The sequence below is a fragment of the Clarias gariepinus genome, chromosome 1 (assembly GCF_024256425.1).
Source record: "Clarias gariepinus isolate MV-2021 ecotype Netherlands chromosome 1, CGAR_prim_01v2, whole genome shotgun sequence".
Taxonomy (NCBI): Eukaryota; Metazoa; Chordata; class Actinopteri; order Siluriformes; family Clariidae; genus Clarias; species Clarias gariepinus.
This window is the reverse complement of record NC_071100.1, coordinates 21,270,235-21,342,323: the sequence shown is the minus strand read 5'-3', so window position 1 is coordinate 21,342,323 and position 72,089 is coordinate 21,270,235. Positions and strand designations below refer to the sequence as shown.

The 72,089-nt window shown below is 39.7% G+C and overlaps 2 protein-coding genes across 2 annotated transcripts; both read left to right on the top strand.

The window, feature by feature from the left end:
* The first annotated feature begins 14,937 nt into the window (after window positions 1–14,937).
* On the top strand, window positions 14,938–24,947 carry LOC128526190 (butyrophilin subfamily 1 member A1-like). Its single transcript, XM_053497809.1, has 9 exons — window positions 14,938–15,059; window positions 17,178–17,528; window positions 18,864–19,142; window positions 19,344–19,445; window positions 20,971–20,997; window positions 21,173–21,190; window positions 22,397–22,423; window positions 23,030–23,056; window positions 23,800–24,947. The coding sequence occupies exons 1-9, from the start codon at window positions 15,005–15,007 to the stop codon at window positions 24,330–24,332; spliced, it is 1,419 nt and encodes a 472-aa protein (XP_053353784.1). The 5' UTR covers window positions 14,938–15,004; the 3' UTR covers window positions 24,333–24,947.
* Window positions 24,948–34,763: 9,816 nt separating this feature from the next.
* On the top strand, window positions 34,764–61,934 carry LOC128520689 (butyrophilin subfamily 1 member A1-like). The gene is made up of 9 exons (XM_053495047.1): window positions 34,764–34,839; window positions 39,720–40,070; window positions 45,026–45,316; window positions 45,464–45,565; window positions 50,579–50,605; window positions 51,006–51,032; window positions 51,406–51,432; window positions 52,084–52,110; window positions 60,961–61,934. Exons 1-9 carry the CDS (start codon window positions 34,764–34,766, stop codon window positions 61,506–61,508), a joined length of 1,476 nt encoding a protein of 491 aa, XP_053351022.1. The 3' UTR covers window positions 61,509–61,934.
* Window positions 61,935–72,089: the final 10,155 nt, after the last annotated feature.

The window sequence follows — 72,089 nt, the reverse complement described above, 5'->3', positions numbered from 1 at the left end:
TAAACCTATTGTTTTATACATAAAAAATTATAAATTGTTAAACATTATTTATCAGTTGTTTAACTAATCCAATAATAGTGATTTTTTTTCAGGTATTATGTTTTTATCTGTGACTGTCCTGATTCTCTTCATTGAATCTAAATCAGGTATAAAATCTCTCTCTCTGCGTGCATGCATTCATTCTGGGAGTGAGTGAGTGTGGTGAGCGGTTGCATGAGAGCATTGCATGAGAGTGGTTGGTATAAATGTTTTTTCAAAATGTTCTATCTATTTCTTGTCTCTGTAAATATTGTAAATAATTATAGCGTCTAGTAGCTGTTGTGTAGTGTGAAGGCGTGGTGTGTAAATAGCACAGATTCAGAGGATTTGTGCATGGTGTTTGGCAGCCGGCTAGCACTTGCTGGTCATCAGACATTATTTAACACATAGATTAACACATAAACGTAGCATTAAAATCTCTCCTGGGTTTCCATCTTCAGTAGAAAATGTACTGGCGGTTGTAGAAGTTGTTGGTCACAGCAGCATTAAGTCTGCAGCTCTTATAAACAGTGCTATAGTAATCTTTGTTGATGAAATTGAAAAAGTGAACAAAGGTATTGAAAAGGACATCGTTGTTAATGTCAAGCTTCTGAGTATGTCATGCCTTTCAACACCAGCAAAAAAGTTACTATATCAAATATCCCCCATTTATAAGTGATGATCTGATGCAGAGAGAACTGCCAGGATATGGAAAAATTTTGTCCCCTATTAGAAAGCTGCCGGCAGGATAAACATCAACCTTACTGAAACATGTTGTCTCTCATTGATGCCAGGTGCTCATGGTTCTCAATAAAAATCATAAACTTAACCTAGTGTTTAACGCCCTAGTAAAAAAAAGAAAAAAAGGATGCTAAGTAAACTAAATCCTAGCATGCCAAAACATACTTAAATGTACTTGCAGCCAGACTAATGACTAGTTTACTTGAAGTTTGCTATTTTGGAAAAACTAATTTTGTACTAAGTGTATTTAGGTTGTAATTAAATTGTACAAAAGCACAATTTTAAGTGTATTAAGTATACTTTTTTGTGATAAAGTGGAACACCTTTAAGTATACTTAGTACATTTAAAGTACGTATATGGCTGTGTGTGTACTAACATACATACCTGACAGTAATTAATGAAATTTAAGTATATATTTAATGTACTATAAGTACATTACAGCTATTTTTACTGTATTACAAATACATGATTAATATACTATGAGTATATTCTTATTGCAGCAGTAGCATGCTGTTATACTTCTGGACATTTACTGTACAAATACTAAAAAAGTACACTTTGTGCTTAATACAAATACAGGTCCTTCTCAAAAAATTATAATTGTGATAAAGTTCATTATTTTCTGTAATGTACTGATAAATATTAGACTTTCATATATTTTAGAGTCATTACACAACTGAAGTAGTTCAAGCCTTTCATTGTTTTAATATTGATGATTTTGGCATACAGCTCATGAAAACCCAAAATTCCTATCTCAAAAAATTAACATGTCATGAAAAGGTTCTCTAGACGAGCTATTAACCTAATCATCTAAATCAACTAATTAACTCTTAACACCTGCAAAAGATTCCTGAGGCTTTTAAAAACTCCCAGCCTGGTTCTTTACTCAAAACCGCAATCATGGGTAAGACTGCCGACCTGACTGCTGTCCAGAAGGCCATCATTGACACCCTCAAGCAAGAGGGTAAGTAACAGAAAGAAATTTTTGAACGGATAGGCTGTTCCCAGAGTGCTGTATCAAGGCACCTCAGTGGGAAGTGTGTGGGAAGGAAAAAGTGTGGCAGAAAACGCTGCACAACCAGAAGAGGTGACCGGGCCCTGAGGAAGATTGTGGAGAAGGACCGATTCGAGATCTTGGGGGACCTGCGGAAGCAGTGGACTGAGTCTGGAATAGAAACATCCAGAGCCACCGTGTACAGACGTGTGCAGAAAATGGGCTACAGTTGCCGCATTCCCCAGGTCAAGCCACATTTGAAACAGAAACAGCGGCAGAAGCGCCTGACCTGGACTACAGAGAAGCAGCACTGGACTGTTGCTCAGTGGTCCAAAGTACTTTTTTCGGATGAAAGCAAATTTTGCATGTCATTCGGAAAATCAAGGTTCCAGAGTCTGGAGGAAGACTGGGTAGAGGGAAATGCCAAAATGCCTGAAGTCCAGTGTCAAGTACCCACAGTCAGTGATGGTCTGGGGTGCTATGTCAGCTGCTGGTGTCCACTGTGTTTTATCAAGGGCAGGGTCAATGCAGCTAGCTATCAGGAGATTTTGGAGCACTTCATGCTTCCATCTGCTGAAAAGCTTTATGGAGATGAAGATTTTATTTTTCAGCATGACCTGGCACCTGCTCACAGTGCCAAAACCACTGGTAAAAGGTTTACTGACCATGGTATTACTGTGCTCAATTGGCCTGCCAACTCTCCTGACCTGACCCCCATAGAGAATCTGTGGAATATTGTGAAGAGAAAGTTGAGAGACGCAAGACACAACACTCTGGATGAGCTTAAGGCTGCTATCGAAGCATCCTGGGCCTCCATAACACCTCAGCAGTGCCACAGGCTGATTGCCTCCATGCCACGCCGCATTGAAGCAGTCATTTCTGCAAAAGGATTCCCGACCAAGTATTGAGTGCATAACTGAACATAATTATTTGGAGGTTGACTTTTTTTGTATTAAAAACACTTTTCTTTTATTGGTCGGATGAAATATGCAAATTTTTTTTAAATAGGAATTTTGGGTTTATGAGCTGTATGCCAAAATCATAAATATTAAAACAATTAAAAGGCTTGAACTACTTCAGTTGTGTGTAATGAATCTGAAATATATAAAAGTCTAATGTTTATCAGTACATTACAGAAAGTAATGAACTTTATCACAATATGCTAATTTTTTGAGAAGGACCTATATATATATATATATATATATATATATATATATATATATATATTGTAAGGATTTTCGAATTTTGGTAGACCCCCTTTGGTCTACTCAGTGCTCCGCCTGTATTCTGCTGTCCCGCCTGAGCTCAGGGAACCCCTCGATGAAGCACACAAGTCAGTGTTCAGTGAGACGTTCAAAGTTTATTGTGGGAGACAGGAGTATATATACGCACACACACAAAGAACCAAAGAAAAGGTGGATGTGGGAATGTTTACATCCAGTCTGGAATGCTCTTGAAAGATAAGGTAAAGAAGAACATAAATTTAGGAGTAGCTCTGCATTAACGAGTGTTCAACAGTTTTACGACCTTTAACATAAACTACTATAGAATCTGTTCATTGAAAGTGCAGCTTGTGTCGTGGTAAAAGAAAGACAATCTGTTCTCACGCACACAGAATATCATGAAACACACTAAGAATTAAATATTTCCTATATATATATATATATATATATATATATATATATATATATATATATATATATATTAAATGATTTGTGGCTATCCCTATTCTGATGCTTTCCAGGGCTGACACTGAATCACTACAAATTAATATATTTCTATGTCCGACCTGTCCCATACTTTGTAATCCCAGCGTTCTGGCATATAACTCTACCATGTACATGTTTAGATACAGTAAATAAATGCTCACATTCTGACACTATGGTCACTACTCCTGTTGCCCCTGTCTGGGGAACCTTTAATCCATTTGTAGGAATCTGTTTATTCTTTATAGTTACTATTTTTATGTGTAAAGTAAGCATTTATTAGATCTGTAGTCTTCTCCTTGTTTTTAACCTTGACCAACTCTAGATCTATTCTTGAAGTTTCGAGTACCCAGACAGGGTTGAAAATGGCCATACCACAGTTGCATCAAAATGTTTTGTCATATACTGTACCTTCAATTTCTTTGCTTGTTGGTTACCTTTCCAGCCAAAACTATTTTTTTCTCTTTTAGTTGGGTGATTCTCATTTCCCCTTAAATTGATCCAATAGTTGGTCATCAATTGCACCTTCTCCACAGTACTGAGACTTAGTCTGGCCTACCTGAGACTTTGAAAACTTAAGATAACCTGCTGTGACCATGGCTGAAGAACCTTCTCTGAGCATGGCTGATGAACCTGCTCTGACCATGTATGATGAATACACACACACACACACACACACATGGCTTTGGAAAGCCATGTTTGTGGCTGTAATGTGACAAAATGTGGAAAAGTTCAAGGGGGCCGAATACTTTTGCAAGCCACAGCCTGTGAATGAATACACGCAGCGGAGGGACATGAGGGAATGTACACAAAAGTATTCGGCCCCCTTGAACTTTTCCACATTTTGTCACATTACAGCCACAAACATGAATCAATTTTATTGGAATTCCACGTGAAAGACCAATACAAAGTGGTGTACACTTGAGAAGTGGAATGAAAATCGTCTTGGGTTACTTTGCTGTAACCCTGTTCCCTGAAAAGGCGGGAACGAGATGCTGCGTGAAAACGCTATGGGAACATCTTGTCATGTTGCCGGTTGTGAAGCATGTGTGTACCAAACACGCCAAATTTTTGGCTTTTATAACCTCGGTCAGGGAACGTCATCTGATAGGACGCACCTGCAGGTTATAAATAGGACTGAACCGGAAACATTCCTCAGATTGATTTGTCTGAACGGACGTCCGGTCACATAGGCAGTGCGGCATTGGGACGCAGCATCTCGTTCCCGCCTTTTCAGGGAACAGGGTTACAGCAAAGTAACCCGAGACGTTCCCTTTCAAAGGCTACACCCGATGCTGCGTGAAAACGCTATGGGAACGAGAGTACCAACGCCGCCGCACTGCAAGTGTCTGGACTCCAAGGTTGTGTAGCGTGTGCGCACAAGGCCGAGAAGGTCTCAGAACTATGTCTAGGTAGCTGACTCGAGGACCCGTGGGCCCGGAGTAGCATGAACATCCAAACTATAAATGTAATAAATGTGTGCGGAGAGGACAACCCTCCGTGTCACACACTTGCTGCAGGGGAATACCTCTTGCTAGTGCAATAGATAATGCGATCCCCCTGGTTGAATAAGCCCTGATTCCTAGAGGCGAAGTGAGCCCACGCGCCTCATAGGAGAGGGCAATAGCCCAGTGTAGTGGGGGCCACCCCCCGTTGCGGCCCCAGACCATGTAAAAGCTGCTCTGACTTACACCACTAGCTGATGCGGTGGACGTAAATCTGAAGAGCATGACTGGACAAAGTAAGTCTTTTCTGCTCCGAAGCTGTAAAGGCGGAGGACAGGAGGCTTCAAAACAATAGGATGCATATTGGCAAATGTGTGCGGAGAGGACCAACCCTCAGCGTCACAGTCTTGCTGCAAGGGAATACCTCTTGCTAGTGCAATTGATGAGGCGATTCCCCGGGTTGAATGAACCCTGATTCCTAGAGGCGAAGTGAGCCCACGCGCCTCATAGGAGAGGGCAATAGCATCTCTCACGCAGCTTGTGGCCCCGAAACGTGTAAAAGCTGCTCTGACTTATGCCACTGGCTGATGCGGTGGACGTAAATCTGAAGAGCAGTAAGTGAAGTCTCTCCTGCTCCAAAGCTGTAAAGGCGGAGGACAGAAGGCTTCAAAAACAATAGGGATGTCCGATCCTCTTAGAGAGGTAACACCATTTAGAAAAACCATCTTAAGGGTCAGAAACCTGAGGCGCTGACTCTAGTGGTTCAACAAGGGGGCACAAGCCAGAGGACAAATTTTTTCTGCAGAAACTCCAGCACTGAAACAATTCGGCAGTGGACTGGGTCTACCTGCTTCGTCATGCACCAACTTTCAAATACATTCTATTTGAGGGGAGGCAGCCCTAGTACTTAGAATAGTCTTAATTACGCTGGCTGGAAGACCAGCTTGACTTAGAGTCAGAAAGTAGTAAAGGGGACATTTGCTGATCTTGCGAGGCAAAGAGGTCCACCTCCGCTACATGAAATTTTCCCAGAATGTAAATCGCCCTGAGGGACAGGAATCTGGTGCGCTAGCTATTTAGCGGCGCGAGCACAGTCCGCCCTGGCGATTAATATATGAGACTGCCATAATGTTGTCCACCCCCACTAGGACATGGTAGTCTCAACTGCTGGAGGAAGTGCTTTAGGCCCTGAAATAGAGCCATGATTTTGAGGCAATTAATGTGATGGCAAAAAGATGGCCTCTCCAGCTCCCTTGGGCTGGACGGTCATTTAAGACCGCACCCCAGCCCATGAGGGAAGCGTCTGTCATTAGCATCTGCGACGTCAAGACGAACTTAGAGTGTGACCCAGAGTCAGAAACCGGGGTCTGAACTACATAGGAAGGGTACGAAGCACCTGGCGCGTAGCCCTTATTGGGGATTGGCCCTAGAGTAAAATCCCCTGGTTCTTAGCCACAACTGAAATGCTCTCATGTGCAGAAGGTCTAAAGGTGTCACCGTGGATACAGCTGCCATGAGAGCTAAGATCTCTGAAAGTGATGGTCACTTTCTGGTCTAGCTTGATTTCCTTGACGGTGTTGAGAATGGATTCGACACAAGCGGGAGACAGCTGTGCCCGCTTACGCTCAAATTCCATGTGACACCCAAAAATGTTGTCCTCCAAACAGGAAAGAGCATGCTTTCATGCCATTGGATCTCAATCCTAGAAAACGAAGATTAGCTAGAACGACATGCTGATGTCAAAGCGCTAGCTACTGAGACTGGGCCAGCCAGTCATGTAATTCAATACGGATGCTCTGGAGTCGTAAGAGCCAGAACTACATCCATGTATTTTGTGTATGTGCGGGTGAAAAAGCTAGACCAAATGGAAGGACCCGATACTGGTAAGCTTCGCCCCCGAAAGCGAACCTCAGGAACCTCCTGTGTTGTAGCAATATTTCCATTGATTTATTTTTAGATAGTGGTAAAGCCGCAAAATCTAAAAAAATTGGACGCAGTCCCCCGTTCCTCCTGCACTTTCCACGCCATTGAAACGCGGAGGGTGATGTAAGAACTGAATCTTGTAGTTTCTCTGTACAGTGCTTAGTGCCCAAGGAGATATACTTGGCAGTAGCTTCCACGCTGCCAGTTTCTCAGAAAGGGGCAAAGCTCAGCGGCTTGGTTAAATGGGGGGGATGTTAGATGTTCGGCATCCTGAAACACGGCAGGAAAAATCCGAAAAACTAACATTTTATTGGAGACTGGAGTTGCCCGAAACACCAGTGGTGGCGGAGCAAGAACACCAACCTCCTGGGGGTGTCAGGGAGAACACTTCATTCTTTAAAAGGAATTCTGCGTGCCTCTCCCCACTGGGGGGCCACCCCCCACGGTCCTGGGCACATGAACCTCAGGGCTTCTTTGTAAAGACAATATGCCAGTCTGACCTCTTTTGAGGCGGATTGCGTGACGCACCCCAATCTTGCGAGGGGGTGCCCAGCTCAAAAACACTCTCCTTGTGTGTTTCACGCCTCGCAACAGTCAGACCCGGTCGAGACTGGGTGGCCGACAGTCCCGACTCTTGAGCAAGGCGGAGAGGGAATTTCCCGAAGGCTTTTTATATAACTTCGCCTCATGAACCTAGTGGCGACCAAGTTAACGACATCGCCAAGTAGGCCGGGAGGCGAGATGGGGCATCGAGGAGGAATACACGATCCTTCTCCTTAATGCCCCTGAGATTCAACCACAAGTGCCTTTCCGCGGAGACCATCGCAGCCATAAAACGGCCGATAGCACGAGCCGTCTGCTTTGTTGCACGAAGAGACAAGTCTGTGGCCCGGCGTAAGTCCAATACGCCTACCTTGCAGAGCCCCGCCAGTACTCAAGTCTCTCAGCAGGTCAGTCTGGTAGGTGTGCAAAACCGCCATGGTGTGCAATGCGCCAACCTAACCTGCTGCCTGAAAAGCTTTTCCCTTCAGGGAAGATAAAAAGTCTACACAGCTTGAAAGGAAGTAATAGCTTTTCAGGAAGGATGATGTCTCAGAAGAGAGATAGCCTGGAAGCGTCTCTTCTATCTGGGTGTCATCATATAACTCAGCGTTTCTACCTCAACTATATTAAAGTAAATAAATAAGTTGATGGTAGGAAAACATGGGATGAATACAGCTTACTCCATGAAAGGGTTAACTCATATGGAGATTGCTAAGAAAGGGGGAGAGAGCGTTGTTGAGGCTCCGCCACCCGACAGAACCTGCCGTCTATGTTTTTATTTATTTATTTTTAAGTGCTTAGAGGCTATTACCATCTCCGCGGAAGCAAGAGAGGATGTTTATCCTTGCCCATTCACAAGAAGCGCAGCACGCGCTTGCGAGCAGACAGAGGGATTTCCCGATCCGATGAGAACGCGAAAGAAAGGAGTTTTAAATTCGTCTCTCACTGCTCTGCCGGATGCACGTGTTTAAGCCCCAGGAATGCGCGGCGGCTCGAAGATTCTCAAGGAATGCGAGGCGCACGCGTAGCACTTAATCGAAACAATAAAGTTTCGTTTTAGTTTTCATTGTTATGCTGACGATACACAGTTATATGTCTCAGCAAAACCTGATGAGAAAAAACAGCTTACTAAAATTGAGCAATGTGTGCAGGACATAAGAAATTGGATGCTAATTAACTTCCTTCTGCTAAATCCGGATAAGACAGAAGTTCTAGTCATAGGACCGCATACAGCTAGGAGTAAAGTTTTAGATCACACCGTAACTTTAGATGGCCTTTCTGTTCCATCAAATGCAACAGTGAAAGACCTTGGTGTGATTATTGATTCCAGCCTTTCATTTGAAGCACATGTAGATAATATTACCAGGATAGCATTCTTTCACCTCAGAAATATTGCCAGAATAAGAAATTTATTGTCGCTAAACGACGCAGAAAAACTAGTTCATGCTTTTATCACCTCTAGGTTGGACTATTGTAATGCCTTACTGTCTGGTTGTTCAGCTAGATGCATAAATAAGCTTCAGCTAGTCCAGAATGCAGCAGCGAGAGTCCTCACCAGAACCAGAAGATATGAGCACATCACCCCTATCTTATCTTCACTCCATTGGCTCCCTGTGAAATTTCGCATTGATTTTAAAATACTACTCTTGACATATAAAGCATTAAATGGTCTCGCGCCGCAGTACCTGAGCGAACTGCTAGTGTCTTACGATCCGCCACGCCTACTTCGATCAAAGGATGCAGGCTGCTTGTCAGTACCGCGTATTATGAAAAATACAGCTGGGGGCAGAGCTTTTTCTTACAAAGCCCCAAAGTTATGAAATAGTCTTCCAAATAGTGTTCGGGACTCACACACAGTCTCAGTGTTTAAGTCCAGGCTAAAAACCTATTTATTTAGCCAAGCATTTTCATAAATAGATTTGCCATAGGTAAAGGAGCAGATCTGGGGGACTCATGGACGTAGAGTATTATGGTGAACTGGTATGTTTGGATGCTGTCTTTCTCACTCTCATTGATCACCCAGGTTTGCTGACGGTGAGGTGATTGTTTGCTTTACATGTCAGGAAGCCCTCATGTTTGTGTTTCCTTCTGGCTCTCCCTTTTAGTTATGCTGTCATAGTTAGTCCTGCCGGAGTCTCTGCTTGCACTCTACAGTTAATATACATTCACATTATACATTGTGTGACTGTGACCATACCTAACTGCCATCTCTCCTCTTCTTCTCTTTCCCCTCCTCTTTCTTTTTCCTCTCTCCTCCTGTCTCCCCCTTTCACTCTTTCTCTCTCTCTCTGTCGAGCTACACATGTCGTTCCTGAGCTGCCAGTGATCCAGACTCCCTCTGCCCTCCGGACCTGTCTGACCCATCCTGGTGCCCCGCTTCTGGCTGAAGATCTCGTCACATGGATGCCCCGTGTGTCTCTCTGGGCTGCGTCTGGTGTCTGGGAATGATTCTCTCTACCTAGAAAATGGTTCTGGCCTTGACTGGTGTTGGCAACTGTTTCTCTGGGGACTTGACAGTTCGATAGTTCATGACTGGAACTTCTTACAAGTCTACCTGGGTCTTCAATAACTACCTGGACTCCATATTAACATCAATTAACATCAGCTATTATAGCTGAACTGCCTCCCACCCTACACACTGTATAAATGCAGATCATTTACTGCTTTCTGTTTCACCCAAATGAGGATGGATTCCCTGTTGAGTCTGGTTCCTCTCAAGGTTTCTTCCTATTATCATCTCAGGGAGTTTTTCCTTGCCACTGTCGCCCTCGGCTTGCTCACCAGGGACAAACTGACCATTTTAATTCATACAAATTCACATTTCATACAAACTTAAATAATTCTTTTGACTGTGTAAAGCTGCTTTGCGGCAATGAAAATTGCTAAAAGCGCTATACAAATAAAATTGAATTGAATTGAATTGAATTAAAGTGTAGAGATCGCCCTCCGATATGGATTAGACACACGGAGGGACATCTTGTTTAAACTCTGCCATTATCGGTGAGTTAAACACTTATTTTTGCTGGTTAGACACGACACGCTCACAACTAGGTGAAGACAAGAATCTGAGGAATGTTTCCGGTTCACTCCTATTTATAACCTGCAGGTGCGTCATCAGATGACGTCACCTGACCGAGGTTATAAAAGCCAAAAATTTGGCGTGTTTGGTACACACATGCTTCACAACCGGCAAAATGACATGATGTTCCCATAGCGTTTTCACGCAGCATCGAGTGTAGCCTTCGAAAGGGAACATACATGATTCCAAACATTTTTTACAAATAAATAACTGAAAAGTGGGGTGTGCGTAATTATTCAGCCCCTTGAGTCAATACTTTGTAGAACCACCTTTTGCTGCAATTACAGCTGCTAGTCTTTTGGGGTATGTCTCTACCAGCTTTGCACATCTAGAGACTGAAATCCTTCCGCATTCTTCTTTGCAAAACAGCTCCAGCTCAGTCAGATTAGATGGACAGTGTTTGTGATCTTGCCACAGATTCTCGATTTGATTTAGATCTGGACTTTGACTGGGCCATTCTAACACATGGATATGTTTTGTTTTAAACCATTCCATTGTTGTCCTGGTTTTATGTTTAGGGTCGTTGTCCTGCTGGAAGGTGAACCTTCGCCCCAGTCTCAAGTCTTTTGCAGACTCCAAGAGGTTTTCTTCCAAGATTGCCCTGTATTTGGCTCCAACCATCTTCCCATCAACACTGACCAGCTTTCCTGTCCCTGGTAAGGAGAAGCACCCCCAGAGCATACTCCTTCCATTTCTGAATGATCGCTTGAACAGTGCTCCGTGGGTTGTTCAAGCCTTTGGAAATCTTTTTGTAGCCTAAGACTGCTTTAAATTTCTCAATACCTTTATCCCTGACCTGCCGGGTGTGTTCTTTGGACTTCATGGTGTTGCTCCTAATATTCTCTTAGACAACCTCTGAGGCTGTCACAGATCAGCTGCATTTGTACTGATATTAGATTACACACAGGTGCACTCTATTTAGTCATTTGCACTTATCAGGCTATGTCTATGGGCAACTGACTGCACTCAGACCAAAGGGGGCTGAATAATTATGCACACCCCATTTTGCAATTATTTATTTGTAAAAAATGTTTGAAATCATGTATGATTTTCGTTCCACTTGTGTTGGTCTTTCACGTGGAACTCCAATGAAATTGATTCATGTTTGTGGCTGTAATGCAGTGGTTCTCAAAGTGTGGGGCGCGCCCCACTAGTGTGGAATACAGGCATGACAGGTGGGGTGCAATAAACTGGAGGGAATTAGTGGAAAATAATATGAAAGTACCTATTCTAATTCATGCTTTTCTCTATTGACAATAAAGATCGGACACTCGAAACTAAACAATCACATGCAATGAAATGGATCATTAATACAAGTAAATTAAAATAACATCAGAGAAAAAGTGGAACCATAGTGCAACAATAACGGTTTAACGCGGCATGTTAATTGCAGAGGAACAATATATAAGCAAACATTCGGTCTTATATACTGTAGGTCATTTCATTTAATACAATGTGTATGCTGATGTTTCTGTATTTTTGTTAAACATTAATATTTTATCAGGTAGTACTAGTCTGGCATTTCTAGTTTCCAGTGTGGCAACAAAGTTGCTTTTTAATCCTTCAGGCGCTGAACAAAAGGGAAGATCAATATCGTTCTCTGCTTTTTGTTGCTGTGCGGCACACAAACATGTAATCACTATCGAATATTATATTAGGAAATTCAAAGGTTTATTTTTATCAAATATATTATTACTATTATAATTGACACTCGTCGAGACGATTAATACAAATCCCCAAAAAAATATTATTTTATGACACATTTATTTTGCAGCGGTTTGTCAATGTACAAATAACAAATTATTTATCACAAATTACACTAAATAAATATTGTTTGTGGTGAAAAATTATAGGAAACGATTTTTATTATAAAATAAGCAATATAAAAATATACATGTTGTATATTTTTAGAACATAACATGTACATTTTAGAGCATAACATTGGGTCAGTAGCGTACTGTATGTAGTGGGCATAATAACTTCAATGGATACATTTGTTACATGAACCACAAAAAAGCAGGTGATTCAGCATCATCAGCCTAATCGACCAAAAAGCCAGCCGAAAGGAAAACATGATGAAGCCTATGTTGCGCTTGGATTCATGGTGGTGATGGTGAGGGCAGAGGAGAGACCCATGTGTGTTTTGTGTCTTAAACCGCTGGCAGCAGACAGCATGAGACCCAACAAAGTAGGAAGACACTTAGAGACAACACACCCCAGTCACGTTAATAAGCCACTCGACTTCTTTGAAAGAAAGCTCTAGATAAGTGACGAAGTAAGCCTGTTATAACAATTGCACGTGTATTTTATCTGTTTTGAACTTGGCGTTATTTGATCTTATTGGTTTAGAAATTGATATTTCAATAAATAGTACACTTGGCCGTTTTCATTATCATTTTGTTGACAAGTGGGGCTTGAAAATTTGCCCACCCCCTTAAGTGGGGAATGACAGAAAATGTTTGAGAACCACTGCTGTAATGTAACAAAATGTGGAAAAGTTCAAGAGAGCCGAATACTTTTGCAACAAGCCACTGTGTATGTATATATATATATATATATATATATATATATATATACAGTGGTGTGAAAAACTATTTGCCCCCTTCCTGATTTCTTATTCTTTTGCATGTTTGTCACACTCTGCTCATAAAAAACCGTTAACTATTAGTCAAAGATAACATAATTGAACACAAAATGCAGTTTTTAAATGAAGGTTTACGTTATTAAGGGAGAAAAAAAACTCCAAACCTACATGGCCCTGTGTGAAAAAGTGATTGCCCCCCTTGTTAAAAAATAACTTAACTGTGGTTTATTACACCTGAGTTCAATTTCTGTAGTCACCCCCAGGCCTGATTACTGCCACACCTGTTTCAATCAAGAAATCACTTAAATAGGAGCTACCTGACACAGAGAAGTAGACCAAAAGCACCTCAAAAGCTAGACATCATGCCAATATCTAAAGAAATTCAGGAACAAATGAGAACAAAAGTAATTGAGATCTATCAGTCTGGTAAAGGTTATAAAGCCATTTCTAAAGCTTTGGGACTTCAGCGAACCACAGTGAGAGCCATTATCCACAAATGGCAAAAACATGGAACAGTGGTGAACCTTCCCAGGAGTGGCCGGCCGACCAAAATTACCCCAAGAGCGCAGAGACAACTCATCCGAGAGGCCACAAAAGACCCCAGGACAACATCTAAAGAACTGCAGGCCTCACTTGCCTCAATTAAGGTCAGTGTTCACGACTCCACCATAAGAAAGAGACTGGGCAAAAACGGCCTGCATGGCAGATTTCCAAGGCGCAAACCACTTTTAAGCAAAAAGAACATTAAGGCTTGTCTCAATTTTGCTTAAAAACATCTCAATGATTGGCAAGACTTTTGGGAAAATACCTTGTGAACCGACGAGACAAAAGTTAAACTTTTTGGAAGGTGCGTGTCCCGTTACATCTGGCGTAAAAGTAACACAGCATTTTAGAAAAAGAACATCATACCAACAGTAAAATATGGTGGTGGTAGTGTGATGGTCTGGGGTTGTTTTGCTGCTTCAGGACCTGGAAGGCTTGCTGTGATAGATGGAACCATGAATTCTACTGTCTACCAAAAAATCCTGAAGGAGAATGTCCGGCCATCTGTTCGTCAACTCAAGCTGAAGCGATCTTGGGTGCTGCAGCAGGACAATGACCCAAAACACACCAGCAAATCCACCTCTGAATGGCTGAAAAAAAACAAAATGAAGACTTTGGAGTGGCCTAGTCAAAGTCCTGACCTGAATCCTATTGAGATGTTGTGACATGACCTTAAAAAGGCAATTCATGCTAGAAAACCCTCAAATAAAGCTAAATTACAAAAATTCTGAAAAGATGAGTGGGCCAAAATTCCTCCAGAGCACTGTAAAAGACTCGTTGCAAGTTATCGCAAATGCTTGATTGCAGTTATTGCTGCTAAGGGTGGCCCAACAAGTTATTAGGTTCAGGGGGCAATTACTTTTTCACACAGGGCCATGTAGGTTTGGATTTTTTTTCCTTCATAAATAATAAAAAACATCATTTAAAAACTGCATTTTGTGTTAACTTGTGTTATCTTTGACTAATAGTTAAATGTGTTTGATGATCAGAAACATTTAAGTGTGACAAACATGCAAAAGAATAAGAAATCAGGAAGGGGGCAAATAGTTTTTCACACCACTGTATATATATATATATATATATATATATATATATATATATAGCATGTTCTCCATATCTTATAGGTTTTTTGAAAAAGGAATAAATAAATATTCAACTGTTGCAGCTTCAAATTCTGATGACAGGAGTGTGTAGTTACATGAGTCATGACAAAAATACTTCCTCATGTGTTAGCATGCTTCTTAAGAAAAAAGGTTTATTCTTAAATAAATAAAAAAACAGGTTACACAGGTTACATAAATGAAAGTACACACACACACACACACACACACACACACACACACACAAAGAGAGTGTAGATTTTGGAACAGAGAGATTTGGTTAAAAAAATATAACTTTAAAATTAGTGAGTATTCCCCCCAGGTATTATGTATTTGTGTGTGTGTCTCCTGATTCTTTACAGCTTTATGCAATCACAATCAGGTAAGAAATCTCTCTTTCTGTGCATGTGTGTGTTATATTTACCGGAAGTGATTTATAAGCTTGAGTTCCAGCTCATTTTTTGCACACAGTTTTAGTTTAGTTGTTATAAAATCTTATAAAAACTGACAGTGGTTTGTGACTCTACTTAACTGAATCCTGGTACAGTACAGTACAGTATGTCTCCTCTCTCAGGACTGGGATACTTGACTGAGCAATTGGGGGAAAGTGTTGTTATGCACAAAGTGATGTGAGAAGTTGTGTAATTCTTCCACAATTCTGAGGAAATTCTTTGTAAAAACAAATCTGAGAGCCTCCACCTGATACAAGTCTACATGTGAGAAAAGCATGCAGAGGCAGGTCAAGCTTTTGACCATTCTGACACCAAACTGAGTGAGAAAGTGATTCCAATTATATTACAGTTTATATTACTGTACCTGTGCTGTGGTTGTTGATGCCAGACAAGCTGGTTTCAGTATTTTTTAAACTGATGATCGCTTGACAGTTTTACAGACAATAGCCTCTTTACACAGGAAGGTATGAAGCAGTGAGTGGTAGTCAGGTTATGACTTGCATGCATGAAAGTTCAGATCTACAGATATTTCTAATAAAGTTGATTGTAAGTGTATTGTGGTGCCCCTTCCTCAAATCCATGTCATAACACAATTCTATATGTCTATAGTCAAACGTCAAAGTATTATTACTTTTTTTTCAACCCCATACAGTAGGTAGAGTACAGAGTGAAATAAAGCTAAATCATTAGCCTAATTTGTATGTCTTTGGACTACGGGAGGAAACCAGAGTACCCGGATAAAACCCACCAAGCACAGGGAGAAGATGCAAACTTCATGCACACAGAGACAGGAATCAAACCTGGTCAGAAGACGAGAGTCCACTACACCACTGTGCCCCCCCTTCAGGAACATTCTACTGGATAAATATTATACTAAAAAAGCCCTAAACAAAAAATAACAGTGTAACCTGTGAAAATTTGTAGATGATGCAAATTATATCTGAAAACTGTTAAAAGGTAAAGTCCAGCCCATGTGCAGCACCTATACAACATATTTAGATGAAGAAGTACACTCTACACTTTTTTGAAATGCACAAAAATTATGGGAATATATTCTGCAAACCGTAAATATTATTGTGATGATTAAAATAGCCACACTTATTTAAAACAGCACACACACACTACACACTATTCTACAGAAATAAGTTGTGTCAAAGTGCAAGTACAGTCAGTTGTTATATGAAGACATGGAGGTCAGCCTTTCTGTAATAGTTCTTCCAAGAACAGTACTGTGTCAAGTGCATTTGCAAAACTCATCAAGCACCATGATGAAACTCTCATGAAGACCTTCCCAGGAGGGCAAAACCAGAGGAAAAGTTCATTTAGAGTTACCAGCCTCAAAAATCTCCAATTAATAGCACCTCGAATTAGAGCCTTTATGAAGGCTTTACAGATCATGAGTAGGAGATACATCTCAGCATTAACTGTTCAAAGGAGATTATTGCATATTTTGGATGCATTCAGCAAGATATCTCAAACTTTAAGCAGTAGATTATGTACAGGATGTGTGCGTGTGTGTGTGTGTGTGTGCGTGCGTGTGTGTGTGGTGTATATATATTTACAGTATACTGTATATACACATAATTTTCCTTTCTTGGATCACTTTTGGTATGTCCTGACACCCCTGAAGTGTGTGGGATATATTAGGCAGCACGTGAACTTTTTTTGTTGGAAACAGGAAAAATGGGCAAGCATAAGGATTTAAGTGACTTTGACCAGAATCAGATTGTGATGTTTATATGACTTGGTCAGAGCAACTCCAAAACTCCAGGTCTGGTAGGATGTTCAAATTTTGAAACTTTTTGATGACCAACCAAAAGTAATCCAAGGCACTGGCAACAGGGTTATAAGAGGCCAAGGCGTAACGATGCACATAGGGAGCAAAGGCTGGCGCATGTCCAATAGAAGCATTACTGTGGATCAAATTGATGAAAAGGCTGGTTGTGATAGAAAGTAAAAAAACTATAATATTTATATAGGTAATACTGTATATAAATAGCATAGTTCCTAATGGCATTTGAAATTTATTTGTTTTCCTTACAACACAGAGGATTTAATGGTGGTTGGTCCAGAATCTTCTCTTGTTGCTATAGCTGGGGAAGACCTCATCCTGCCCTGCTTTATCAAACCCAACACCAGTGCTGTGGACATGACAGTGGAGTGGTTCAAACTAGATGCAGGCTTCTCTCCAGTGCATTTTTATAATGATCATGAAGACAGAAATGAAAATCAGGCTCAGACTTACAAAGGAAGAACATCGCTGTTTAAAGAGGAGCTAAAGAAAGGCAACGCTTCACTCAAACTGTCCGCTGTCCGAGTCTCTGATGAAGGAGAATATAAGTGTCTCATTGAGGACAAATCCTGGTCTGATGATGTTGTTGTTAGTGTCATTGTCGAGGGTAAGATTAATTTCTGCACTGAATGTTTTTACTTGGACAGTTATACTGCACTAAGCTTTCTTAACTTAACATTAAAGGGCAGTTAATTAAATTAACATTTTTAAGGGCAGTTGGTAAATGCCCTTGTTCAGAGCAACAAGTTCTTTGTCTTTAACAAGTCTTTATCCATAAATGCATCCTTACTGACTAAGAGCATCAGTCAAAAAATGTAACCAAAAAACTGAATCTGTAGAAAACCCTATATATTTTACTGTATTTTATAAGGATGATAACTCATTGACTAACTATTTAGTAAAGGCCATAACCTTGTCATCTTACCTCTAATGGTTATATAGTTACAGATATATACTGTACTGTTATATAGTTATTATAATTGGGCTGCAAATGCATTCAACCCAAACACAATGGTATTTCTAACGGTTGAAATTATTTTGATAGAATGACATTGGGCTTATCGTTGTTTTAATAATTCCATAACAAATTGCAAATACACCATCAAACAATGTTAGATCAATATTTACTTCAAGCATTTATTTTGCTTAATACCATCTGATCGTATAATATTCTGTGGAAGACAGGACATAAAAGTTATAATGCATAACAGCTTCTCACATATAACAGGTTTATAATATCTGGTGTCTCTTGTAAATAAACCATCACTTCAGCAAATCAACGATCTCTTAATTTTAGCGTTATCTCTCTGTTTAGGTTTTTAACAAAAATGTTACCATGAAGTGCATCATGGCTTCCAAACACAGTAAAACCTGTACTAGTAATAGCATCAGCAAAAGTCAAAATAAAAGTATTGATCTGGAAGGAAAATGAAATTTAATTAACAACATAGAGGTAAATAGAGGAAAATTACTGAAATATTGCTGAATATTTATGCATATTGCACTTGTACACAGTAGCTACAGTGCAGAATCTCATTTAGCTTTGCTACATACCCTACGGTGCTATACTATATTATGGTGTTCGCTTATTGTCCAAACTCCATTAGGTCTGCTTTCACAGAATGGATCTTGGACATTAAGTGGGAGATACCTCTACATAGCTGACATGCGCAAAGTGCCAATGCTAGCTGTTGGAACTTGTATTTGTAACATTTTTCAACGGTATCCCACTCTTTTATCAAAGTAATGCTCAGTTTATAAACAACCCAATACCAGTGACACTGACTAATTAGGTGTGTAGTTTTGACCATGTAAAGATAGAACAGACTATATCATTAAAATAAAAATGAGCAGGAAATAATATAATTTGATGGGAAGGTTTCATAAAGTTTTAGTTGTTTACTAAAATTACTAAAACAGTATTTTTGTTTAAAAACTACAGTTCGGGGCAGCCACCCAGTGATCACGATGGAGAGTTATGGAAATTCAGGTGGGATTAATCTAGTGTGTGAGTCCAGAGGCTGGAACCCTGAACCTGAGGTTCTGTGGCTGGACAGAGAAGGAGCTCCTCTAACTGCTGAAGAGACACAAATACACAGAGAGACTGCGGGCTTCAGTGTGAAACGCCGCATCACTGTTCATGATTATAGCGACACTAACAAATTCTACTGCAGATTTCAACAAATCCATCACATGATGGAGGCAGAGGTCATCATTGATGGTAAGTGTTAAAGATAAAAATAAAAATAAAAAACTTTTACTCTTTGCCTGATAATGAAACAGTTATATTTTGCATCAGATCTACCTTGCTACATTGATACATTGCTGTGCATAATGAGATGTTTTGTAGTTTGCACCTAATTCTTGTACTGTAATGTGGTTACAAAGTATCTGCAATGTGGTAAATGTGATTTCATTTTAGGTAAAGTCTTTGATACTTGGAAGCTAGCTGTTGCTGTTTCAGCTTTAGCATGTCTTTTTACTCTTGGATGGATAGTAACTGCAGTTGTTTCTCGAAAGAAAGGTACAATTTATGATTATTTATTTTTCTTAATAACATTATATGTACAATTTATAATACAGTTTATACCATAGTGTTAGTCCACAGGTCCCCAGTCAGGGAGTGAAAGAACCTCTTTGTCTATTTTAATAGTTTTTTCCTTCTCTGAAACACAAATTTCAGCTTAGGCTGTAACAGCTGTAATTTAGATGATTCATTTGATCACATGTTGGCAGCAGCAAAAACACTAATATAGCTCTATGCAAATCTCTCTGTGTATTGTTTTAATAAAATCTTTGTTTTAAATATTTATACATTTTGCAATATAAAGACAACTGTAAAGAGATTTCCAAACATAATTTTTTAATTAAATAATGGTACAGATAAAAAAAAAATGCTGTTAGATCTTCAAAAGCAGAAGGAAGTGTGATAGTCAAACTCTTTAAAAGATCTACAGACAGATAAGAAAATTTTACTACTTATTTTCCTTGTAAAATTGAAAGTGTATCTGAGGGTCCTGGTGTATTTTTAAAACTTAACGGATTATAACTACTTTTTTTCCCCCCCCCCCCCCCCTTTTTACTGCTTTTGGTATAGACTTCAAAAATCAGTATGAACATATCTTTGCTTAACATTTATTTGAACAGTGTACTGTATGTACTGTATGAGTAGGACAAGGCCTTCTGGGCTAGGAGCATGTGCTATAGTCAATAGTACACAAGTCTCCATCTGGCCTTCTTGAAAACATGAGAAGTTATTTTATTAATGACAGAATTGGGATAGCATGTACAGTAGCTTGAGTATTGTGACTGTGTGCAATGGTAAATGCAAGACTTGACGTTAAACTTTCCCCACAGTTGCCTGCTTTCCCCAAACTTACTTGTCCAATATGGAAAATGTAACCCTAATTTAAAAAATAATAAAAAATAAAATCCACAAGGATTTAAACAATTATTATATTATACATACAATTAATAATTACATGGCTGGGGCGATTCCAACTTAAACACTGTCTCTAGCAATCAGTCCATGCTATCATGTTAAATTTTTTAACATCCATTATTTGGAACAGATATTTAGCAACAATGGCTGTTGCATAGCAAGTTGGTAATTGCATGATGACACCATCAGAAGTTTTTGTCTTCTGAGTATCCTTCTAAATAATGCAGAATGAATAAACCAAATGTTTATCATTGTTTAAAATATTTAACCATTTTAGTAATAATAATAATAATAATAATAATAATAATAAGAAGAAGAAGAGCTCAAGAGTTTCAAAAGTTTTAGAAAAAGAGTTTTCTAACCAGCTTGCCTGGCACCAACAACTGATCCACAGTAAAAAAAATCACAGTAATTGCATATTCCACTGTTTGAACATAACTGAAAATTGTATCTGCATGATTTTATAAAATGTTGTAAACAGAGAAAATAGAAGTTTAAATCTAAAAGGATACAATAAAAAACAGAACGCAAGGACTGCAAAAGTTGCTATCTATTAATCAGCATCCTACAAACATCTGTAACATGATCTTGTTTATTTTTTTTTTAGTACTGCAGCGACGGAGGGTGGAAGATGGTAAATAGCCTGCACATGAGTTTGTAAACTCTTTGGACTTTAAATCTATTTAGGGCTATGAGCAGAGAAATTAGAAAGGGTCTATAAATTATTTAAACATTATTGTCATATTTTGTTTATTTTACTATATTTGGTTAGACTATGTCTAAAATATTCTTTAATTTACATGTTGCAGCGATGGGGACATTTACTGGTAAGAAATATTTTACTTCTTCTTTAATTCTCTTTTAAAATTAGGACAGTGACTGTAAACAAAAAGGACACTTGCGTAACTTCTGGGTTTAAAAATCAGATAAAAGAAATGACTGAGACAATGCAGTATTCTCCATTGCAGATCACCTGCTTTTATTGAAGAGCTCCACAATCTTGTCAGAGATTTTAATAGATCAAAAAGCCAGACACAGCTGCTTGGATCTATGGTTGCAAGGATAGAACCTGTTTTAACAGGCAAAAAAAAAGAAGATTTTTTTAATCGGAGTCATGAAGATTTGCCTAAATGTTTCAGACAAGCTGTCCGTCTGACCTTTTTCAGTGACATCAAATGATTGCTTTCTGCTCTCAGATGTGACCATAATCCAACAAAATGGTGACTGTTTAATAACTTATCATTGTTAAGTTTGAAGTACGTTTTGCTGCACAAAATCTGTCTGACATGAAGTTCACATGAAGGAAACAGATGAGAACATGCAGCTGCTACTTAAACACACTCCATACTCAATATACAGCTGGAATATATGTGGTGATCTGAAGGTGGTTGCAATTTAACTTGGTCTTTAGCTCAGATACTCCAAGAACTGTTGTTTCCCTTGCGAGTGGGACAGCTGAGCAAGACATTCACTTTACGTGAATTCACGTAATGTGAAACGTTGCCAACATGGAGGGTCTGTGTATGTTGGCAGATTATTGTTGGATACTGATATGTGAAGCATCAGACAGTTGCTACAAATGAAAATCTGTGGAAAAACATTTCTAGTTTTTTTTCTTGCTTATGCTGCAATATCGTAGCCTAGGTCTACTGTATGTAGCGGACCCCGTTACAATGTTAATGCAGTTTTCTTCAAAACCATATGTGATACAGAAATTAAAAATGCATATTTGTATTCATTGTGTAAAAATTAATTTCACCAAAATTTGCAGAGGAAACAAAACAATTCCATAAAATTTCCTGACCAGTATTTTCTGTGTATATATACATTTCATATCTAGCAACAGTTCATTACTTGTTACTACATTTCCGCTGCCTGTCAGTTTCTCAGTACAGTAGTCACTACTCTATAGCAGTTAACAACAATTGTTGTGCTACTTTCTCCACAATAATAATCTTGCTGGTGCAATATTGTTTAAGTCTTGAACAGTATCCAGCAAACAGTTTCTAAAAGGAATTATGTTTTCTTCTCAGAGCTGCAAAGAGAGAGTGTGAAAGAAGGTAATTACACCTACAGTTTATGAAACCTGTTGGATTTTTTTATTATTATTTATAATTGAAAAATAATTTTAAAAAAAACTCAAACTGTAAGTGAAAAATTATATTATATAACATTAAAAAATTTAGTTATTATGTAAAGAACTATTTTTAAATCACATTAATTGGAAAGAAGATTTGGAAATAGGAAAATTGTAAGATGTAAAAATCTCAAAGCTTATAAATATTATAGCTCTAATATAGTACTCACATAAATATTCCACCAAGAAAAGCAATGTAAAAGATAGTATTTCAAAGAAAAGAAAAGTTTTAATATAGTTACATTTGTTGTATAGTGAGTAAGGTCAATGGAAGAACTAGAACCAAACTCACTAAACTCAACTCAGCTTTCGAATATTGCCCCTGAGGCCTACAGCTCCCAACACACTCATTTAGGATCACCTGAGTAACCTTAACCGAACTCTGTTACATAATGACAACCAAAATATAAATAGGGCTTTAAAACCAGTATTTACTGTGAAATATACACTCTGTGGCTCTCTTTAGTTCGTTGCCAAGCTGTATTATATATACTGTAAAAGTAAAATTCTCCTTAATTGTATGTTTTAGTGTTAGCAATATTGAAGAGCCGTGCAGGTAAGAATGACTTTATATAATATCTATTATAGGTAAATCAGAAACTTTACTATATTATAATGTATCTTTATTGTGTGCACGCGTGTGTGAGAGAGGAGGATGATTAAGGGTCTGTGTGTGTGGTGAGGATGTTTGGTCACAACATTTCTTTGTTAAACAACCATATTGTCACTTCACAAAAGCCTGTAGTATTTAGTCTTTTCTAATAAAATAGTACATTGTAAATCATTTACATAAATGCATGTGATTTGGATGGAGAATATGCTAAAGAATTCATAATGGTTCATAAAAAAAAGAGAAAAATAGCAACTTCTGCTATAGACTCTATAGACATGCACTGTGTAGGCATATGGATAACCATGTTGTTATAATAATAATAATAAAATTAATAATAATAATAATAATAATAATAATAATAATAATAATAATAATAATTATTATTATTATTATTATTATTATTAATTTTATTATTATTATTATTATTATTATTATTGTTGTTGTTGTTATTATTATTATTATTATTATTGTTGTTGTTGTTATTATTATTATTATTATTATTATTGTTATTATTATTATTATTATTATTATCAACAACAACAACAAATAATAATAATGATAATAATAATACTAATACCACTACTACTACTACTACTAATAATAATAATAATAATAATTGTTGTTGTTTTATGTATTCATTCAGTTGTTGGTTTAGTTACATGAGAAAGTGTCTGTGTTTCTCTCAGTGGATGTGACTCTGGATCCTGATACAGCTCATCCCCAACTCAAGGTGTCTGAGAATAAAAAACAAGTGACATGTGAAGACACACCACAAGATCTTGATACCCCAGAGAGGTTTAATAAATGTCTTATTGTTGCGGGAAAGAGGAGTTTCTCAAAGGCAATTTATTATGAGGTGCAGGTAAGCAGGAAAACTCAGTGGATATTAGGAGTCATGAGAGAAGACATTAACAGAAAAGGGGACATTACCGTAACTCCACAGGATGGATTCTGGACTATTGAAATGAGGAAAGAGAATGAGTACAGGGCTAATGCTGGTCGTGATAATCGTCCCACGCTGATAGAGAGACCAGAGAAGGTGGGGGTGTATGTTAGTTATAAGAAGGGTCTGGTCTCGTTTTATGATGTGGAGGCCAACTCTCACATCTACTCTTTTTTTAATCAGTCTTTCGCTGAAAAGAAACTCTATCCTTGTCTCAGTCCTGGTTTAAATGACGGAGAAAAAAATTCAGCACCATTGATCATTGTTAATATATAAATATCTGTTTTTCTATTCTACCCCATTTTTTGAAACAGGCTATAATATCAATTTCACTAACCCACTCCCTCTCTATAACACGTATCCTGTACAGGGTTGCAGGAAGTCTGAAGCCTACCCCATGGACTTGGGGCACACCCTGGAAAGGGTGCCAACCCATCTCAGTGCACACACACTATGTTTTCGCCACAAGGCTAACCACTACACCACTGTGCTGCCATAACATTTCCATTTAAACATACACTAGTTTCTGAAAAAGATGATTTAAACAAAAAGGACATATATATATATATACTTCAGTAACACTTATATCAGTATCTGATGGCAGCATTTATGATCAGGTTAATGCTGTTAGTCCATATCTAGAAATTCGTGGACGTTAGTCTGATTACTGGATTACTTAGTGTTTGTGTGCTGTTTTCATTAGCAGTGTGTCAGAGCTTCACACACTACAACTGCAAATTACATTAAAATAATATTTTAAAATGAAGTGATTTATTTCAGAGATGCACAACTATAGTGTAAAATAGACACTATGTAATCCACCTCCATAGTAACAAAAATATGTTAATAATTGTGATGCAAATATGTAAATATTTTTTTAAATGTTTTGTACTTTGTGGTGTTCAAGGTGTATTAAACCTTAAGTTCCTTTTTATTATAGACTTGATGCATTTTATTATTTTTATAACTTTACAATAAACCTAGTCTAACATCACATTTTTCTGTGCTTGTGTCACTCTGTTGGATTATATTTATGATTTTTTTCTGCAACTTATTAATAATGTGTTCTTGTGTCCAGCAGGAAATCAATCAGATTTTTACTCATTAACGTGTTGAATCTAATGTGTATCACATTGTGGGAAACAAGAATGATTGACTTTGGAATGTTAGGCAATTTCACTCTGGGATTAATAAAGTTATTTTAATCTTGAATCTTGCATTTGGAATATGAGCCACAATAAGCATGAAGTGTGTTGAGAGCAACACTAGAGAAAGAGGAACACTTTCTCTTTTTCATCAGAAACCGAATTGGAAGAAGCAGGGGTGGTGGATTAGTGCATTTCATGTCATGCCGCTCTGCTACAAAATGCCTCACCTGTCCAACTCTGGGCATCTGAGATGCACCACGCTCGGTGAGACCCATTACCATCATACATCGATATAAGATTTTGTAAAGGATTTAAATGATGTTAAAATTAGAAATAATTTCTAAAAAATAAAACAAGATACCCTCTAGAAAAAGAAGTGAAATTCTGTTTCCTTCACAAAGCTTAAAATATTTCAGCAGCAGAAAGAACATGCACTTTTACGTAGGTCAGGATGCCAGCTGTATTTTTATTTATTTTTTTGGCTAGTTTTAAGCGAAGCCCAGAATAAGTAATGAAAAAAATGGTTATTTTTAATTATTTCGGTGACACGTTTTAAGTTTAGGGTGCATCTTTATGTCCAATGTGATTATGAAGTAAATAGCCACATTACAATAATAATAAAAAAAAAAAAAAAAAAACAGAAGCAAAAAATCTTGAGCAGAGTATATTCAACAAAATCCCAATACTATTCATGTGATTGTTAAGGAATCAGTCCACTCTTGCAACTGAATGTGACTATTTGTATAAATGAGTGTTTATGCAAAGAAAAGGAAATACATGACCGGTGCAATTCATGGCAGGAGGACATTTTAGTGCATTACACCTGCACTAAGGGTGACCTGCAACCACAACTGTTGGGTGCAGGAAGTTGGCTGGGAATTAAAACTGAGCCTTCCGCTGTGCCAAAAATTCTCTCTGAATGTACTGGAATGACAAGGCTTATTCTTCTTTTTCTGTTATTTATTTAAATCATGGGATTGAAATAAAATAATGAGAATATAGATCAGATTTCTTTTAAATATAGATTATATTTTATTTTCTTATCCTTAGATTTAAATCAGTTCAACAACTGAAAACATGTCACCTTTTGTTAAAATCACAAAAGGAAGGTTTTCTGTAGCTAACCCAGAGGTTCTCTTCCTCTTTACTGAACACTCTAGCCTATAGGAAGTGTTAGACCAGTGCGAGTTGATATTAAAGCACAAATAATCTGCAGAAATCTTTCAGGAGACAGAGATTACAACACACTATCATCTCTGCTTGAATGTTACCTTTTATTCTGCAATCAATTATTTATTTAACTATTTAATTCTTGTTGCACCACAATTCCTTGACTACACAAGACTCCTCAAAGAAGAATCCCACAGAATTGCCAGTAACACTCTATGTTAAACTTTATTTATTTAGTATGACAATGCAGTTAACATTATTGTGGTGTGTGATTTTCCACATCCTTGCCACAATTAGAGGATAACAATCTCCTACTCAACCAGTGAATGACCCTGATACTGATCCTGTCTTCCCTCTGATGGACAAGATGGAAGAGCATTCAGAGACACAATATGCTGTGTCCCAGTGTCAAATAATATAAAGCTTTACTTTGTATGAAGTCTTCTTTACTTCCTTTATTTTTATTCAGTACTAATGGAGTATACTAGTTTTATGTTGTTCAATTAAAATCATTTACCTATAGGCACCTCAGCAACTTTTATTAGTTTTGTATAAGTCATGATTTTTTTGAAGCTTCCACTATAATACATAACTAAAGATTGAATGAGAAACAGTTGGGCCAATGCTTTCTTTTAAAATTGATGGATTTAAAAATAAGGAGTGCCATCACATCCATATTGTCTGCACTGATTCCAACAGTGCGTCTGGAAAGCACACTTCAGTGTATGCAAATTTGAATGCTGCAATCTAAACAGCATTGCCCATCTGCATTTATCTGATAAATACCGGTGCTTCACTAAAACTTTTGTCAAGCACAGTGGCTGGGTAAGTTCAACATGCTAGCTAGCAAAGTATTTTTTGTAAGTCACTCTGGATAAGAGCGTCTGCCAAATGCCTAAATGTAAATGTAAGTATAGATAGACTAAAGGGTTAGCAAGTGAGAGAGATGTAAACAGCATCTTAATATCTGTTTTTGCTGACACTAAACTGGACAATACTGGTTTAAATACAACTCTATAGTTCCCTTTTTCTCTTTTTGTGTCCTGAAGAATAATTGCATTTAAATTGGATTAAATTTTTCTCAGAATGTGTCGACTAACCGTTGCTTTTGCACAAGGGGAGCATTGCTTTGTATTAACTTCTGAATTTACTTCCCCCACCTAATAATCAAATTGTCTAAACATAATATGACTTTTTTATAAATATATACGTAAGTTTTTGTTTTTATTATATAACTGAATAAAACACAAAATAATATAATTTTGCCCAGTCACAAGCATCATGTTTTCCTGAAATATGGCATATCAAGCAACATCATACTGTTGACTAGAGCTGCTTGATTGAAGGCAAAAAATTATAATCAGAATTAATTTAGTTAATAATAACATCATGACTATTTTAAAGGATTACTGTATCCACTAAATTTGGAAACATTTTGCATTTATGGAATAAAAATGTTCTGTTTTTAACAATGAATTGTCTTGAATTTAAATCTAAGTTAAGTAAAATTCAAAAAAAACTTAGAGGCAGATGGATGGATATCGAGAGAGAGAGAGAGAGAGAGAGAGAGAGAGAGAGAGAGAGAGTCTTTTATTTTAACCAATTATGTGTTTACCATCGCATCATTTTAACTACCCAGTTGGGTAAATAAATAATTGAGTAAATAAAATAAAATAAATATATATCGTTGTAAAAAATGGAATTGGATATAAATAAATAAATGCAGGGGGAAAAAGGTAGGTAAACACTTAAATATGTACTGGTTAAAACACTGTTTAGCTAATAAAAGGCCTTAAAAACCTGTCATTCAATCTCTGGTGCAAGAAACAGTTCATTGTCTAAAACTGCACAAAAATCTTCACCATAGCACCAGGTCAGTTTGAACTTTCCATGGTCTTTCATGCTTTTATAATAGTTGAAAACATCAAGGTTTGATGATTTTACTAGTCTCTGAAAGGTTGTTGCTGCATTGTCGTGCACATTTTGTGCCATTTTATTTTTTCTGCTGATGTATGTGGCCATTTTATCCTGACCTAAAATAAAATTGATCAGCTGACACTTTTCTCACATATTTAAAATCAAGAAAAAAAAACCTGTGGTGTAAAAGTCGCATTAAGAGATTCAAAAATTCTCTCTTCAAATTAGAACAGTGACTGTAAACAAAAAGGACACTTGCGTAACTTCTGGGTTTAAAAATCAGATAAAAGAAATGACTGAGACAATGCAGTATTCTCCATTGCAGATCACCTGCTTTTATTAGTTAACAGTGGTTTGTAAAGTGTTCACTACTCTGGTTTTACAGTACATCACTATTCAGCCCAAGGACACTGTGCGATTTTGATTTATTTAAACGTCCTTTTACTTTCTCATTTGTGCCTTCCCAGTTCTTTTTTACGATTGTTGTCCCACAGGTACACTACCAGATATATAAAACCCTCAGTTGTCCACACAAGGTTATTTGAAAGAATTGGTTTTCACCCTATGCAGTACCCAACTAAAATCATTTTACTTTTGTTCCAATTAGGAATATCACGTTTGCGTTGTTCATATGTGAAGCGGACATGATGTGTGCCTATATGTTTCCAACCACAAAAAAACAATCTTCAACACAAAAGGTGAATACAATCCTCACTCCATTTTGGTGTGTTAACTTTATATACACACAAGCGTCTGCAGTCGCTATGCGTGTTGTGTCAAAGTTGGTTCCCATCGAGATGGGATCCTAGCCCAACCCTTGTGAAAACGGTGCAGGGAGAGTGTATTCAGAGCTATACTCGCCCGCAACAGGTTATGCACGTCCCACTGAGCTTCTAAAGAGCGCAGTAAAGGCCAAAGTTGACATTGTTAGGTGTGGGAACCTCTTTACTTACAAAATATAAGGAAAACTGTATCAGTATCAAAACCGCATGTGCCATAATAGAGACCCATTGTATACAGTCTCAAAAATTAAATAATAATAATATTCAATATATATGACGGGCCCAAGCACCCTGTGCCACCCCAAGGGCACTGCACAACCTGTGGGTTATTTGAGTGTATTAGGACCTCGAAAAACCCATCGCCCCCTGGTTGCACCACACAACTTGCGTACGTCACACACTATACTAGGCTAATGTCAGTTTGGGCCCTAAATATTTGTTGTGTGTGTGTGTGAGTCTGTGTGTTAACATAAGTGATGTGTGTGTTAGTATGTATATGTGCACGTGTGTGTCTGTGTAAGTGTCCAATTTTGCATCGACCCAAAATAACCACCCTCCTGTTGAGTTGAGCCTATGACATGTAGTGCAAAAGTTGTTTGGCTCAATAAGCTCTAAATGTGTACAGAGTTTTGTGTACAGTATGTGAAAGTGTGTATGATCTATCCAGCTAAATCTTGTGTGGGGGCCCCTGGGGGTCCTGGGCCACGCGACTCTCAGGCATCCTAATAGCAGCGGATTCCAACCTGTCTGCCAACTTTCATGAGTTTTTGAGCATGTTAAGACCCCCGAAAAAGTCCAAAAGGGTGGAAAAAAATAAAATAAATAATCCTTAGGAAAACACACACCACCGGTCATCGCCTCTTTGCATGCCGAAACACACTCACTTCACACACACGCACATAGCCACTTGCACAAAGCCACTATAAAAGTAAATATAGGTAGCCAAAAGATATAATAAATTGTGAAGTGAAATTTGTCAAGACATCAATTGCTCTCACGCTCAACAGCCACATTGACATCTCTGTCGCATCGCCCATGTGCACAGAAAGAGAGAGAGAGATAGAGAGAGAGAAGCTATAGCCTTGCGAAGAGTGAGTGTGGCGTTTTAGCAGGTGTGCAACAGATTACAAGTCAGATTGTCTGTTTTAAATGAACCTTGTTGTAAACTCCTTGTTGTAAAACACCATCAAGATGTTCACTAATTTAATGAAATCAGCAAAGAAAATATGCAACATGCAATCATTAAAGAGCTGAGGTACTGACCACACTTCTTTAAACAATAGAAAGAAAGAGTACAGTTTAGTGAGTGTAAATACAGATTGTGCATGAGCTACAAGGAGTGCGAAAAATAAAACATATTGAAAGCGGGATACCAGCCTTGCTACAATCATGATGTTGTTGTTATAGATTTCACTTCTTAATAGGAATAAACGAACAACGTCGTCATATATTTCTCTTTCCCAATTAGACAATTACTTTTGAATTAAACTCGTCCTGAACAATCTGTCAAATTAGTGTTAATGTCAAGCCCTGGGGAGATGCTGGTTTATTTTGTAGGGCCTTACACAACATGCAGGACGCTATGCAACATTAATAGTACGCGTATGGAAAGGGCTGATGGAAGCACCAAATGTGCTCAGGTGGTGAAATCTGTTTGGGTCCTGTGCCTGCTGTTGACGTTACACAATATTATATCACGATAACGCATCTTGGACAAACTACAGTATATTGTTTTCCGTCACACAATATGCTATCTATAGTATTGCAACGCCATCTTTTGCATGTAGATTGATAGCTAGATGTCAGTAGATACTGTATATTTGCTTTAATTTTGCATTTGCTCTGGCAGGATACTTCTTTAAAACTAAAGCACTTTGGGCACAAGAAGGAGTACACCCTGGTCAGGGTGCCAATCCCTCGATGGGAACACACGCACAGCCAGCCAGGTGACTTAAAAACAGTGTGACTTATAGTGCGAAAACTACAGTAGGCTCATGCAAGCACAATTCAGTTAGATATTACGCCCTGGTGGTGAGTTGACCAGGGTGTACCCCTGCTCTCCTAACTTGTATAACTAGAGAAATTACAGTATGTGAGCTAGAGCATTTTATTAAGTTAAGGGCAGTTGCTAATGGATTTATAACACTACTCCTAATTTTGCTTCACCCAGCTTCCAAAACATTAAGTAAATTACATTATAAATCTGAGCAGTTAAGGTAAACAGTGGTAACTTGGTGGTCATGGGGTTTGAATCTGGGACCTTCTGAACTGTACACCAGTGCCTCCTCACCACTCCTCGCAATGTCACCTAGAGGAAAATATGAAGCAAGACAGAAACATGAGAAGGTGTTTTCTGTTTGGGGGAGCAGCCTACAAACAAGATAATACTGCACAGTGAGGGCCATTAAAAAAATCTAAAATAAAATAAAAATACTGTAGCGTTTTTACGCCGAGAAGAATGCTGGAGAGACGAGTGAGCTTATTTGCTACCCAATGCAATGGCTGGGAGTACTTTATTTAGCACACAGCCGGTAATGGCATGAGCAGCACCTTCACTCAGGAGCCTACCTCTAATTCAGCGTCAGCCTGAACTAGAGCACATTTCACACGTCACACACCTCAACACACACACAACAGGACCGAAGTCACTAACCCAAACACCTTTCCCCATCATGGTGAACACACCGACATCCCCGCAAGGCATGCTGGTCGTCAGCCGCCGCCCCGCCCACGCCACACTGCCCCCACCCGAGCTGTGACCGTCCCTGGTCACCATGACGAACTTGGTTTCGAAGGCGTGGAGGCGGTCAGCGCTGGCGGTGGAAACGCCGGCGTCCTTTGGCAGGTGAGGGATAAACGTGAACATAGTCCTGAGGCGGTCCGGCCTCCACAGAGTTCGATGTTTCATCGGCGTGCGGCTGGTAAGGCGCAAGACGGTCCCGGTGGAGCAAAACTCGTACCCGCCCCGCCAACCGCACCCGGTAGATGACATCGGAGAGCCGAGCAATTACCGTGCCGGGGCCCACCCAGTGAGACACACGCCCGGCCGGGGGCCCCCTCCTTCTCCTTCCGGTGGGACACACCCACACCTGCTCGCCAGCAGCAAAATCTCGCCCCTGGCTGTGAGTGTCCACGTCCATTCGCTCCATAGGTGCCCCCACCCGAAAGTCTTGCAGCGGTGCCCGCGAGCGCTGGGTGGGGCCCTTCTGCCTGGCGATGAGCAGTTCACAGTTCTGTGAGACCGGCGGAGCGACTGCGGGTGACGCAGTAACGCGGCTGCACGCTGGCTCGGACGGCTGATCACCACCGGCGAGCCTGGAGGACTGCACGGGGGGAACGTCCTGCGTCGAGGGTTCTACGTCGCGACGGCGCTCCACTTGCTCGCAGTACCGGCCACGCGCTTTGCTGCCCGGCCGGCGAGGTAAAGCGCCGGTGTTAGCGCGCAGATTTCCCACTCGGTCTGCTACCAGAAGTTCCGCCCCCCGGGTGTGTGCTGCTAACCTGTCCGGCTGTGGTTTGGGTCCGAGCAACCTGGCTACCCCGAAGTTACCACGCAGAGTTCCGCTGGACAAGTTCAGCACCGCACCCCATCTATCCAAAATATCCAACCCCAAAACGCAATCCTCCTCGACATCCCCCACAACGAACCCGTGGGAATAAGTTCGGCCACCCACCTGGACTCGCGCTGTGCGACACGCCCGTACCTTGACGTAGCCCCCAGCAACGGTGCGGATGCTGAAGGCAGGATCAGGCCGTCGGCGAACACGCTTGCTTTGCCCCAGTACTCCAGAGCGCAGTAGCGAAACAGTGGAGCCGGTGTCCACGAGCGCCCGCAGTAAGACGCCGTCCAGCACACAGTCGATGTAGAGCCCAGCGCGGCTTACCACGCGTCCTCCCGGCACTAGTCTAGCGGCTGCTGGTGTACGCTGTTCCGTGCCTCGGCCTCGCTGCGAAACGTCGGAGCGTTGCTCGTTGCCTAGCCGCGACGGGTAGCCCTGTCCCCGGCTAGGTTTACGAACCGAGCGCCACTGAGCTGCAGGCGGTCGCTCGGCTCTTCCGCCGTGATGTACCGCCGATATGGGCTCAGCGCGCTCGGCCTCGCGCAGCGGCAGGTCGCTTTGCCGGTTAACGGCGCGCGGAGCTGTCTCTTGCTCCGGCGCTTGCGCTGCGCCAGCCTCCGCCCCGAGATCCAGCGCCGGGATTTTCACCTTGCCGCCCCGCGTTGGTTGCCGTGGTGTGCTCTCTTTAGCGCCGTCGGGAAAGCGCTTCTTCTTAGCGAGTAGTCGCTCTGCTACTCTGCGGCCCGCTTGGATTTTCAGAAGGTCCTACGTTGTGCGCTCAAACCCGTTATTCTCCATCCCACTTCTGACACCAATGTAGCGTTTTTACGCCGAGAAGAATGCTGGAGAGACGAGTGAGCTTATTTGCTACCCAATGCAATGGCTGGAAGTACTTTATTTAGCACACAGCCGGTAATGGCATGAGCAGCACCTTCACTCAGGAGCCTACCTCTAATTCAGCGTCAGCCTGAACTAGAGCACATTTCACACGTCACACACCTCAACACACACACAACAGGACCGAAGTCACTAACCCAAAGACCTTTCCCCATCATGGTGAACACACTGACATCCCCGCAAGGCATGCTGGTCGTCAGCCGCCGCCCCGCCCACGCCACAATACTATGGCCACCGGACAAACATAGTTATAAATATTACTACCAATACTTTAATTTATTTCTCACTCACTCATCATCTACACCACTGTATCCTCTCTTCAGGGTCGCGGGGGGCCTGGAGCCTATCCCAGGAGACTTAGGGCATGAGGCAGGGTACACCCTGAACAGCCTAATTTGCAGGTCTTTGGACTGTGGGAGGAAATCAGTGTACCCAGAGGAAACCCACCAAGCAAGTAGAGAACATGCAAACTCCATGCAAACAGAGACAAGAATTGAACCTGGTCAGGAATCAAACTCCAGACCCTGGAGGTGTAAGGCGACAGTGCTAACAACTGTGCCACATTACTTTATGTAATTTATGATGTTTTAAACTTTGTTCATATCTCGATTCTCTTTAATTATTATTATTATTATTATTATTATTATTGTTCTTGTTCCTTTAGAAGCTGCAGTTAAAGAAGTGCAGACCATGAGGGTGCTGCAGCAGCCTCGCCATGTTTCACAAGGGCTTAATCTGACTAATAAAATAAATCAGCAACTAGTCACACAGTCTTGTGTGTAAGGTGGAAAACCAAACTGAAAATCACCAACATGTTAATGAAAATATACAAATATAAAAAATAAATAAGCTTGAATGTCACTGAAGCCAAATGTTTATTATAAAGATAAATTCACAACATGCTATGGTGATGTCTTTCTTTAAAGAATAATTTCAGAATTTAGAAATTCAGGCTAATGCATTAATTCCCTGACAAACACCATCATGTGTTTAAACATCCTTTTCTTTTAAGGCGTGTTTAATCTTGCATTTAAGAAACAAGTTACACAGGTTACACAAATGAAAGGACGGCAAACCGAAACCTGCAAACTTACAGACAAAGGAACTTCGTTTTAGTGTTTTCTTATTGAGAAAATCAAAACAAAATGAGTAAGTAGTTTTTAAAGAACTTACACGTTAAACTGGGCATCTAGTTAAATTCGTATTTATCTTGTGAAACAGCATAAAGCAACAATGATAAACTGTTTTTCAGGTACGTTTTTGTGTGTGACTCTCTTGATTCTCTACAGCGCTATGGCATCTAAATCAGGTATTAAAACAGTTACTGTGTGTGTGTGTGTGTGTGTGTGTGTGTGTGTGTGTGTGTGTGTGTGTGTGTATTATTATATTATAATTATTTTATTTTATTTAAATTCCAGACTTGACATCATGATTTTTTTTAGTTCTGTAAGTTAAGCTGATAAGATCTGCTCTCTGCTGTTTATGTAAGATATAATGTGTGACTCCCTGAAACATAACCCTGGTGTTTGGCTCAACAACCATGAAACATGTTGTTATGGTCAGGAGATGATGTTAAATCTTTGGCAAACATACTAGCTTTAAATACTACAAATGTAACTCCCCCTCTCCCCTTTCTAGTCTTACACAGTTACACGTCCTTCAATTTTTTCACTCACACAATGGAAACACTGTTTTATCGGAAAAATAAACAAGAAATCTCTTTATTGACACTCGATTAAGAGACACACTAATGGAATCACTGCTGTAAAGTAAAAATAAAACAATTTAACCTGCACTTTACCTTTAAAAAAGAATTGCGACAGAGCAGTGTTTCTGTTTAGAGCAGAGAGAAAGAGTGTGTGTGTGTGTCTGTGTGTGTCTGTGAGGGCGAAAGTAGGAGGGGTCTGTGTGTGTAGCACTGTGTTCAATGATGCGCGTGCACAGAGACACAAACAGCAGGCTGATACAGAGAGAGAAAATGGATCCTTAACCTGTCTAATGAGACTTGCTTGTGCTTTACACGCGCCCTGTACACACGCATACAGACACAAAATAAAATATGTTTTACACACACACGTGGTCACACTGTAATAGGAAACAATACACGCGTGCACGGATGTTGATTATATCAGTTAGAGATGCGCACTAAGACCTAGCAGGAGAGGCGATTACCCACAATTCCGCAGTGCAAAAAAGAGAAACGACCCTGTGACGCTCGGCGTCAGAACAACATGTGATACATTTAGGCATTCGGCAGACGCTCTTATCCAGAGCGACTTACTTTTTTTTTTTTATCTCATTACACATCCGAGCAGTTGAGGGTTAAGGGCCTTGCTTAAGGGCCCAACAGTGGCAACTTGGTGGTTGGGGGGTTTGAACCTGGGATCTTCCAAACCATAGTCCACTGCCTTAACCATTGAGCTACCCTTGGCCCCTACATGATACTAGTAGGTGTGTGTGTGTGCGCTGCAGCCTGTGAATGAATACACACAGCGAAGGGACATGGGGGAAATCTAATACTGTATCGTGTAGTGTCCCTTTTTTTGCAAATTTTTCTGCTACAGCAGATCAGTTTATCATCTTGTAATATATTAATTTTGTGATTATGTTAACATGTGCTTTCTCAACATTGTAAAATTTTGATTTGAGGGGCAAGACATTTATTTGAGGGGGCGCTGCCCCCTCTTGCCCCTGCGTAGAGCCGGCCTCGCTTTTAACTCATTATAAAGTAAATCGGGTACTTTAATTTCACATTTTATTTTACATAAGTAAATTATCTGAGTACCTCCTCAACCACTGACACACCATTTGATGCAGTCAGACCTGTTCACAGTTTTTCCTCTTTGTGTCTATCGCCTTATTAGTTTTTTCATCAACATTTAGAAATGCTTGTTTAATGATTTCAGATTTCTAATTTAATTTATAAATGTGTGTGCTTTACTATAAAACTTAGATGAGGTAATTAAAAAAAATAGAAAGCTATATTACTATATAAACCCCCACAGCTGACAGTGCAGGCCAAAGAAAAACCATCAACCAATAAGGTTAACAACAGGACCTGAAGACAGATCTGAGAAAGAGCATCAAAATACTTACAGATTTAAAAGGACTGAAAAATATAGTGACCTTCATAGTTTTTACCTGAAAGAACTTCAGGTCCTCTTTTTAGTTCTGAGGGGCAGCAGAACTGAATAAAATGGGAATAAGAGCTTTAGCCAGGAATGAGGCCAGTGACCCAAAAGAATCTCTCGAGAGACATACTGTACAAATAACAGCACACTCACACCGCAAGCAGTCAGCGGAGACGGGTTGAAAAGTTGAATGGGAGAAAATCACCAAGTCTAGGTGTGTTGAATTTGTAGCATCACATACAACATCAAATGTAATTTCTCCCAAAGTGTTTGACAAAGTAAAGCGTCTGAACTGTGTAAATGAGAGTTTTACCAAAAAAAAGGAAAACATGTTTATTGCTTATTTTATTAATCAGAATTCTTTTTCACTTTGATTTTTTTTTTGTGTTTGAGATAAAACTCTAATTTTCAGCTATCAGTTAATATAAAGCACTTGGAGTAAGATTTTATTTTAAATAAATAAATGCATGTAAACAATAAGCAGATTAAATATAAGAAATTAGGGGATTAATGATATAAATTTATTAGCATTTGATATTAGATCTTACACGAACTGACAAAGCCATGTATTATTTATAGAAAACTAAAAAATACTATATTGCACGTATGTGACTATAACATAATACAACCCAAATTCAGATTTTTTATTTGAATAAAATGAAAACTAAAAGACTTTCAAATCACATAAGCCAATATTTTATTCACAACAGAACATAAAGACCATAGCAAATGTTTAAACTGAAATATACTCAGCAAAAAAAGAAACATCCTCTGACTTTCAACTGTTTTTACTTTCAGTAAACTTAATGTGTAAATATTTGTATGAACACTAAAAGAGTCAACACCATAAGGCATAAACTAAAAATGTTTCACAATGAAGGGAGGCTCAAAATCAAAAGTACCAGTCAGTATCTGGTGTGGCCACCAGCTGCTTGAAGTACTGCAGTGCATCTCCTCCTCATGGACTGCCTATTGCGGACAGTCTGAGCACTGATGGAGGGATTGTGTGTTCCTGGTGTGACTCGGGCAGTTGTTGTGGCCATCCTGTACCTGTCACGCAGGTGTGATATTCGGATGTACCGATCCTGTGCAGGTGTTGTTACACGTGGTCTTCCACTGCGAGGATGATCAGCTGTCCTTCCTGTCTCCCTGTAGCGCTGTCTTAAGCGTCTCACAGTGCGGACATGGCAATTTATTGCCCTAGCCACATCAGCAGTCCTCATGCCTCCCTGCAGCATGCCTAATGCACGTTCACGCAGATGAGCAGGGACCCTGGGCATCTTTCTTTGGGTGTTTTTCACAGTCGGTAGACAAGTCTCTTTAGTGTCCTGAGTTTTTAGAACTGTGACCGTAAATGCCTACTTTCTGTAAGCTGTTAAGGTCTTAATGACCATTCCACAGGTGCATGTTAATTAATTGATTATGGTTTAATTGAACATGCATGGAAAACATTGTTTAAACCCTTTACAATGAAGATCTGTAAAGTTATTTAGATTTTTACAACATTATTGTTGAAATACACAGTCCTGAAAAAGGGACGTTTTTTTTTTTTGCTGAGTATATTTTACACTTTTATTTACTAAATGAGATCATTTCAAATTTGATGCCTGCTACAGATCTTAAAAAAGTTGGGACGAGGGCAACAAAGGGCTGAAACAGCAAAAAGTCTGTAACATGATTAGCTATTAAAGAAATGTCTTAGCGAGACAGAGAGTTTCTGAAAAGTAAAGGTGGCTAGAGGCTCTCCAACCAGTGAGAAAGTAAGTAAAAAAGATTGTGGAATACTTTAAAAACAACGCTCCACAATCTCTCAATATCTCAATATCTCATAATCTACAGTGCATAACATCATCAAAAGATTTAGACAATCTGGAGAAATCTGTGTGTGTAAGGGACAAGGCCACAGACCTTTGTTAGATGCCCTCAGACGACACTGCATCACTCATTGGCATAATTGTGTCACTGACATTACTAAATGGAAAGCCAGGAACGCTTCCAGATTTCACTGTCATTAAACACACTCAGCCATGCCATCTGTAGATGGCAACTAAAGCTCTATCATTGCAAAAAGGAAGCCATACAGTATGTGAACATGGTCCAGAAGCACCGTCACATCCTGTGGGCCAAGGCTCATTTAAAATGGACTGTTTCAAAATAGAAAGTGTTCAGACAAGTCCAAATTTAACATTCTAGCTAAAGAGGAGGAAGACCTTAAAATTCATAACCTCAATTCCCAGATGTCTGTTTTGGAATGTTTTGAAATAAAGAGGAGATGCTACACCATGGTAAACATGCCTCCATCCCAACATTTTTTAGGCCTGTAGAAGGCATCAAATTTGAAATGAGCTCATTTTGTGTAAAGTTCCTCAGGTTAAACATTTGTTATACTCTATGTTCTATTGTAAATGAAGTATTGGCTTTATTTACACTCTTGGCTCATGTGATTAAAATTTTAAAAACATCCCAACTTTTCTTTTAAGAAATTTAAGTTTTTATATATATTCCAGAAATGTGAGTTGCACTTTCTTTCTCGAATAGGAAATGCAACATCAACAAAATAAACATTTGCCTTTAGCTAAATGTCATTATTTTTACGTACATTTACAATTGCTTTATATTTGAAAGCAGATTATTTTTATTGTATTTATATTAACACGCCCAGTTACCATCTTATTGCCACAGACAGAGAAAACAGGCAAAATACTTACACTGGAATAAATTGGAGCAAAATTATGAGGAGTCAAAAGTATAATCTATAATAACTCTATAATAATAAATCTAAAAAAAAACAATATTTTTTGTTTTATTTTTGTACATCTTTACTTTAAGTAAAAAATGCCTTCTTCAGTTGGTGGTTACTTTGTGTGTTTATGGAGCAATGTTGTCGACACTGTATTTATTGCATTGTGTATCCAACTGAACATCATTGGGGATTCAGCCACTGGAATAGAGTGACTCATATAGGAAGCTGATGGAAACAATACCCCATGCCCAAATGTCTTGTTACAAATTGAGAATCTATGGTGACACAGAATTTGTGTTTTTTTCCACAATACAGAGAGTTTGAAGGTGTTTGGTCCAACAGCTCCTGTTCTTGCTACAGCTGGTAAAGACCTGGTTCTGCCCTGTTTTATTAAACCCAGTACCAGTGCTGTTGACATGAGAGTGCAGTGGTTCAGACTGGATGAAGGAGTATCACTAGTACATCTCTATGTGGATCATGAAGACAGAAATGAAGATCAGGTTCAGCAGTACAGAGGACGGACATCACTGTTTAAAAATGAGCTACAGAAAGGCAACACTTCACTCAAACTCTCAGCTCTCCGAGTCTCAGATGGAGGAGAATATAGGTGTCTTGTTCAGGACAAATCCTGGTCTGATGGCATCGATGTTTATATCAATGTTGAGGGTAAGCCTGTTTTCTGAACTGATGTGTAAAACAGTAACATGTTACTATTTATATGGTATTTTTTTGTCATTAAATTATGGTTTGTGCATTCATTTTCAACTTGGTTCCATTTTATTTTTATAGTGCTTTTAACAATGTCAGAAAGCAACTTTACAAAAACAAAAATTCTGGATATAAATCTATAATAATAATAATAAGAAGAAGATGAAGAAGAATAGGAAGAAGAATAAACAATGTATGGCTTGGTCAATTTGGCCAAAATTACCAAACCAGAGGGTACAGTGGCAGGAAAGAACTTCCTCAGATTACATGAGGAAGAAAGCTTAAGAAGAACCTGACTTAAAACAAAGTCATCCTCATTTGCATTATACCAGATAGAGCAATCATAAATAGATCCCTTCTATAACTCTTATTTGGGGAAAAAGAGCAATTTCACAACATGAAATATGTTTTAGTTAATATAAGTAAACTTTTTGTGGAAATGTAAGAATACACCATACACAAAAGAGGGGGGACAAAGAAGGAGAAGTCTGGGAAATTAAACACCGTCTAGGGGAAATATCTAACAGCCTGATACAGACTTCAAGGATGCAGGTATCGTGTTTAAATAACCTTTTATTGGAATTGTCAATGAACAAACCAGTTCGGTAGTTTTGTTTACATACATGGTGCGAGCAGGTTGCTTAAAACATTTGGTGTGAGTTAACATGCCATGCCAGATCAATAAATTCACGCAGTGTCTGTCTGTCTGGCATACACTCATAAGGGGCCAGTATATTTGTTGAACTTGGCCCAGCAAGTCATTAAGTATAACTAAATAAAGAAGTATGTATAAACAAACAAACAAAGTACAATAAAAATAACACAAAGTATTTAATGTATTTTGTTTAGTTTGTTTCAGTAAATTTCCCCTCTTACATTGTAGTTATGCCTGCCTCCTCAGCAAGTTTTTATTAGTTAGTTCCTAGAAGAGAAATTTTGAAAAAGAAGAGAAAAATTTAAAAAAGAAAACTTCTCTCGCTCGCTCTGGTTGCATGCTGGGAGTGAGTAAGCGTGGTGAGAAGTAGCATGAGAGTGTGCTTAAGTGAATATTCTATACTTTTCCTTTTTTAATTGCTTTATTTTTTGTAAACTATTTTTGGCTTAGATAGTAATTGTCTCATGGTGTGTGGTGTATATACTGTATAGGGGTTGCTGTAGGGAGCAGTAAGTGTAAGTGCATGCTTGAAGTGAGCCTAATCTAGGCGAGCGTGTCGGTGGACAGTACAGATCTGGTGCTGAAAGCAATGAGACCAGTATGGAGTAACAAAAAGGTTTCCGAAGAGATAAATGGCACAGACAATCAGGCACAAAATGTACATACTGCAGATACATTTACTAAGGACAGCGGAATGTCTAATATGCTTGAAAACATGTGCAGATAGCAATGGATTATACACTGCTTGAGAGAGAGAGCAGTGCAGTGTTGATGAGGCAAACACAGGAGGCAAACATGCAAGAGAATATAAACTATGAAAGGAAAGGTTTCAAATACTTCTTACTCAAAAGAAAAAGAAAAAAAAAACATTAATACAGTGGTACCTCTACCTTCGAATTTAATGCAGTAATCCGATCCACCCCCCAAAAAAATATTACCAATATTATCAATTTCCAACACTATAATTGTATTTTTGCATATTAAAACAATCTAAACATTCAGAAAGGACATGTAAATGTCATGAACGGGGTGTTGTGGCAGGTGTTAAACGCCGTGGGCGGAAGGAGCAGGCATAGAGGCAGAGGGGTGGTGTTAACCAAAAAAAAGAGTCTTTTAATAAAGGTTAAACAAAGTATAAATAAAGATACAAACAAAGGAACAAACAAACTCAAACAATGCTTAACTTTGTGCTAACAGGGGCTCTCTGGCAAGACACAGGCAGGGGGAGACACGTAACACACGCCCTGTGGCGAGACACAGGCAGGGGGACAAACACATAACAGGACACCAACGAGGCGTGGAGCTGAAACTGGACACTAGAGAGGGACGGGAGACACTAGAGAGGGACGGGAGACACTAGAGAGGGACGGGAGACACTAGAGAGGGACGGGAGACACTAGAGAGGGACGGGAGACACTAGAGAGGGACGGGAGACACTAGAGAGGGACGGGAGACACTAGAGAGGGACGGGAGACACTAGAGAGGGACGGGAGACACTAGAGAGGGACGGGAGACACTAGAGAGGGACGGGACGAGGGCTAAAGACATGGCAATCAGCTAGGCATGGCTTTTAGCTAAACATGGTTAAGCTAAGCTTAACCATGGCAGTCAGCTACACATACACCTAGCTAAGCATGTCTTTAGCCCCAACATGCACTAAGCTACACTTACCTAATAGCTTAACACACACTAGGGAATGGGTCACAGAAACACAGACAAGGGATACCCAGTGGCTAGGCGAGGCAGCCCTCCAAGACTAAGCGAGGCGGCACTCACAAGCTAGTCGTTACTCCCCAGCCAGGAGGGACAGCACTCTAAAACTAGGCGCACTGGGACAATAGGGGGAGAGGAAACACAGGACAAGGGATACCCAGTGGCTAGGCCAGGGGACACTCAAAGGCTAGGCCAGGGGACACTCAAAGGCTAGGCCAGGGGACACTCAAAGGCTAGGCCAGGGGACACTCAAAGGCTAGGCCAGGGGACACTCAAAGGCTAGGCTCACTGGGCAACTAGGGAGGTAGGAAACACAGGACAGCTAGAGACACAGAGGGGCTATGGCTAGAAGCATGCTAGTACTGTAACTGTACTATAACTCAACATAGAATTTAGCTAATCATGCTCCTAGCCACACACACACCTAACTGCTTACCTGCTCTAGCTAACCACAAGAACACAGGAGGACAGGACTGAATCAGCTCCACAAACACAGACACACAAAACATACACAGAGACATTGCCAATAAGAGAGCCTAAGTCAACACAACTAAAATCAAAGTACAAATTAAACAGATAACTAAACAAACCAAAATGCCCACATAACTGACAGTGGTGATACCAAAAATGCTCGACCCAGTTTCCCAGTCTAAACAGCTATTTATAGATTGATTGATGGCTACCTCGGTTCAGGTGTGCACTGCATCACCTGACCGAGGTGCCTGCTGGGAAACTGACCGGCCAACAAAAACTACAAAATAAAAACAGTGACCTCTAGTGGAGGACCCTTACAGTAAATAAGAAAATTATTAAATAAATAGACATTAAACCTTGCTTAACCTTAATTTCTGATTCCTCTTCAAATTCAAATCAAATTCAAATTCAAATTTTATTTGTCACGTACACAGTCATACACAGTACGATATGCAGTGAAATGCTTTTTCGACTACCAGTGACCTTAAAATAAAAGCTTAAACATAAGAAATAAATATGAATAAAAGGTAATACAGTAGAAAATAAAGTTAACTGGTAAAATATACTGTTCAAGTAAAAAAGATATACTGTATTGCAGTAAAAGAAATATTGCAGAAAAATTAAATTAACTAGTAAAATATACTGTGCTAAGTAACATAAAATAAAAATATACTGTACAAATAAAAACAAAATATATATAATATAGAAATATAAAAGAAGAAAAATAGAAATTTGTCCATATAAGAAATGTAAAAATGGCTGAGGTGTGCAAATATGCATAAAGTGACTTCTTATAGTGTCTTATTATTAAAGTGATTTGTGCAGTGGTCCATAATGAAAGTATAAGTATAGTGCAAAAAGTGTGCATGAATGTGTCCATAGTGTCCATGAATGCCCAGTCAGTGTTGGATGTAAAAGAGATGATATTAGTCCTGTATTGTGTTGTGGTTGAGAGACCTAATGGCCTGCGGGAAGAAGCTCCTCCTCAATCTCTCTGTATTGGTACTAGCCAGAGGTGTTTTGGTTTTGTGTTTTTTAACTCTCAAGAGATTTTCTCTCCAAATCATAAGTGGAATCCTGGTGATGCAGGAGGTCAGCTCCATTGTTGTTTATGCGCATACAATGGGTCGGCATTTTGTCTCAGTGCAGGCTAAGACTGGGAATCCTTCTGTCTCTTTGCTGGAACATCAAAATTGGATTACTCACCACTGAGACAGTATCACAGAACAATCGCGGATTGACTCATCAAGCTGTTGAGGCAGATACAAAACTTTGGGCTTTCAACTGGAAGAAAACTGAAGCCTTAGCAGTAAGTGACTGGAACAACGGTGTTCCTACCACAGGGTAACCTGGAAGAGTTAATAAATAACTCTCCTAAAATACCTTGGAGTGTTTTTTTTTTTTTTTTTTTTTAGCAACAAACACTTCATAAAAAAAAAACTAGAAAGGTATGGCAGAGAAGGTGGAGTGGAGGATAGCCATATGGCTGCTTCAACAAATTTCAGAGGCAGAGTGTTTATTTCAAACAACCTTGCTACCTCTGCTTTGTGGCGCTGTGGTAACTACTGTATATTGTTTTAGGACCATTACATTAGGTCCCCTAAAGCATTTTATTTTTGCATAAAGAGGAGGGAGGCAGGGTCTAATCCATCTGGTGAGCAGGACAGCAACCATGAGACTACAGTTTGCTCAAAAATACCTGACAGGGCCCAAAGACATGGTGTGGCTGGAGGTAGCAAGCTGCATTTTAAATGGCATGAACAAAGACTGGATGTATCAATGTTTTTAAATGACCTTGTATTCCTGAAGTATAACAGTGTACCTGCTTTTTACCAAGTTTTTTTTTTTTTTTTTTAATCATAGAGACTTTTTAAGTGGACACAGGTCAAACCTACAGATTCTTTACTTTAAAAAATTGAGGGCAGAGCAGGTCAGGAGGTCAGTGTGCTGTAACAACAGCTCCAAACCATGGCTATTTTGTATTTGTATATTATATGTTTACTTGTGGTCAAATGCTTAAGTTTATTTAAATATATATTTAAAACAATATTTGTTTCTTTATTGATTCTAGCTATGGGAAGCCACCCAGTGATCATGATGGAGAGTTATGGTAACTCAGGAGGAGTTAATCTAGTGTGTGAGTCCAGAGGCTGGAAACCTGAACCTAGGGTTTTCTGGCTGAACAGAGAAGGAGACACTCTGCCTGCTGAAGAGACACAGATACATGAAGAGACTGAGGGCTTCAGTGTGAAACGCCGCATCATTGTTTATGATTATAGCGACTCCAATAGATTTTATTGCAGACTTCAACAATTTCAATTGCATGAAGAACACATGAAGGAAGCAGAGGTTATCATTAGTCGTAAGTGTTTAATGATAACAAAACTCAGATTTAGATAATAACAATTTACAGTGATTATTATAGATAAAGTAATTTATTGAAACGCGACCATAATAACCACAAAGTGGTTTAATGTGTCATTAATGTGATACATTATTTTAATTTTAGGTAAAATCTTTCATGCTTGGAAGTGGGTTGTCAGCATTTCAGTTTCAGCATGTCTTATTGCTGTCGGATGGATAGTAACTGGAGTTATTTTACACAAGAAAGGTAAAAAAAATGTTTTTGTTTAATTACTTAACAAAATTAACTTAAAGCTAAATTATAATGCAGTTCATACAATTGATTTAATCCACAGTTTAGCTGAGTAACTGGATCAGGTGCGTTATGAGCATGAAAAAAAAAAAAAAAAAATATATATATATATATATATATATATATATATATATATACATATATATATATATATATATATATATATATATATATATAAGATAGTTGTTTGTAACACACAGATGTTTCATAAATTATCATTTTCGTATTAAATACATTTAAACCACTAAACATAGAGATGTGAGGTGACAGTGCTAACCACTTAATCAGCATTTAAGACATTATGTACATAATTTGGTTTTATTCACTATTTGTTTAGGTAACATTAGTCAATAGTTACCAGTGCACAGCACAGTCCTCATTAACAGTTATTTCACTGTCATTACCTATCACTGATTGCTGATTGCTTATCACATACCCTCATATTGCTTGTGATGAACGTCCTGGAAGTCTGGTCATGGCCCATCTCGTACCTCAACAGAGATTATGTTATAGTGCAGGAGTCCCCAACCTTCTTTTGCACCATGATCCAGTTTTAAAATGAAAGAAATGCCATAATCCCATTGTCATGTTTGATGTGAACATTTACCCTCTTGACTGTATCTGCATGACTGCATAATATTGTGGCGTGGGCGGGGCGGCGGCTGACGACCAGCATGCCTTGCGGGGATGTCGGTGTGTGTTCACCATGTTGGGGAAAGGTGTTCTGGTTAGTGGCTTAGGCCCTGTTGTGTGTGAGGGGAAGGTGCTGCTCATGCCATTACCGGCTGTGTGCTAAATAAAGTACTCCCAGCCATTGCATTGGGCAGCAAATAAGCTCGCTCGTCTCTCCAGCATTCTTTCCGGCGTAAAAACGCTACATTGGTGTCAGAAGTGGGATGGAGAGTAACGGGTTCGAGCGCACAAAGGAGGACCTTCTAAAAATCCAAGCGGGCCGCCGAGTAGCGGAGCGACTACTCGCGCAAAAGAAGCGCTTTCCTGGCGGAGCTAGCGCGAGCACACCACGTCCACCAACGCGGAGCGGGAAGCAGAAAATCCCGGCGCTGGATCTCGGGGCGGAGACTGGCGCTGCGCAAGCGCCGGAGCAAGATACAGCTCCGTGTGCCATTAGCCGGCAAAGCGACCTGCTGCTGCGCGAGGCCGAGCGCGCTGAGCCCATACCGGCGGTACATCACGGCGGAAGAGCCGAGCGACCGCCCGCAGCTCAGTGGCGCTTGGTAGGTGAACCTAGCCGGGGACAGGGCTACCCGTCGCGGCTAGGCAACGAGCAGCTCTCCGACGTTTCGCGGCGAGGCGACGGCGCAGGTGACCGTAAGGAAGCGCTGCGTGAGGTCGAGCGCGCTGAGCCCATAATGGCGGCACATCACGGCGAAAGAGCCGAGCGACCGCCCGCAGCTCAGTGGCGCTCGGTTTGTGAACCTAGCCGGGGACAGGGCTACCCGTCGCGGCTAGGCCTCGACACCGCTTCCGAGATTCCGCGACGACGCCGAGGCCAGGGACCGCCGGACTACCACTGCAACGTTCTCGGGCCTGAGGGACAGCCGGACTACCGCTTCAACGTTCTCAGGCCTTAGGGACAGCGTACACCAGCAGCCGCTAAACTAGCGCCGGGTGGACGGTTGGGGAGCCCCGCGGGGCTTAAAATCGACTGTGTGCCGGACGGCGTCTTACTGCGGGCGCTCGTGGACACCGGCTCCACTGTTTCCCGCGGGTTGTGGAACTGTGAACCGCTCATCGCCAGGCAGAAGGGCCCCACCCAGCGCTCGCGGGCACCGCTGCAAGACTTTTGGGTGGGGGCACCTATGGGGCGAAGGAGCGTGGAGACTCACAGCCAGCTCGGTTCTCCGATGTCATCCACCGGGTGCGGTTGGCAAGGGGACGAGTTTTGCCCCACCGTAACCGTCTTGCGCCTCACCAGCCGCACGCCGGGGAACCATCGAACTCTAGAGGCCGGACCGCCTCAGGACTACATTCACGTTCACCCCTCACCTGCCAAAGGACGCCGGCGTTCCCACCGCCAGCGCCGACCGCCTCCACACCACCGAAACGGAGTTCATCATGGTGACCAGGGACGGTCACAGCTTGGGTGGGGGCAGTGTGGCGTGGGCGGGGCGGCGGCTGACGACCAGCATGCCTTGCGGGGATGTCGGTGTGTGTTCACCATGTTGGGGAAAGGTGTTCTGGTTAGTGGCTTAGGCCCTGTTGTGTGTGAGGGGGTGTGTGTGACGTGTGAAATGTGCTCCAGTTCAAGCTAGTGCTGAATTGGATGTAGGCTCCTGAGTGAAGGTGCTGCTCATGCCTTACATGCTGTGTGCTTAATAAAGTACTCCCAGCCATTGCATTGGGCAGCAAATAAGCTCGCTCGTCTCTCCAGCATTCCTTCCGGCGTAAAAACGCTACAATATTATGCATTGGGCTGCTGGCATATGATTGGCAGATTAGATTACGACATAAATGAGCAGGTGCATTTGCCCCATCTAGATGGCCTCTATATATTTGTATAATGGCGCACAAAATGATTTAAGATCCTCATACAAAATAAAATATTTGGACTGCTACTCCAAAGCATTAACTAGTTTATTTTGAGCAATTCAGAAGTGAATTTTGTATCGCTGCTGTGACAGACTTCAGATCACAGAATAATTATTGGACATTTTCTTTCAGGATTTTCTGAGAGTAAAACATTATTAGCAAGTAGAATTCCTGGTTTCATCAACTAAACAAATTTTCAAGCCATGAGGCAGATGATGTTTGTCTTCATTAACATGTTGGCTCTTTTTTGTCACATGTTTAACCTATTAAAGCACAGGATATTATTCCAATAATTTTGGTGGTCATCAACACACCAACACTTCAATTTTGTGCTCTTTTGGGGTTTTTAGATGAGTTACTGATAAACCTCTGGTAAACTTTTTACTGTTACACATTTTCTCCATGTGGAAATAATGGTACTGTACAAAATGCACACTGTAATAGGAGCTTTGTGACCATTTCCAATCTAACATATACATTTAATACAGTATATAACATAATATATACTTATCGTCTATACCGGTTGTTCAGGGTCGTCGGGGGCCTGCAGCCTATCCCAGCAGGCTTAGGGCATGGGCGGGGTACGCCCTGGACAGGGTGCCAATCCATCGCAGGGCACACACTCATGCAAACTCCATGCACAAAGAGATGGGAATTGAGCCTTGCTGGGAATTGAACCAGGACCCTGGAGGTGCAAGATGACAGTGCTGACCATTACACCACCAGACATTTAGACATTTTTTTTGCTAATTGAAATTCATTTTACTAATTAACTTGATTTACTATCAATTAAAATTCAACTAAATCAAGAAAAAGTGGCTAATTGTTCAATTAAATACCTAAACATTTTTCCTCCAGGGCCAGCAGGTGTTGGTTAGCTTTTATCTCTTCAATAATTGAAATGTGTTTAATTAGTGCTTGTTTCTGTTGAATTTATCTTACAGTAAATGTTTATGTTCTAAATCAATATGCAAAATGGAAGAAATGGGGAGGGTGCAAACACATTTCTAGTGTATGTATGTATAAACAATATTTTATTGAGTAGTCAATGTGCAGCATGTATAATAGTATAAAGTTACTGTCCTCTGAAAATAATTTAACATACAGCCATTATTGTCAAAATAGCTGGCAATAAAAGTGAGTACACCCTAAGTGATAACAGCTGTACATATTTAACCATGCAAAGTCACATGTTCTAGTGTATTTATCATGTTCATGTGTTTGTCAGTGGCCAAGTAGGTCTCTAGATCTGAACCTTATTGAGCACCTGTGAGGCATCCTCAAGTTGAAGGTGGCGAAGCGCCATGCTAACATCCTGCAGCTCTATGATATCATTATGGAGGATTGGAAGAGGATCCCAACAACAACATGTGCCACTCTGGTGATTTCCATGCCCAGGGGTCCGTTCTTTGTACATCGCTTGACACATCCGGGATGAACTGACACATCTGAGATCAGATCATTGTGCTAATTACGATCTGGCTAAGTTGGTTCTTCGAGCTCACCTGTTGTTGTTGATTAGTATATCTGGATTGAGTTGTCTAGGATTATTGCGCGCTCGTGCGTTGGTTTAAAAGGCGATATGCATCGACAGTAGAAACACTGATTACAACCCCTTCGATTGGCTGACAAAATGGCAAAAAAAACGAGCTAAATTCTTTTAAGACACTGGCAAATGTTATGTTCTAATACAATATTTGATAGCGATTATGTAGGGGGGGGGGGGCAATCCATGGCAGGGGGCATTTTAGTGCATAACACCGGCACCCTCTCCCTATATACCGCCTCAGTCGTGCTCGTTAACCAATCAGATGTGACCTTGCCATTTCAACCAATCATAACTGGCTAGAAGCGCAGCCAAAACCCTGTTTACATGAAATAAACCTGCTTCTGAGCAGGTTTAAGCTTACGGACCTGTTGCTATGACAGCAAGTGCAAGATGCACATTAAAGAACGAAACAATCCAAGATCAGGACAAATCCACAACAAAAAAAAAACAGCTAACTGAGTTAGCGACGTATGAAAAACGGACCCACACTTGAAGGGGTAAAACATACACACATACGGGAAAGATGATTTGCCCTTCTGGGCCACCGTAATGGTGTACTACTTTCCGTTGCCAGTTATTTAGACAATAAAGTCTGCATGTTAAGTTATGATATATATATATATATATATATATAAGTACACCCCTCTCTGTGTATATATATATATATATATATATATATATATATATGTATGTATGTATACTGTATATATATATATATATATATATATATATATATATATATATATATATATATATGTATGTATGTATACTGTGTGTATATATATATATATATATATATATATATAGAGAGAGAGAGAGAGAGTAGTGTATTCAAGTTAAGTGTCTAATTTTTTTTCCTCTTTTTTCAGAGGAGCAGAGACAGAAAATGGAAAGCGGTAATTACGCCCAAGTTCAGAATTGAGCCGAGTTTAGAAAGAGGCTTATTATATTTTTATTTCTCTAATTCTACTGACATTAAAATTCCACCAAGTCTAATACACAGTAGACAGCTGACTGCTTACCTTTGTTTTCTTCATTCTTCCTTTTTTAATAAAAAACTGCTCAAGAAAAAATATATAATTGCAGAACTATTATGTATTTTTATATTGTCTTTAAAATTCTATTGATCCCAATAAATATTTTTTGTCGAATAGATTTATGTACTATCTACTTTTGATCTGGGATTACTGTAGATAATAATAATATATTATTATAAAACATTATAAATAATAGTAAATATGTCTATGTTAATATTTGGCTGTATCTGGCTAATGAAATATTGATTATGCTTTACAGTGTTTACAGACAAGAAGTTCTTTGCTGGTAAGAATCATTTGTACCTTTTTGTTTTTATTACAGTTACATCAGATGACTTTCCCTTTGAAGACAAAACTGCTAAACTGAGCTTAGAAACCACTTGAGAAAATGTCAAGCTGCACATTTACATAAATTAATAATACTTGTAAATGTTACTTATGCAAGTTGGAAAGTTAAATATTTACAGTATAGTGTATAATATTATTGACCTTATGTAGGTCACCTTACACCTAGTTCTGCTGTTAATAAAATATGTATTTTATTGACATTTATAAATTACAAACATTGTTTTATTCAACATATATTTTTAAATAACCTTTAGAGAGAAAATGCTCATAATGTATTAAACAATGCCCTACACATATTAATCTCTTTTCAGAGCTACAGAGACAGTGTGTGGAAGATGGTAATTACACCTAAGTTTTTAAACTTTTATGTAATTTTTCTTTGTGAAGAAATGTAAAAGAAATGTGATTTACAGTATAGTTAGAAAGAGGAGCGAGTGGCACAGTGGTAAAGCGATCGCCCTATCATCCAGAGATCGCTAGTTCGGTAACTGGGTGATGCTGTAACCTCTTGCAGCCGGAGGCTTAGAGAGCTGATTGACTGACCTCTCTCTGCAGGGTGGTATGGGAGACACTTGGCTCCTATCTGTAAACTCACACAAGCGGAAGGAGCAGATAGCACTGTCCTCCAAGTGTGTTACACCGCCCCAACGGTGTGTGAGCTCGTGGTACATGTGATAGTCAAATTTAATTTTAATTTAATTGTTAATTTCACCCAGACTGTCAAATTAACACTGTACAGTGTTTGTATACATCAGGTTGGACTTAAATGAACTCTGAAAGTATTAACTTAACTATGGGAATTTACAATATCACTGCAAAAAGATGAGGTAGTTCAGAAAGCATTCCATTTCCTTTACTAGGTTTGTACATTTGGTCTATAGGTAAATATTAGTTATTACTAAACTATTAGTCATTGTGTTGTATTTCATTACAACACAATTGGATTGGATAAAGTAGTATAAAATTCTATTTAATTCTGTATTTTACAGAGTTTGCAGAGATGAAGAACTTTGCAGGTAAGAATGATTTACCTGATTTATTTTTTTATTAATGATAAATCAGTTAATAAAAACTATAGCAACTATATTTAACAACAGAAAAGAGACTCTTCTGCATTTATATTCTTTGTTAGTGTATGACTGTGCTGTGTTAGAATGTGATCAAGGTGTGTTAATGTGTGTTAATGTGTTACTGTGATGTGCTAATGTGGCGTTTTAATGTGTGACTAGTGTGATAATGGTGTACTCGTGTGTGATAGGGTTGTGCCTTGTGTTGGTCTGTAATAGTGGTATGTTAGTGCGGGATGATGGTGTGTTAGAATGTGATATTTGTGTGTTAGTGTGTGATGGTGGTAATAGTTGTGTTGTCAGGGGTTGCTCTGTGGTTTAGACATTGAACTATTCATCAGAAGGTCCTAGGTTCAAACCTCAACACCACCAAGTGGCCACTGTTGGGCCCTTGAGCAAGACACTTAACCCCTTAACTGCTCAGATGTGTAATGAGATAAAAATGTAAGTCTCTCTAAATAAGGTCGTCTGCCAAATGCTATAAACATAATGTAAATGATGGTAATGTAATAGTCATGTTGATGCGCAGTTACTTAAGACCAGTTGGTCAAGACTGGTGCCTTTGTTCTAATCTTGGTATAGAGCACAAGTGTTTGTGTGTGAGTATGTGTTGATAGTTGTTTTCAGAATTAACAGTGGGTATAGAAATTATTTACCCCCTTTATAATAATCACATTTTATTGCTTTGCAGCCTAAAATGAAGACAGACACCATTTTTGTTTCATCTAAATGTATTCACTTATCTTCCAGGTAAAAGATATAACACTAATATGTCAAAAAAATAGAACAAAATAAAGATGAAAAAAATTAAAAAACAAAATCACTGATTTGGAAATCCTAAAAATGACTTGTAAACTCAATCAAGTGAATCTAATCACCTTTTCAATGACACACAAAGCTTTGCTTATCTAAACTTTGCAATATTTGCCCACACTTCTTTTCCAGAAGTGCTGAAGTTGAGCACTGCAGTCTTTTAGTTCACAGATTTTCAGTGAGGTTTAAATCTGGGATCTGACTAGGAATATATAAATTAAAATATATAATTAGCAAATAAGCTAGAGCCTAAAAAAATAATAATTTTCTTACATTTGTTCTACTGGACACAGTTTATGGTAAAGTGAGACCTCTTAGTATCATACTAAAGATTGAATGTTATTTTCAATCTGCTAAGCCATTTGGGGAGGCAACTGAATATACTGTATATCTTATACTGGAAATTGTTTACATTGTTCAAACATACATATGTTACCTACAGTAGGTACAGCCTTATGCAAAAGTTTAGGCACCCCTGGATAAATAACAGATTTTGGTGATTTTTTTTTAAAAATAGAAAAGATGTTAACACAGTCTCTCTTAAAAATGAAAAAAATGTTATGCAAAGGTTTGGGCACCCTAAGAGTTCCAGGGTCTTAGATACTTTTTAAGACCCTAATCAGACCCTAATCAGCTTGTTAGATCTGATGCATGGCAACAGCTTTTATTAGTAAATGCCAATTTCAAAGCTTTACAAATACTTTGACTCTTTAAACCTTGTGCACACACTTGCAGACACTCAACAACCATGGGTTCCTCTAAGCAGGTGTGTAAGACTCTGAAAATGAAAATTATTGATGCCCACAATGCAGGAGAAGGCTACAAGAAGATTGTCAGCTTGCATTTTCCACAGTGAGAAATGTAATTAAGAGATGGCAGTTCAGGGGAACTGTGGAGGTCAAGATCTGGAAGACCAAGAAAACTCTCAGAGAGAACTGCTCGTATGCTGGTCAGAAAGACAAATCAAAACCCCCATTTGACTGTAAAAAACCTGCAGGAAGATTTAGCAGACTCAGGAGTGGTGGTTTAGTGATGCTTGCACAGACAAGACCTTCATGGAAGAGTCAGCAGAAGAAAACCTTACCTGCTGGATTTTTTTCCCATCTTAAATCCAACGTCAGAAGTATGCAACATAACATCTACAGAAGCCTGATGCGTTTTGGAAACAAGTGCTTTGGACTGATGAAGTTAAAATAGTACTTGACGACAATCAGCAAAGGCATATTTGGAGAAAAAAGGAGCAGCATTTCGTGAAAAGAACACCTTGCCAATTAAAGCATTCGAGTGGATCTATCATGCTTTGGGGTTGTGTTGCAGCCAGTGGCACAGGAAACATTGCACGGGTGGAGGGAAGAATGGATTCCACTAAATACCAGCAAATTCTGGAAGCAAACTTCACACCATCTGTAAAAAAAGCTGAAGCTGAAAAGAGGATGACTTCTACAACAGGACAATAATCCTAAACATACCTCTAAATCCACTATGGAATACCTCAAGGGATGCAAGCTGAAGGTTTTGGAATGACCATCACAGTCCCCTGATTTAAACATCATTGAAAATTTGTGGGTAGATCTTAAAAGAGCTGTGCATGCAAGATAGCCAAAGAATACTACAGAACTAGAAGCTTTTTGCAAGGAAGAATGGGAGAAAATCCCAAGTAGAAGGATTAAAAGACTTTTAGCTGGCTATAAAAAGCATTTGCAAGCTGTGATATCTGAGGTGTTACTAAGTACTGATTATGTAGGGCGCCCAAACTTTTGCACAGAGCCACAATAATGTTTTTATTTTTTATCTTTGTTCAATTTTTGATATAAAAAGTAACTATGCATCAATGTTTGCTGAAAATATTGTGCATTTTTTCCATTTCCAGGAGAGACTGTGTTAACATCTTTTCGATAAAAAAAAAAATCATCTAATCTGATCAAAAAATCTGTTATTTATCAAGGGGTACCTAAACTTTTGCATAAGACTGTATTTGTTTCAAAAGCTTTATGTTGTGAAAAAAGTGAGATTAGGAAATTTGTGTTTCTTGTTCCTTAATTTGCTATTTTGTAAAGATATTTAGTTTTATTCATTTATTTATTTGTTTTTATTTCATTAATTTTATTATTTGGTCAGAATTTGTACATTATTTTATCATTTTGTCTGGCTGCTTATATAATTTCTTAAAATATAAAAAAAAAATTAATCGTACATTACGATGAAACAGTTACCCAGTACTTGAGTAGTCTTTTTACCAAATACTTTTTAACACTTACTTGAGTAACATTTTGAATGACTACTTTTTACTTCTACTTCAGTAATATTATTTTGAAGTACAGCTACTCTTACTTGAGTACACTTTTTACCCACTCTACCCACCTCTGTTCACCTTTTTCTCCTTCAACCACTGTGTGATCAGTTTTGCTGTGTGATTTGGGTCATTGTGATGTTGGAAGGTAAACCTTCCTCACATTGAGAACTTTCTGGTAGAGGGCAACAGATATTCCTCAAGAATTGGACAGTATTCTCTCCTCCACTTACTGCTGCAGAGAAACACCCCATAACATGATATTACCACCATCATGCTTTACTGTAGTATGGTGTTATTTGGATGGTTGTATTGGATTTCTGCCAGACATATTTTAGTCTCAACTGACCACATGCGTTTTTGCAAAGCTCAGTCGAGACTTCATGTGGCCCTTCTTGAGGAGTGGCTTTTTCTTGAAACTTTCCCATACAAGGCACATTCGTGGAGAATTTACTGATAATGTTGTCACACACAATGTCCACTCTTTTGTCATAGATTCCTACAACCGCTTCCTTCAGAGGCTCAGAGATTCTGTTTTTTACCCCATTTTGTGTGTTGGTGTTATATCTTACACTTGGATGTTAAACATTTCACTGAGTAAATACAGCTGGATAAAACAAAAACAGAAGATAGTGTGTCTGTCTTCATTTCAGCCTGCAAAGTAACAAACTACAATTATCTAAAGGGTGATCTTTTTCTATACCCACTGTAATTGCCCTTTTTTGTATGTTTATCACTAACGGATCTTTCCCTAATTTTGCAGTGCATGCGTTGTTTCTGTGCACCTTTAAAATAATTTTACAGAACTTTGCATGCAGGGTCTTGATTGGATGTTTGTCCCATTTGTCGAGTTGCTGGTGGGTAAGCAATCCCTACACTTCACTGCCATACAGGGCGCAATGAGTTCAGTCACTGACTTAAATAATGAGTTAGATGCACATGGCATTCTTGAGGTGATCCAATCTGGTTTTATAGCTTTTCACAGCACTGAATCTGCTCTCTTAAAAGTTTCTAAGGATCTCTTAATAATTACTCACTCAATTCCGCCGTTCTTCTGCTTTAGAATCTGACAGCTGCATTTGACACTGTGGATTATTTCACTCTCGTATTTTGTCTGCAGCACAGTATGGGCATTACTGGTTCTGCCCTGGACTGGTTCAGATCATACCTGACAGACAAATTTTTTTTTTTTCTGTTAGTATCAGCAGTTTACACAGGTGGGGTCTCACAAGGGTGTGTTCTTGGGACTTTATTATTTTTACTTCACTTACTGCCATTGGGATCTATTATTAGGAAGTACAAACAGTACTTTTGAAATGCCTGGAGGATGTCAAAAAGCGGATGGCTGAAAAGAGTCTTAATGAGATTAAAACTGAAGTGCTGGTATTTGGACCCAGTAGAGCATGTGTTGACCCTTTCCCTGAGATGTGTTCCCTTAAATTGTATGTAAAACCAATTAAAGCTTGGGTGTTTTATTGGACAGTGATTTTAAACTGGATAAGCAAATTAACTTAGCAAGCTTTTTTCAGCTTAGGTCCTTGTCCAAGGTCAGGCCATTAAAAAAAAAAAAAAAAAAAAACATCTTGAAAAGGTTATACACACTTTTATTTCAAGTTGGCTTGGTTATTGTAATGCGCTCTATGTTGGTGTTGCATGTTTGCAGTTGGTCCAAAACGCTTTTTTTAACGGTAACACGTAAACGGGAACACAAAACTCCTGTCTTGGCATCCTTTCTCTGGCTCCCTGTGCAGTTCAGGGTCAAGTTTCAGGTATTGTTAATATTCTACAAAGCCCTGAATAATCTTGCACCATGATATATTCCTATACAGTCCAGCACGGTCTTACAGGTCTGGTGAGCAGCTTTTACTTACAGTTACTTACAGTTTTTTTAACCGCATGATTGACTTCTTCTGTACTGTGGCTGTTTGTAGTCTCCAGAATGTTACAGGAGTGCTTGAATTTTATGCTTTTTGGCTTTTGTTGGATTTCTGGACCTCTTGTCTTCTGTTTTTCTGTTGTCTGTAAAAAAATGTGTATGTTGTACAGTTTACTGGGCTGCATTTGTGCAGGCTTTCTTTTTTTATGAACACAGTAATTTCCCTGTAATCAGACAGATGAGTTGGTGGTTCAACAGTAAATGCACTGAGAGAGAAATTGTCTAAATCTGTTATCATGTAATCAACTCTAACGTTCTCAAGAGGTGACCAAAATGTGTATGTTTCTAAAGAGTCCCCTTATGTCCTACCGCTGACGATGTACAGACCCAAACTTCTCATTAGAATAAATAGAATCATGCTGTTTATATTGAAAACCCACTTTTTTTTTGTGCGACACCCTTTCCCTCTTCTCATCTTACACAGTAACCGTTCTTCCTCTCTTATTTGTGCAGGACAACTTTCTCACACTCACACACACACACACACACACACACACACACACACACACACACACACACACACACAAACTCTAACGAAGACGCTGCTCTGTTGCGATTCTTTACAAAGGTAAAGTGCAGGTTAATTTTTTTTTTATTTTGATTTTTACAGCAGTGGTTCCGTTAGTGTGCGCATTCGAGTGTCAGAGATGTTTCTTGGTAATTTTCCCAGGCGGTGTTTCTGTTATTGTGTGTGTGTGTGTGTGTGTGTGTGTGTGTGTGTGTGTGTGTGTGTGTGTGTGTGTGAGAGAAAGTCGTCCCACACAAATAAGAGACAACCATCCTTAGAAAAAGCACAGACAGAATACAACCTTAACTGTGTGTGTGTGTGACGGCAAAATGAGGAGGGTGTGTGAATCTTGTAATTTGGATTCATACACATTCACATTTTAAACAAACTTAAATAATTTCTTTGATTGTGTGAATCTGCTTTGAGACGTCACTTGTTAAAAGTGCTATACAAATAAAATAAAGTTAAATTAAATTGTGAAGGGGCACAGTGTCCAATGACGCACGTGCACACACATAGCGGAGTCAGTGCAGGCTGAACCAGAGAAAAAGGAAAATGGATCTTAACCTCTCTAATGAAACTTCCTTTTGCTTTATATGCATGCACACGTGTTATAAGAAACAGGACACACGCGCTGTACACACACGCATACAAACACAAAATAAAAGATGCTTTACGCGCACACACATGGTCACAGTGTTATAGTAAATAGTTCACGTGTGCACGGATGTTGATTATATTCAATGGTAGACGCGCACTAAGACCCAGCAGGGGAGACGATTACCCACAATTCCGCAGCGCAAGAGAGAGAAAAACCGTTGGCTCAGTTGTGATCACGTGACGCTCGGCATCAAAACAAGAAGCGCATGCGTGATACATGATACTCGGTACTCGTAAATCAACACAAATCGGGTTACTCGCAATCCGAGGTTCCACCTAGTTGTTGCTTAAAGATTGCCAGTGACTTGGCTGTGCAGACATCTAGAGGAAGTTCATTCCACCACCTACAGTACTGTATTGTAGGAAGAAAATGACATGTATCTTTCTCTAACTTTGCAAACATGTCTTAAGAGTAGTATGAACAGCCTGAAGAAAGGATATACACTGATCATACATAACATTACAACGCAAAACATTAAGCCCAATAATGTGTAGGTTCCCCGTGTACCTCCGGGTCAGCTCTGGCTCCTCTGGGCATGACGCCACAAGACCCCTGAGAGTTGGGATGTAGTGGGATAGAGGAGTTTGGTGTTGGTTCACCTTTTAACATAACAAAGACCAACACAGCCAAATTTACCATACAGCGGCTGAAGGAGCAAAAGGTGAATGTCCTTGTGTGATCTAGTCAGAGTCCAGAATCTTATTAAAAATCTGTGGAGTTCCTGAAGACTGCAGTCTATCAGCATTCAACATCCAATTAGACTGAAGTTGGACAGTTCTGTAAGAAAGAGAACAAACATTACTCAGTGTAGGTGTGCAAAGTTATTAGAGAAGAACCCAAACAGACTCAGGGCTATAATTAAAACAAAAAGCAGTTCCACAAAGTATTAAAACAGATGGGTGATCCTTTTCCAAATCAAGTTATTCCAGTTTTTTTTTTCAGCGCTGTTGCTATTTTTGCTTGTTTAATTTGTACGTTGTAAGATGCATTGAGTAAATCAAGCAGGACTGGTTGTTTGTGAGCGCTGAGCAGGTGAGACAGACCGTCTTGGCTGGATAAGGTTGTGTTCTGTCTGTGCTTTTTGTAAGGAAGGTTGTGATCATATCCTGGTGTGTGAGCTGTAGCTTGTAGCTGTAGTGTTGTTGCTGTAGTGCTGCTGTGTGTGTAGGTGTGTGTCTGTCAGTGCTGTGTCTGTTAGTGTTCTGGGAAACTCCTTGACACTGTGGTTATTCAGGTGCACATGGTCATACAGGTGATTAGGTGTGATGCTGGTGTGGTGAGCGAGGTGTACATTAGGGATGAGATCACATCCTCTGCTGATATCAGTGTTGACTCTCTGTTTAATGTTCAGGTGAAAGTCTTTGTGTGGTAGGAGGGTGGATATTATTGTACAGCTGGGAAATGTCTCTACAGCTCTGCACTCCACGCTTCCAACTCGCTCCTGTTCTGCTCTTGTCTGTGAGAGTTCAGAGGTGATCTGTGAGAAACTGGACACGAGCTGTGTGATGTCAGTGTGAGTGGTGAAGGTTATGATGTCGTTCTAAAAGTCTCTATAATTGTGTCTCTGTTGTGCAGCTCCTTTTTGAGGATGGAGATCCATTTCTGTTCTTAAAAAAAAAAAAAAAACATTTTACTGAATTGCCATTATTACTAAATGACCTGGTTATTTTGCACTGATTGTTTCTGGCAGGAGAGTAACTGTCCTGGTCTTTCACTGCCATCTAGCGGACAAATGATGTAACATGTAACACATTAAAAAGCACTGACTGATATTATACTAACTAATATTATTAACATAAAGGAGATTGAAACAGTGCTGTTAGAAGATTATGTGCTGAGGAGAAGATATTGTGGATGAGAGTTTAACTTTACCTAGGGTTAAGGTTGAATATATAAGTGTCTGTGTTTTGGAGTAAAAATAACCTAAATATTTATATATCGATATTTATTTACTTAGCCATTCATAATATAAAAATTAAGACCTGTATAGTCAAATATAAGACTAAAACACTATATTTATTTATTTAAAATTACCGGCTTGGAAATTTTATTAGTCATTCAAGATTCAGCTTGAATAATCAGATTTCCAGAAGTCTGTGTTCAGGTTTTAAATTCAGGCTGCAAAATTCAACACCAAACACATTCTATTATAACATCAGAGTTACTCAGAGCTAGACAAAGATAATCGAGCATCGAGCGCGTTGTACTGTTTTACAGGATGTCTCCTATTTCTTTATATCACATCCTCTGCTGATATCAGTGTTGACTCTCTGTCTGGTGTTCAGGTGAAAGTCTTTGTGTGGTAGGAGGGTGGATATTATTGTACAGCTGGGAAATGTCTCTACAGCTCTGCACTCCACACCTCCAACTCGTTCCTGTTCTGCTCTTGTCTTCTCTCTCTCTCTCTCTCTCTCTCTCTCACACACACACACACACACACACAGTTGCGGAAGTTAAGCGTAATATTTCTTGTCTTTGACTCGTACAGGCTTTTCCACAAATCCTCTTATAAATCCTAATGAATCTGATCCACTGATGATGATTTAATCTTTTTTACCTGAAACTCACATCTCACTCTGTGTTTCTCTCAGTGGATGTGACTCTGGATCCTGATACAGCAAATCCATATCTCATCCTGTCTGATGATGGAAAAGAAGTGAGACACGGATACGAGAGACAGGATCTCCCTGATACACCACAGAGGTTTAAATATGAGCGCTGTGTTGTAGGAAAGCAGAGTTTCTCCTCAGGGAGATTTTATTATGAGGTTCAGGTCAGCGGGAAAACTGCTTGGCTATTAGGAGTCGTGAGAGAGAACATTAACAGGAAGGAGTGGATTACACCGAGACCTCAGGATGGAGTCTGGACTGTGTGGCTGTGGGGTGGGAATCGTTATGAAGCTCTTGCTGGTCCTGATGTCCTTCTCACACTGAGAGAGAAGGTGGAGAAGGTGGGGGTGTTTGTGGATTATGAGGAGGGTCTGGTCTCCTTTTATGATGTGAACTCCAGATCTCATATCTACTCTTTCACTGGTCAGTCTTTCACTGAGAAACTCTATCCATTCTTCAGTCCTGGTTTAAATGCTGGAGGTAAAAATGCAGCTCCACTGATCATCTCTCCTGTGTGTAACACTGAGTGAATTTTCACTTCACAGATTTAATCATCTGTTAAATGTCAGAATAAATAAGAACTTTTTCTGTTTAATTTTAGAAAATACATGTTTACATTTCTACAGTTTTTATTATTTTATGTGTGTTCATGTTTTGCCTAAACAAATAACTTTAATCGATTTTTTTTAAATTAAAAATGAAACTTTAATAACGACGAGTTACAGTTAACGTGTGTGTGTGTGTGTGTGTGTGTGTGTGTGTGTGTGTAAAGAACAGAGAGAGAGGTTGTAACATGTGTGTCTGTGTGAGAGAAAGCAGGAATTGTGGGTAATCGTCTCACCTGCTGAGTGCGCGTCTCTCACTCGTACAGTCAACATCTCTGCGTGTGTGTACTGTTTACTATAACACTGTGACCACATGTGTGCGTAAACCATCTTTTATTGTGTGTGTGTGTGTGTGTGAAATTCTTCCTGTTTATTATAACACACGTGTGCGTGCGTAAACAAAAACAAGTTCCTGTTTCTCTCTCCGTGTGTTAGAAAGCACTGATTCTGTTAGTGTGTGTGCACGTGAATGTCATTTAGAGAGTGTGCCTCCTCCTCTCGCCTTCACACACACACACACACACACACACACACACCCTAAAGGTAAAGTGCAGGTTAATTGATTTATCTTTACTTACAGCAGTGATCCCGTTAGTGTGTGTGTGTGTGTGTGTGTGTAAAAGTCATCCCACACTGAGGCCCTCCATCCTCTTAAATAAGTGGGCGGGAGGGCTGCTGTGTAAGACGAGAGGGGGAGGGGTCACCCCTCCTCCTGTCTTACTTTAGCTTTACACACATACACATCGCGTACGCACACACACACACACACACACACACAGCCCATACACGCACAAACACACACGTACACAGCGCGTACCCTTCCGGAACGAATTATGCACACAGTCCAAGGTCCCAGTGTATTTTCTCTTTAATTTGATCTCAGTTCTAAGTGAATGTTCTTAGCTGGATGATTGTATGTGTAAATGTGTTTATAATATTTTTACATAATCCTGTGTGAAATTGTCTCTTAGTGAATGTATTTAATTCTGATCTACAGTCTTGTTCCCTCTGATTTTCCTGTTATGTGAATAAAACTCTGTGTCTCTGGAGCAGCTGGTTTATTGTGACACTAAAGCCCAATCCCAATTCTACCCCTTACCCCTACACTTAGCCCTACCCCTCCGTTTGGCGCGTTCACGTGAAGGGGTAGGGGTGTCTCATTTCTCTTTTGGTTGGAGGGGTAGGGGTAAGGGGAAGGGCCAGATAGCCCTCCAAACGAAGATTTTTCGGGACCTCACTTCAAACGAAGGGCTAAGCAAAATTTTCAAGATGGCTCGAGCAAGCAGACCCATAAATGTAACTAATTTTAGCCATTAATAAGGATTTTTATGACAAGTTTTCATAATATGTATATTAATTTTAGTCTTGTGTTTGTGTTTATGGTGATGTTTTGTAAAGAAACGTTTGCAAAAAAAATCGCTAAAGTTTGCTAGCGGATAGCACCGATTGCGCGATATTACAAAAATGTATTGTCATATACACTTTACTGCATGCTACAAACAAATATAAAAGTTTAGTAGCACGGCAGTTTGCCGAGCTTTTGATTACGCATTGTTTGTTTTGCTTACGGCCATACTGTATGTGTACATGTAAATGAATGGATATGTATGATGACGTATAACAGTGTTGTAGTGGTGTCCCATTTCTTAGGGGAAATATTTTAACCCTTCCCCTTTCCACTTCATTTCAAGGGACAAGGGGAAGGGGCGAGGGGTAGGGGAAGGGGTAGAAAATAGAATTGGGATTGGGCTTAAGTGTTGATGTTGGTTTAAATGAGTCGCTCTTATTCACTGCTACTGGTTTGTGTTTAATCTCACTGGGACTCGTTTATCAGGACAAAGTGACAGTCGTGTTTAAAAGTGTCGTCTCATCACCATCACATGAAAACACACACTGAGAGCTGCTGTCTCATCTAATACAGAGTCTGTAACTAACTCTTTCTTACACACACACACACACACACTCATCTAATACAGAGTGTGTAACTAACTCTCACCCTCAGTCAGTGATTGAACTGTAAAAAAAAAAATCGGGGGATGGTGTGGTCAAGTATTTTTTTTTTTGTGATGGAGGTTATAAATAATCATACAAAATGATTTTGAAATATGTCACATTTTTAAAAACAGTTTTATTAACAATATATAATCTTGATTAAATCAACTTGGAGCCATCAAAACAAAACACATGCATTTAAACATGCGATTGTCAAAACTATCACTAGATCCTTTTCACGACTTTCATCTGAAGAGGATTATAAGAGTAGAATAAAAATCTAAATAAACATTAGTAATGAAATAATTTCATTTAATAGTTCTTTAGTTTTGTATGATTACACACCAATCTCTCTCACACACACACACAGACACACACAAATAATCAGATTACTATTATGGCATTTAAAAAGCATGTAGGTGAAATGAAAAAAACAAAACCTCTTCTTTAAATTGAGAATAAAATTACACAAATTGGTAACACGTCTTCCATAATCATTAAATCTGTCAGTCATATGGAAAACTCCTGTATTAAACTGAATTCTTAGTTTTCATTGCCTCTCTGCTGAGAGGATCTGTGTGTGTATGTATCATATCTTCAGTTCTCTTCTTACTGAAATATGTCAAAAGCTGTGACAACTTGAACTGTTCTCTCGTCCATTGCGAAAATGCGAACAGTGCAAAAAATGCTGCAAACTTACATGAGCTTGTGAGCAGTGCATTACAATATTGAATACTGATTGGCTAATCACCTTTATTAGTTAAAAAATTATCATATATAAAGTGTTTTAATATTTAATTTTCATGACAAATATTACATAATACACAGCGTTATTAATCTAAAGGAGTTTTACGGAGGGGATGATTTTTGTCATTTTTTTCAACAGAGGGATACCACCCCTGAAAATCAATTTCAGTTCAAAAAGAAAATTCCAACCGTGGCCTCATATTAAACTCTTAGGTCATGATGTTAGTTAGTTAACGTTAGTTAGCAACATAGTGTGGATAAGACACTACCTGCAGTTTATAATGTAAGGTTTTTCCTGCATGATAATCACTGCATAGGTTTACATTTATTTATCAGGGCTCTACAGTGCGACCATTTCACTCGCATTTGCAACAAAAAATTACTTTGTGCGACCATGAAACTATATTTAGGCGCACTTGTGTGACTGACCTGATCGAAGCTAAAAACTACAACTCCCAAACACCCTTTTTTATAGGTGCGTTACGTATTAACGGTGACGTTTCGCATTGTGATTGGTTGCTTTTAATTCTAGTCAACTAAGCAAGTGGCACGAAAAAGTTTAATGTGTAACGACTGCAGCGTTGGATTAAAGTTATCTTGTTGTGTTGGGATGAAGATAATCAAATTTTACTTTAAGAGTTCTGTCTCAAATGAGAAATGAGAGCCCAGATCACTGAAGACATCACTCACTGTTCAACAGTGTAGATAAAGATAAAAATAAAAATAAAAAAACAGTTCACCCAAAAAATGTAAATGCTGTTATCATTTGCTCATCCTCTTGTCATTCCAATACCTTAAGTCTTTCATTTACCTCAGAACACACTTCTGGTTATATAACAACATTAGGGAGGGTGAATGATGACAATTTTTTGTTTCTTGGTGAATTGTCCTTTTAAATATATTTAAGCATTACAACAACATCTCTACATTATTTGTGCATATAAAATTTGTGCATGATATTTTGAGAACAGATTGTGTAATTATTTCCTGAAACTGAAAATATAAAGTGTTTATCTGGAGGTAAACTGTCGCACAATATGTTTCTGAATTGTCTTTTCTTATTGTAAGATTTTATAATATTGTAAGACATTGTAATCTAATAAGAAGATTCCTGTGCTTTGAGAACAGACCCCTCACTGTGCTTCCTCATGCCTCATGTGGTAACACCTTCTATATCCTGTACCCAGACAAGTATACGTCCAAATGGCTCTTGTCTGCTAGAACCCATTAGTTTAATCAGGAGAATGTAAATGTATCTCCTCTCTCCTGTCTGTCTCCGGGTCTCTCTATGACTGACATGTAAATGACTGGTTCTTTTGATGGTCGGGACGTAGCACCGTTTAAATGTGCTCTCTTTGCTGAGAATAAACAGAGATCTTCAGACATCATGCCTGCGTGTGTGTGTGTGTGTGTGTGTGTGTGTGTGTGTGTGTGTGTGTGTGTGTGTGTGTGTGTTTGTCTCTCCTGGTCAATCGGGCCTGGACCGGTAAGTGTATCACAACAAGAAATAACTCTTATTCTCTTATAGCTTAAAACTTAGCTCAGACACACTTCTTTAAACCTTTAACTTTTGCACCTATCTATTTAAACCTTTACACTTATGCACTCCATATTTGTGTATGTTATGTGGCACATTTATATTGCATTGTTTAAGAGGAACATAAACTTAGTCTGTGCTCATAAATCTTTGACTGTGCTCATATTTTTATTTTTTAAAGTTACCGTAGAGCCCTGATTTATAATTGTTAGTCAGTCTAAACCATCTAGTGACTGAGCAACTATGTTCCAGGTCAGCCTTTTTCATACTGTTTTCCCCTCATTTCTAACATACTGATTCATAACACTGGCTTATGTTACTGTTAGGATTGTGAGTCAGGATATCTGTAGTTACATAATGGCAATGAGGAGGTGTCATGGACTGTGGTACATTATTATAATCATTTTAATTTTTTTAATGAACATACTTTACATGTTGGCAAATAGAAGGTATTCATGCTCTGTATTATTAGTCTGTAGTTAACTAAGGTATTTTTAGTTGACAGATTAAGCCAAGCCAGCAATTAAACTTCTCCAGTACTTTTGAGTGATGTGAATGGCTGTAGATGAAATCCTAATGATGGACGTAGAACTGTTTCTTTATGAATTTATTCGTCTCTTGTAAATCTGTTTTTTTTTTCTAAAAATTTTTTTTTTCTACATTTATTTTTGTTGACACATCACACCCATTATAAAGATGCAGAAATCAGCTAATAAAATCAGGCATGTTCCAGTAATTCATTACCGTAAATCATTTAACTGTTTCTGAAAATACATGCGTCACAGCTGTTTAATCCACTCATAACTTCCTAGAATGGTTCCTGAAATGTCTTGAATTTAAGCATTGCTTTTTGTTTGTTTGTTTTGAAAACAAAACAAAGTCTTTTTTATTGGAAATATAAACAAGTTACATATACATATATACATACATTGTACACTGTTGGAGCCATTAATTGGAAAGTTACTTTGGCCACTGGGTGGCACTGTGACACTGTATAATGGGAGCACCGGCGTAAGAGCCAGGTGTGTGTGTTTGGTAATCAGGAAGCGCACAGTTTTTGACCGCACAACAGAGTAGCGTGTGGAGGCAACAAGTTTGTAATACTGTGTCAGTGGATATGGATTGGAAACATTGATGAATATTTTCAACAAGTGGATTTATGATGATTAAAGTAAGACATATTATTGCATCGACATCGTTTTCATGGTCTCTGTTTGTACGCGTCCAAGAACTTCCTTTAATATTACCAACACTTTATGTAACGGCTTATTGGAAAGCCGTTACACAAAGTCAAAAACTAGGCTTCACTGGAGAAAGGAAAACACTTGTGCGTCTTGTGGACGAAAACCACGTCGATGTTTGGTTACATGCTTTTGTTTCGGCACATGAGGACATCGTTTCTTCAAGACGCTTGTGGATTTATTTCTCGGATCCAGAACACCGGTATTTGGAGTCGTTTGGATTAAACTTTTCCTGGCTTGCTGTACTCTGTCGTTGGATCTACGCTGTGTTTCTCTGCAGGCCTAATCAACGGGAATATAGGTACGTTTTTACATTATTTACAATGGCCATATGAAATCACGTGTGCACACAAGGATTAAGCGTAAACCCAATGCATTGGTTGCAAAGATTGACTGACGTTGTTTTATGTATTAAGCTGTTTGTTCACAACTGTTTGCAAAATGGAAAATGAAGAGTGTATGAATTCTGAAGGGGTTACTGTGTCGAAACAAAGTTTGTCTAGTGTTGACAATGAATCTGAAAGAAAAAAAAAAAGCAGTTAAAATAACAGCCAAAGCTCTGGTAGAAAAACTTGATACCTTGCAAAGGTCAAGAAAGGCAAAATTAAATAAGGCTCAGAAACTAACTACCTGAGGTATGTTTAGCTTTTGAAGATTTTAAGAGGTTGTGTTCAGAAGCTAAAGACACTCATGAGTCACTGTTGGTTATTTTACCAGTTGAGGAGGTTGAAAAACATGAAATATGGTTTAAAGCAAAGATGATTCCAAACAATGAGTTCATTAAACGTGTAAATAAATGGTTATCAGACAAGCCAGAAAATCAGTAAGCCTCTGAAGCTGGCATTGTCGAGAGTGATGTAGCTCCTGGAGACAGTGTCTCAAATGTATCTCATCCTGCCTCCAAACATAGTAAACGCAGTTCACGCAGCAGCAGTAGTAATATCTCGTCCATCCCCTTCTTGAAGTCTTAAAGAGGCAAGAGGATTTCAAATTCAAATTTTATTTGTCACATACACAGTACGAAATGTAGTGAAATGCTTATACGACTGCCAGTGATCCTAAAAGAGAATTAAAGTTTACAGTAAGAAATAAATATGAATAAAAGAAATAGGATAGAAAAATTAAATAGAAAAATTAAATGTAACTAGGAAAAAAATACATAAAAATGTAACTAGGAACAAAATACATAAAAATAGAAATATGGTGTAAATAAAAATAGAAATATACTGTACTGAGAAATATACTGTAAAAATTGAAATATACTGTACTGGGTGTGCAAATACGCATAGAACAAAGTGTCTTTGTGCAAAGGTTATTAAAGTGTCTTTGTGCACTGGCCCAGGATGTAAACGTTAACATGTAGTGTAGTTGTGAAGGTAGGTGTGCAAGTTATTAAAGTGTCTTTGTGCACTGGCCCAGGATGTAAATGTAAACATGTAGTGTAGTTGTGAAGGTAGGTGTGCAAGTTATTGAAGTGTCTTTGTGCAATGGTCCAGGATGTAAACGTACAACATGTGGTGTAGATATGAAGGAAGGTGTGCGTATAATTGTCCATAGTGTCCATGGATGTAAAAAGATTGATTGATTAATCAATTATTAAAAGATTGTGTTAGTTCTGCATAGTGGTGTGGTTGAGAGACCTTATCGCCTGCGGGAAGAAGCTCCTCCTCAGTCTCTCTGTGTTGGCCCTCAGGGAGCGGAATCGCTTCCCAGACCGCAACAGAGTGAACAGTCCGTTGTTGGGGTGGCTGAGGTCCTTCACGATCTTCCTGGCCTTGGTCAAGCACCGCTTGCTGTAGATCGAGTGCAGGTCAGGGAGCTCGGTGCGGATGATGCCCTCAGCTGATCGCACCACCCTCTGTAGAGCTCGTCTGTCCTGCATGGTGCTGTTCCCGAACCAGGTCGTGATATTTCCCGTCAGGATGCTCTCTATGGTGCAGGAGTAGAAATTCCTGAGCACCTTGGAGGGCAGTCTAAAGTCTCTCAAGCGTCTGAGGTGGTAGACGCTGCCAGGCCTTTTTTACCACGGTGTTGATGTGACAGGACCATGCCAGGTCCTGCGTGATGTGAACACCGAGGTATCTGAAGCTGTCCACTCTCTCCACTGAGCTCCTGTTGATGACGGGGGTCTGGTAGTTCCTCACCTGCTTTGTACTGAAGTCCACTATCAGCTCCTTTGTCTTACTGACGTTCAGGAGGAGATTGTTCCTCTGGCACCAGTTCTCCAGATTTCCAACCTCCTCCAGGTAGGCCGTCTCATCGTTGTTCGTGATCAGGCCCACCACAACAGTGTCGTCAGCAAACTTGATGATGGTGGTGGAGTTGGTAGTGGCCACGCAGTCGTGGGTGTACAGAGAGTACAGCAGGGGGCTCAGAACACAACCCTGGGGGGCTCCAGTGCTGAGAGTGAGGGAGGCTGAGACATGTCTGCCCATCCTTACTGCCTGTGGTCTGCCAGTCAGAAAATTGGAGATCCACTGACACATGGATGAGCTGAGTCCCAGGTGCTTCAGCTTGGTGGTAAGTGTGAAGGGAATTATGGTATTAAATGCAGAGCTGTAGTTGATGAAGAGCATTTTCACATAATTCCCCCTCCGAGTGTCCAGGTGAGTGAGAGATGTATGGAGGAGATGAGAGATTGCATCGTCCGTGGAACGGTTTGGACGATAAGCGAACTGTAGTGGGTCCAGTTTGTCTGGTAGTGAAGAAATGATGAAGTCTCTGACCAGGCGTTCAAAGCACTTCATCACTACTGAGGTGAGGGCTACAGGGCGATAGTCATTGAGGGAAGCAGGATGAGGTTTCTTTTGGACAGGAACAATGATGGACTCTTTGAAGCATGTGGGGATCACCGACTGAGATAGAGATGTTGAATATCTCAGTAAACACAGGTGCTAGCTGGTCTGCGCAGGCTCTGAGAATACGACGTGAGATGCCGTCTGGTCCTGCTGCATTCCTGGTGTTCACTCTCTTGAAGGCTCTCCTCACGTCATGCTCGGTGATGATGAACGCGCTTCTGGTGCTGGCAGTGACTTCCTGTCTGCAGCCGTTAGCGCCGCTAGCATTAGCATCGCTAGCGTCTTTAGCTGCAGCCTCGAAGCAAGCATAGAAAGTGTTCAGCTCGTCTGCCAGAGTCACGTCCGCGTTCGTCATACCGGTTGTTGGTGCTTTATAGTCCGTAATTGTCCTTAATCCCTGCCACAGGCTCCTAGAGTCACTCTGTTGGAGTTGTAGCGCTGCTTCGCCTCTTTCACCGCCTCCTGGACGCTGTATGACCCAGCCTTGTACGGTTCCATGTCCCCCGACGCGAGTCTCGTGTTGTAGGCAGCGGTGCGAGATTTTAGAGCGTCGCGGATGGTTTTATCCACCCACGGCTTCTGGTTGGGAAACGTTCTAATAGTCTTTTTTTTTTTCACGGTATCATCCGCTAGTTTCCCAATGAATCCCACAACCGCTTCCGTAAACACGCTGACGTCATCATCGGAGCTGTTTCTGAACATGTCCCAGTCTGTGTCATCGAGTGCGTTCTGTAACGCGGCCACCGATTGGTCCGTCCAGCGCGCGCCCTCCCTCAGAACCGGAACTTCTTGTTTCAGCCTTTGTTTGTATTTTGGCATGAGGAAGATGGCAACGTGGTCGGATTTACCAAACGGTGGACAAGATTGTGCCTTGTAGCCGTCCTTGACAGTTGTATAACAATGATCCAGTGTCCTTTCGCCCCTGGTGGGGCAAGTGATATGCTGATAAAAGTTCGGCCCGGTGTCCCGGTGTTGTGATTGTTGTTGTGTGAGTACCTCATGCAGCTCGCATAAGGCAGTGTCCGTGTCCGCTTGTGGTGGAATATAAACGGCACTGATTATGACCGATGTAAACTCCCGAGGTAGATAAAAAGGACGACACATGATGGACAGTAGTTCCAGGTTGGGTGTGCAGGAGCGTGTGAGAGAAACAACGCTCGCGCTGTTGCACCAGCTGCTGTTCACCATTAAACACACGCCGCCTCCCCTTGACTTCCCCGAGTCCCGTGTCCTGTCCATGCGGTGAACCGAGAAGAACTCGGCTGGCTGGATGGCGTGGTCCGGCCCCGCTGGGTTTAGCCATGTCTCGGTGAAGCAGAGGAGATTGCAGTCCCGAATGTCTCTCTGGAACTTTACTCTGGCCCTGAGGTCATCGAGCTTGTTTTCCAGGGACTGGACGTTGGCGATCAGGATGCTAGGCAGAGGTGTGCGGTGTGCACGGGCTCTCAGCCTGTTCCTGACGCCGGCTCGTTTCCCTCGGGGCCGCCGCTTCGCGTCGCGTCCTTTGTTGTCCCTCAGGATCTCACTCGGCCAGCTCGGATCCGGAGTTACAAACGTCGAATTGTGAGTACATTGTACACCAATAGAAACAAGAGTGTCTCTATCATAACTAATGTACTCCATGGTGGTAATTTTGCCGGTTTTAAAACGCTGTAAACTAACTTAAAGAACAAAAACAAAGAAAAGGTGGTCGGAGCAGTCGTGACGGCAGCCGACCTCACCGGCGCCATCAGGAGTTAACAACTTATTTCATTCAACAGCAAGTAAATCCTCGTGTTTTACCAAAAAGAGATTCCAGTATTTGATGGTGACCCACTGCAATACAGTGGTTACTCAATCGGAATGTAGGTCCTACCGTCGCCGCGCTCGGCGGTACCGTTTGGCTTTGTGCGTTTGCTGGCTTTTACCGCTGAGTGGCGCTATATAACTACAGGCTGACGCCTCATGCCTTAGTTTATTCTCTGCTGAATTAATGAGACACAGAGTTTTAGAACTGCACGTAGTAGCGGATAAAATCAAGTAAAACATTGTAGTTAAACAAATTTATAATCACAGAACTAAAATGACAGTACAAATGTAGAATTCAAATTAAATTAAATCTTATTAGGATCAAATTTAAACAAAATAAATGTTAATACAGTGAGCCTTTGGATTTTATCACGTGTAATTAGAAAAGTTGCGTGTAGGGTTT

What these genes read in the sequence shown, in the direction of transcription:
- LOC128526190 (XM_053497809.1), top strand. Translation starts at nt 15,005, where the DNA reads ATGTATTTGTGTGTGTGTCTCCTGATTCTTTACAGCTTTATGCAATCA. An exon ending in TGTTAGTGTCATTGTCGAGG is followed by an intron (nt 17,529 to 18,863) that starts GTAAGATTAATT and finishes TAAAAACTACAG; the next exon opens with TTCGGGGCAGCCACCCAGTG. An exon ending in AATATTGAAGAGCCGTGCAG is followed by an intron (nt 23,057 to 23,799) that starts GTAAGAATGACT and finishes TGTTTCTCTCAG; the next exon opens with TGGATGTGACTCTGGATCCT.
- LOC128520689 (XM_053495047.1), top strand. Translation starts at nt 34,764, where the DNA reads ATGATAAACTGTTTTTCAGGTACGTTTTTGTGTGTGACTCTCTTGATT. An exon ending in AGCAGAGGTTATCATTAGTC is followed by an intron (nt 45,317 to 45,463) that starts GTAAGTGTTTAA and finishes TTTTAATTTTAG; the next exon opens with GTAAAATCTTTCATGCTTGG. An exon ending in AGAGATGAAGAACTTTGCAG is followed by an intron (nt 52,111 to 60,960) that starts GTAAGAATGATT and finishes TGTTTCTCTCAG; the next exon opens with TGGATGTGACTCTGGATCCT.